General features: G+C 52.2%; 1 protein-coding gene across 1 annotated transcript; it reads right to left on the bottom strand.

The window, feature by feature from the left end:
- Window positions 1-3,194: 3,194 nt before the first annotated feature.
- On the bottom strand, window positions 3,195-50,977 carry STK10 (serine/threonine kinase 10). The gene is made up of 19 exons (XM_032196792.1): window positions 50,716-50,977; window positions 39,135-39,299; window positions 24,205-24,253; window positions 22,269-22,418; window positions 20,476-20,548; window positions 19,542-19,736; window positions 18,336-18,417; window positions 17,040-17,174; window positions 15,287-15,832; window positions 11,317-11,447; window positions 9,864-9,987; window positions 8,474-8,653; window positions 8,146-8,238; window positions 7,854-7,983; window positions 7,320-7,444; window positions 6,771-6,959; window positions 6,380-6,505; window positions 6,020-6,133; window positions 3,195-5,910 (listed from the first exon to the last, which is right to left on the bottom strand). The coding sequence occupies exons 1-19, from the start codon at window positions 50,869-50,871 to the stop codon at window positions 5,770-5,772; spliced, it is 2,904 nt and encodes a 967-aa protein (XP_032052683.1). The 5' UTR covers window positions 50,872-50,977; the 3' UTR covers window positions 3,195-5,769.
- Window positions 50,978-51,764: the final 787 nt, after the last annotated feature.

Raw genomic sequence — 51,764 nt, 5'->3', positions numbered from 1 at the left:
AATGAGCTCTCCTGACATCTTGGACCCACCTGCTCCAGGGCCCAGACCCTGGTTTCCTGCCTTCACCTTCCCAGCTCCTTTCTGGGCACTGCTCTGGGCTCAGTGACATGCTGCTGGTCTGTTGGGCCGTTCCTTTACATCTGGGGTAAATCACACGTATGAAATAGCCAGCTTGTTACGCACAGGAGGTTATTTTATCTGTTTCTTCCAGGGAAAACCCACTCCAGGCTTACAGACTCTGGCAGAGAGCCAAGAGACTGCACAAAATCAATCGGAAGCACTTAAGCATCAGCATTACTTCCCCAGGGCCGTAATCTGCTTAGAGGGTGCCGAAGTGACTCCATTGCACCTGGACCCCAAGAACACAGACAGCATCTGCGGCTCCATCACTTCCGAGCACCCAGGAACAAGCAGAGGTTGGAGCTGATCACCGCTGATGCCGTCAACTGGCTCCTGTGTTTAATTAACAGGTCTGATGAGAGCTGTTGAGGAGACAGAGCGTGGTTTTGCATGCTGACCTGGTCACCTCCTGTGGGAGGCATGCCAGGAAGCCAGCTGGAGAGCCTTGGCCGGGTCTCTGCTGCTCCTCGGTCATGTATCAAGGCACTTGCGATGGCCGTGGAGTCCTGTGCTTGCCCCACACCTCTGGTGCGGTTGCAGGAGCAGCAGGGATGTGGCAGCAGCACATCCCACACTGAGGTTATGTGGTACAAGGGTACAGGTGCAACTGGGGGGAGTTTAGGGATAAATGAGTTGTTTTCTGCTGCTGGGTCACAGCTGGGCTGTCCCCAGGGTCTGGCAGGTGTCAGAAATGGAGTGGAATGAGAAATGGTGCCCCGCCATCACCCAGAGAAAACAGCACCTGCAGCCTTTCTGCTGCAGACAGTCCACTATTTCTGCTTGCGCTCTTAATTTAAGAACTGTGAGTATTCTCCTAATCCTTCCTCACATACGGAACAAATTCATTCATCTTCCCCGAGCTCCCTGACAAAGGCAAGTCAAAAACAGTGCTCTTAGCACAATACTTTACAGGGCAGGTCTTTGCAGCTGGAGCACAGTGAGGCAGCGGTTACACACCGTATTGCCACGGCTGTCTTGCACCACTTCTCAGCCACCTCCAGCAGCGATTTCCCACTGCTTTGACCCCAATATTGCCACATTCAGCTGTGTGCATGGATGACACCGAAGGCAGCCAGCCTGGCGGCAGTGCTCCTCTCCTGCACGGAGGTCTCGCAGGAGGGAGAAGCTGAGCCCGTGCAAGGGGACCTGAGGAGCTCCCGAGGACAACGCTGGAGACAAAATGCTGAAGCACCAAGGAAAAGCAGAGATGAAGGCAAAGGTGTGCCAGAACAAATGCCGATCTCTGCATCCAGGATTAGAGCTGTGCGAAGGGGCCAGACGAGGCGGCCGTCTCAGCGTGCGTGCCACCTAGTGCCCGAGAGGGGAACGGTGGCCGGAGGTTAAACCTCGTCCCCAAACCTTGCCACTAAACCTTGCCCCCTGCAGCAGGAAAATGTGTAAAGGCCCTCAGCATACCGGGGTGCAGGGGATTTGGGGAGGGAGCTCTTGTCTCCAGCTGTGCTCCTGCAGCGAGGGATGGGGAGAGGATGCTGCAAGAGCAGGAGGGCAGCGGAGGCACAAAGCCCAGCTCCGTGGCCCTCCCTGCATGCCCTGATTTTTTTTTTCCCCCCGAGAGCATCGCTGTCCCCATCACAGCAGGAGCACTGCGAAAGGCCCTGGGCAGCTGCGAGGATGTGACAGGACAGAGAAGGTAATGAGGAGAGCCGAGAACAGTACGGCTTGTGCAGCACCAAGTACTTCTCGGGGATGTCATCTATCTATTTTTTATAAAGAGATTTGTCACTTTCGCTCTGTTTTCAGTGTTCCACCAGGGCAGGTGGTAGTTAATGGTTATTTCTGGAATATACAGTACTTTCAGCGTATTCATAAATTAAGTATCCTCGCAGCTGAAGCTCCCCTCAGGCACTGCCAAGGCCGTGCAGATGAAGTTAAATACTCCCCTGAGCTCCTGGGGATACACTGGGGACAAAAATGATCAGTGTGCCCCAGGGGATGGTGCAGTCCTGGCACAGGTAAATGAAAGAGGTGGTTAATTACATGTCCTCAGCTAGTTCATCTCTTACTATTTCACAGAGTAAGGAGGCAGGCACCTTGCTCTTGTCCTTCTCTCAATGCAGTGCTGCCCAATTAACCCCCCCCAGCCAGCTGGTTGGCACCAACAGCTCCCTCTGCCTTTCCCCACCTCCCCTTTGGACTCCCAGCCTGCACTTTTATGTAACCAAGGTGGACCCAGGTAGCAAGGTCACTTCCAGCATGGCAGAAGTTGGTAGGTTCTGGAGCAACTTTTCAAAAACAAGGGGAAACATCACAGCAAATGCACCAGTTCCTTTCAAAGCTGTTGTTGTACAGCGCATCCCTGCTTGGTGCAAGGTATCTACATGAAAGAAATAGCTAAACCTGCAGGTAAAAATCTCCAAGCAGCAAAGATCACAAAAGCCCTGGGCCTGGTTACAGAAGTGATGGGAGCTTTTCTGAGCAGCCTGGGGGAGCAAGGAGAGGTGTCCCCCCTGCACTGGCAGGGAAAGGTGAGGTTTGCATCTTGGTCTCATGACACGGCCCCAGATCCAAGCAAAACTTCAGCAAGAGCAGCAGGACATAGCGGGGAGGAGACAGTGAGGCAGCCCTAGGACATCCTTGTCCCAAAAAAAGCATGGGAACCGAGGCTATCTTCTGCTAAAGCCAGACAACCTCATTAAAAAAAAAAAAAAAAAAAAAAAAAAAAAAAGGGAAAAAGGAAAAAAATCATGCATAAACATTTTGCATTCTTCAGACAACTGGATGCAATACTCCCCCTTCGCCAAGCAGAGGCACCCGAGCACTGTTTTAACACAAGGAAGGCACCGAGGGAACTGCTGCTTGACTCGGGTCTGCCACACTTCCAGCTTCGGAGCAAGGATGTCACTGTCAGTGAGCTGCAGCGCACAGCAGAAGTGTTTCTGAAACAACTAGCTGCATTTTAATGAACTGGAATTTCAGCCTTGCAAGGTTCACATGCCAGAACTGGCTCTGGAGCTTTCCATAAGTCAGCAAAACCCAGAATGTAAAAGCAAAACTGTGCTGATCTGAGGCCACAGCCAGCAATCATGCGGGAAAGCAGACACACGCCTGGGTTTCTCAGTCTGTTACTTTATTAGAAGGCTCTATACATCAGTGGTCACCCCACTAGAGACATTTTACAAAATATTAAAAAAAAAAAAAAAACAACTTTTATTCAAAGCCACATTTTTTAAAATGGCACCCCACCTCCCCTCAGAAATAAGTTGGATTTATTCATGGTTACTTCTGAACAGGAAACATCCAAGACATCCTCTTTTTCAAGGGGGAAAAATAAGCACCCTGTAAACATGACAATCATAAGACGTGCTCCCCTGCCATCTTCTAGGAGAAGGGTTTGGTGTTAGAGCCCCAACACACCTGGAGAAGGAGCTGAGAACAGGCAAAGGGCAGGGGACAAAACCATTCCTACCCTCTGTTAGCAAAAGCAAAACTATGTTGCTAGCTCCAGGCTGCAAGTAAGGTGGACTGGAGGAGGGGACAACCGATTCACCTTGTGAGTACTCACACCAGCCCTTTAAAAGCCCCCAGAAGTAGCCTCCATACATTCACATCGTTGCACAACATCCAGAGAGAACTGATGCTCCTGGGCTGGTGCAAGAAGGCAGTCAGAGAGGCTACACCCCCCTTCAGCGAGACCAGGTACATTCTGCTGCAGGTACAGTATGCTGCAAGACATCCTTCCACTAGTCACGTACAACACATGAAAGGCCAGGCCTGGGGTCCTGATTTCTGCAACAACAACCATTTCAGAGCACAGCTCCAGCTGACCCCAGCAGGACAGCAAACAAAACCTTGGGGGCTGCTATCATGCATTTCTATTGCGACTAAAAGGCTGAAACCAGCACATCGTCCTGGTTCAGGAACACCCCCTGCATTCATTTGTTTTTATGTTAGCTCCAAACCCGATCCTGTCATTATATCTGAAAGGCACAGTCAGTGTTTTTGGAGACTGGACAGACGGTCTCCTGAGGACAGGCCAGTTACTGAAAAGCCACAAAGCAGTCTGCTGGCAGAGGGGCAGAGCCCTTAGAATTCTGTCTAGGCTACATTTGCTAATAAAGACAATAATGGTGTGGATTCAGAAGAAACTTGGCATGGCCCAAATGGATGTAGTCTTGCTAGTTTGCAGGAAGCTTATTAATATATATTATGAACTCTAAATGGTGATGAATGCGCTCCTCAGATAAAGAGGTGCTAGAGACCTGGAGACTGACTCCTTCAGCTAGGAAGTGTAGCATGTCACACACCGCCTTTTCCTGAAATGCCAGCATGTCTCTGAACCTACATGTGAGATTTTAAAATAACAATTTTTAAATTTTATTTTTTTTAAGGGACATTTTACTTTGCTAGGGAAGCAGGTGTTTAACAATTGTCTGGAGATCAAAGAGAGAAAAAGTGCTACCTTACACCCTTTGGTCACTGCCATTGCATGAGGAGGGTGCTGCCCAGTGAGGTCTCTGACCCCTTACTCAGGTCCATGCTCCAGGACCTGCCCAGGAGCTCAGCCAAGCAGTGCCTGGTGCAGGTGGGGAAAGAAAGGCAGCCCAGCCAGGACACATCGCCAGGGAGCAGAGAGGATGGAGGGCTGGACCTGCTGCTGCTCTGCCTCTCAGCAGCCTGACCCTAAGCTGAAAGCCTGGAGAGTCACCCAGGAAACTGTGACACTTCATGAGAAGATGAAACATCAGTGGACAAAGCAATGCTGAAGGTAACGAGCCACCGTGACCTGTCTGCATCTCCTCTTCCCTTGCTTGAAGAATCCTTTATTCCCTTCCGTAACCCTGACTGCAGAGTGGCTGACCTTCCTGCCCAGATACAAGGCACTTAGAAAAATATCTCAAGCACCTGTGTGACCGCAAGGGCTGTGGTAATGACACCCTTCTGCCCTTCACTGACTAAAGGCAAGTGGCTGTGGCTAACACCTTGTGGTGTCACCGCAGGACAGGACACCATACCAAACCTCCCCGTCCTCACACGCACGTACTTTTCCGTAAGAGACAAAAGCCTGCACAGTCTGTACCAGGAGCAAGAGGAAAAAAGGAACCCAACCCTCCCTGCTCAAAGGAAAAAAAAAATCCAAATTGCTGTCTCCCTTGAGCACAAGAAGGCCACAGTAGATACAAATAAATCTAAGGCGACTGTGGGGGGCCACGAGGCCAAGGTTAGCGTAAGACACCACCAAAGCTGCTTTGCCCCAGGCCAGCCGTTTATGGAGGACCAGGAGGAGAAGGATCAGCCGTGAGGAGAGGCTGCTGGCCATGGGCTGGGTGCGTGAGGGCCTGCCTGCTCCTCCTGCTCAGGGCTGTTACTGCTCCAGCCCGAGCTGATGGGCCTAGTGAGCACCAGGCTCACGTCCAAGGCGACGCGTTCAGCTAATGGTGCCAGTACAACCACAGAAATGGCCCTCCTGGCCTCCTCACTGAGTGGGCCAGTCCCTGGAAAAGCCAAGCTTTCCTGCCAGCACCCCACATGAAAGACAGGCCATGTTTCTCTCAGACAGAGCGAGGGGACAGGCGGGTGCTGTTGTGAGCAGAGGCTGCCAAGAGGGTCTTCCAAGTCCAAGAGGCCCCCCTGCAGCCCAGGAGGACACGGCAAGTACCAGCTGGGGGCCTGCCAGCTGCCACCTGGGGGTTAGGAGCTCTCTGTAGAGCTGAACGGGATGAACTTGGCGTGTTTGGTTGGGGATGCGGGGGTCTGTTCATCTGCCTCCTCGCTCAGCTTGAAGAACATCTCCTGCTCACGCTTCTTCTGGTTCAGCTCATCCTCCAGGGCCTGAAGCAGAAGGGAACACATGCAACAAGAGATGTGTTTGGCACTGTACTGGATCTACAGACTTTGTCCCCCCCGATCAGCCAAACAGGACACTCTGGGGAGGCCATACCTTCTTCCGTGGCCTCAGCTTGTCCCGCCACTCCTTCATGTGCTGGTTGTGGTTCTCGTCCAGGGACTTAAGCTTCTGGGTTTCGTGTTCAATCAAGAGGTGACACTTTTCATTCTAAATGCAGACCACAAAACAAAACACTCATTAAGGAGCTGGGACTCTAAGTCCTGTGCTCCGGCCGGCCGTGCATCAATCAGCCAGAGGCATTCGGAGCTCTGAGCTCCAGGGCATGTCGAGACACAGCCACAAAAACCTCTGAGGCAGAGCCGAGGACACCAGTTCTAGTTCATTGCAGCCACTTCTGACAATAGCCAGGACTTTGCTGCACCCCTGAGAGGCCAGACCAGGAGGAACGGGTACCTGCAGCTGCTGGAGCTCGTTCGTGTTGCTCTCACACTGGGCTAGCATGTCCTTCATCTGCGTCTCATGCTTCTGCTGCTGGTGCAGCCGCTCTGCCTTTTGCCTCTTCTCTTCCTGCTGAGCAAACTGGCAGAGAAGAAAGCAGAAGTGTGTGTAAGCATCGCTTCTCTGAAGCCGGTTAAGAGACCAGTCAACTTATATTATTTTATATGAAGGAAAAGAAAAAAACTGATGATGCTCCCCAGTGTTCCCCACAAAAGCAAAGACCTCTGTCTTCCTGCAGAGGGTTAGAAATTTGGGAATGGTCACTTCTTTCCAACTTCCCTTCCTCAGAGAAGTAACTGTACCCCCAAGCTAAGCCTCAGCCCTGGTATCCTTTGCACGGCCTGACCTGTTTTATCTTCTCCCGCTGCTCGGATGCACTCCCGCTGGAGTGGATGTGAAGGCTCTTCTTGTACATGGCCATGCGTGTCTTCCCTTCGCTCCGCTGGATTTTGGGCAGCCGGGCCTTCTCCTGCTGTTGCCGAACCTTCAGTTGCTCTACCATGCGCTGGTTGTATCGCTGCATTTGCTCCCTTTCCTGCAATGGCACAGAACCAGGCATCAGAGCAGAAGACACACATCAGGTGTGCCAACCTTCACTCACTGCTGTGGGAATCCACTGAATGTCATACTGGACAGTGAGAAGTTGCCAGAAGAGCTCCCCAAATTCACAGCTGCTTCTTGGATGTTAAATGCAGGCAGCACAGAATATACATCCCAAGCAAGTATGCTGACCCCAGTGTTATTCTGATTCCTTTGGACTAACTATGACCAAGTCCCTCAACACTTAGCCCATTCTCCACCCTCGTTTAAATCCTAAAAGGGATGTTTTCAGGGACACCCTTGCACCCAGACGAGCAGCAACTGGCACTGGCATAGGAAGGAGCTAACACTTCACCTTCTCATGCTTCCGGAGCAACTCGTGCCTCTGGAGGAAATACTGGTCCTTCAGCTGCTGCTTGACAAGCTGGTGCTTCTCCTGTTGCTGATGCTCTTCAAGATCCCAGATACACGCCTCCCGGTCTGAGGAAGGGAGAAGAGTCAGGAGAAAACCCACCCAGGCCTCCCAGCTTGGACACACGCAGCACCCCAAGCACGAGTGGTCCCTACACACGGGAGCAGCACAGCAGATGTGGGGTGTGACTGTTCACCACCTGTCTTCCAAGAGAAATTGGTTGTAAACCATATCAGAGAATCATTCTTGTAATTACGAAGCCTAATTGGTTCATATTTGTAAAGCACTCTGAAGATTAAGATGCTAAGTATTATTATTGTTAAACATTTAGACAGGATCTGGCAGGGCTGTTTTTTCTAAATCCTATCCTGCCAGCTTGCAACTCTGCTGCAGCATCTGTTGCGTGGGAAGAGCCAGCAGTGGATAAGCCCATCATCACAGCATTTGCTTTCTTCCTCTTCAGCCTTTGCCACCCACCTCTCATGAGCTGCTGCTTTTTGTTGAGGCACTCGCGCTCCTTGTCGCAGATCTCTTTTTTGTTCTGGGCAGTTATGTTCTTCATGGCTAGATCCAGGTCTTCCTTCTGCTTGGCCAAAAACTCCTGTTCCTGGAAGGAAACAGCAATAGCACCATGAGCTCTCCTTCTACTGGAACCCGAAAAGCATCTGGTGGTAATTTACAGACAACCAGTCCCTCAAAGGAGAAGGATGTGTCAGTCTGCTCTGCCCTATCCAGTCTCTGAGTTGTGGCAATCTTCTCTCAGCCTTACCATGGTTTGCTTTTTTTGGGCAAAGTCATCCATCTTCACCTTCATGCTCTCTTTGCGCTGTTGCCGTGGCATCTTTTCAACCTCATTCTTGACCTTTGGAGAGGGAGAGGAGATTTATCAGCAGGTAATTTAGGCCAAGAAAAATCCAGCCTAATGTTGCTAAACAGCAGAATCTCAGGAAAAAAACAAATATACCAAAGAAAAAGCAAGAGCTTCCTGCTAAAACACCAACTGCTTCCCCCTCGAGATCTGCTATGGAGAAAGGTTGATGCTTTCCTGGAAGAAACAGGTGCAGGAGACCACAATTCCTCCATCCTACCCCATTTACCTCCTTCTTCATCTGCTTCAGCTGCTCCATGAATTTTACATGGTCCCGTTCCTGCTCTAAGCGAATGCGCTTGGCCTCCTCCCGCCGGCGCAGCGAGTGATCCTGTTCCATCTTCTCAATCTGCTGCTTCTGCTGCCGCTCGAGGTTCTCCAGTTCAGTGTCATAGAACTTCTTCTTTGCCTGTATGGGAAGGAAAGAGAGGTCAACCTCAGTCTCCTCTGAGTTTCATTTTCTTAAAAAAAAATAATAAAAATACAATTTTGTAAGTGAGGTGGTTGTCCTAGCATGAATCAAACATTTTTACTGAATACAGAGGAAAGAAATTTCCAAAGAATGACCCATGAAATACAAGCCAGCTCTAGTATGAGCATGAAGCATTTCTGATTTTGTTCTAGTGCTGATGCATTTCAACACTTTCTCCTTGCTTAAGGCCTGATCTGTAACATCCCACTGGGACCCACAGCCCTGAGCAAATATTAGCAGGCATTGGAGCTCAAGCATAACACTCCTTTCTCTGCAGACAAGGATTTTCACATTTGAGGGTACTGTGTTCCGACAGCGCCCTTGTGCTAATATCTCTGTGAGCAGCAGGGATAGAGAGTACTGGTATCAGTAGGACTGGATTGCAAACTGCCACAGGTAAATGGTAAAAGAAGCACATGTGGAGCTTTTGCACATCACACTGCATGGTGAATAATGTCTCACAAATGAGAAGTGACTGGCTAAGATGGAAATTTACAGACGTGGCATGTCAAGACTTTAGAAATATAACAGAGCACATGAATGAACGATGCCTCCCAGCCTGCTGCAGGAGGATGGGGTTATCAGACGCACAAGCTAGATGAATTAATAAAGGAGTATTTAGCACATGGCTCGTGAAAGCTTTAAAAGGATTTACCTATAAAATCATTCTACTTCAATGTAAGCTGCCCATGGAGGAACTAAATAAGCCAACCCAGTTTATCTTTATTCAGTTTATACTCAAAGACTTGCCAGTTTTCCTGCTCTCGCACTCTAACCACACCACTTTCTTATTTGAAGGTTTTTTTCTGTTAAACACAACAGTACTACAAACTGCTTCTCACAGTAGGTGGGAAGGGACATACAAGAAAAGATCACTGAAGAGGGAAAGTCCTGAACAACTTTTTCCCTGCTACACCTTTCAATGGCAATCAGTGCTCCCTAAGCACCTAACACCCCAATAAGGCTCCATCCCCCACAAATGCATCCTGTCCCTCAGATCCCAAAGGGGTTTATCATCTGCTTTGCTCCCAGGAAGACGTCCCAGGATGGCCACAACCCAGACAGCTCTGCCCTTTGATGGGGCTTGGAGGGCATCTGCAAAGAAGCCAAACCAGCTGGCAGCCGGCAGCCTCCCCTGCCTACATACCGTCATTTCTTGCTCAAAGCGCCTGAGCATCTGCTCCATCTGCAGCTGGTGCTTGCTGTTGAGCTGGGCCTGGTTTCGGTGCTCCTCCTTCTGAAGGAGACGCAGCTCCCGCAGCTCCTGGCGCCTGCAGAGGGTTAGAAAAGGGAAGGAGAGAGAGAAATACGGTCAGATGAGGTCAGAGCTGCGTGCCTGAGTGGAGATGGCAGAATCAATAACCAGAGCACTCCAGGAGTGAGGGAGAACTGCACGGGCATCCCTTAGCACTCAGCTGCTTGTTTTGAGCAGAGGCAGGAGGTAAATGCCAACTGAGGGATGTGCTCTTGGGCTCTGCACCACCAGCTCACTGCAAGGAATCAGCGTGCTAATTACATTAACTGTAGGCATGCAATCTGTTTTCACAGCTAAGGCCTGTTAGCATTCGAGCCTTCACCAACAAGCCTTGACAAAGCTCCTAAAGTGATGCTGCAAGGCAATGCCCTCCAGTCAGGATCCAAAATATCCCTTCTATCATACAGATTAGTGCACACTGGTCTTCAAAACACAGCTCAGGCCAAGCTGGCATTGCCCTGGCCTGGCTCCCACACTCTGTATCCGATTGTGCTCACACCCAGAGGGCAGAAAGGGCAGTTTTCCCAAATTCTGATTGATCTATCAAGATATTGTGTCAATCCTCCCACTGAGTCCCCCAGCTTCATAGCTGGTGAAAGGGAGCCTCTTCTCGGTCAGGAGGTTGTGTCTGAGCCTGTTTGCAGAGTTTGTGCCCCACCAAGTTGGAAGTCAGCGATGTACCACTCAAAAAGAAAAGCAGCAGCAGTTTTCCTGTGCAGGATCCCCGCTGCTGCTGTGCATTAGTGCTACACGCTGCAGTGCAACTCTCTGGGGACCCTCTTGGGAAAACTACTTTGGAAAAATTTCTTCTCTCAAAACAAACTCAACCTCCACTAAATCAGTTGGCTCAATAGGATCGGCTCTTTTCTAATTTCACCTTCAAATGAATGCCTTGGTGTGTTCCAAAAAGTCAGAAACAAGGCTCCTAAGTACAAAACAAGATGCCAGGAGAGTTCACCATGCCCACTAGGTAGCCCCAGTAGAACAGCCACTTCTCCCAAAGGCTGCTCAGGGACCTGATGCTTGCCAGCCCCAGCTTCTCTGTCCCTTCTTCCTCCTTGCAGATGGAGCAAGCACCATCAGAAAGAAGGATTCTTTTATCAGGGATGCCGTCTGCATGGGAATAGAGCTCAGCTGAGACAGTACAGTGAGCCCCCTGCCTGGCACAAATACTGCTAAGAGAAGACTAGAGGAAGTGATGTCCACCCTGGACACTTGCCCTGTCCAAGCTGGACCAAGGCAGGAAACACGAGGACTTTAGGTCACTCCTGGATTTGCTTGTGGAGAAGAAAATGCTGCCCAGTGCATTGCCCTGCCCTCCCTTCCACACTGGTGGCCAACTTGCCTGAGGAATCTCATCTCTTCATCCTTCTTCTCATCCTCGCTGATGATCTTCGAGGTGGTGACGCTCACCTCCACTCCATCCACCACAAACTTGCGGGTGCGTTTCAGCGTCTTGTTGTGCATCCGGGAATCCTGAGTTTGGCAAAAGAGGAAAGAAAGAGGCCATGAAGCAGCTCCCCAGCTTGCTGCTCGGGGCGTACAGCTGGAGGTCTCAGAGCAATTTTGGTGCTGTTGTTGATAAAGAGCAAATACAAGCAAGGAAACTACATCAAAGCAAATATCATCAGCAGATTTGGAGGTGCTGTTCAAATCATGCAGACTTTGTTTGCTGCACGATGGAGTGAGGTGTGATTTCCACCCTGCAAAATTTCCACCCTGCAAAACTGCAGTTCCTAGAAATCCACACAATGTGATGCTTGCAGTGTTTCCTTTTAACCCCCCTGGGCCATCTGACCCACAGGTGCAGGGCAGCCAAGGCCTCCCCAGCAGGCTGCGGCTGCAGACACAGCCATGGGGAAAGGAGCCAGCCCAGCCCAACATCTCTGCACTCGTGTCCCTCTGGCCCTCATTACAATACCTCACTAATCACAAGCAGCTCCGAGCCCCTTACAGCGACCTCCCCAAAGCACAGTCCAGGCTTGTTTCCACTGGAGTAGGGGAAAGTGAGCAAGTCTGTCTCACTCTGCATCCGCAGCCTGGCTGAAGGACTGTGACCAGGGACGTGGCTGCTTTGACAAAAATAATAGGGGCATGAAGGACTTAAATCACACAGTCCTACACGGAATGCGCAGGGGTAGAATGGGCTAAGACTCCCCCAGATCCTCTCATTCTTATGCTGATGGCCATTACAGATAGAGAGCACGGCACAAGAGTTTCCCACGAGCCTGCAGTGGCCAAAGCAAGCCCCCAGAGAGCTCCCAGCAAATGGAGGAGTGCTGTGGCTTAACCCCAGCGAGCAGCACAGCACCACACGGCTGCTTGTTCACACACACACCCAGCTGGAAGCGGGGAAGAGAATCAGAAGGGCAGAAGTTAGAAAATGAGTGGGTTGAGATAAAGACGGTTAAATAAGAAATGGGGAAAAAAAAAGAAGAACCAAACAAAACCCCCACAACTGAAGGAAAAAACAAGTGATGAATAACGCGATTGCTCACCACCAGCCGACCGACACCCAGCCTGTCCATGAGCAATGTCAGCCCCCCTGCTAGCTCCCCACAGCCTTATCTCTGAGCATGGCATCCTATATGTTATGGGACATCCCTTTGGCCAGTCTGGGTCAGCTGTCCTGGCTCTGTCCCCTCCCAGCTCCTGGTGCACCCCCAGGCTCCTTGCCGGCAGGGTGATACGAGAAGCTGAAAAGTCCTTGGCTCCGTGAGAGCACTGCTCAGCAACAACTGAAAACATGGGGATGTTATCAGTGCTATTTTCATTACAAATCCATAACTTAGCACCCTATGAGCTACCACCAAGAAAATTAACTCTATCCCAACTGAGCCAGGACAAGGAGCCAGGGAAACACCGAGGCCACACAACTTGCCCACTATCTAACGATGTACCAGTACATTAGAGGTTAAACCAATACAGAGGAACTGGTGCAAAAAGGTTTGCATGGGCTCAGTTTAAGTCACTAAGACTCTTACTGCCTGGAAACTGAATTAAAACAGCTGGCTAAAACCCGGCATTTCCAGGGTGAGAAAATGCCAACATTTAGCAGGTCCAAGCAGTGCCTACCCGGGCAAAAATTCAAGCTATGTACTCAAAATGAGGATCTCCTCCCACAAACAGTTTGATCTGAGAAAGTTTGCTTTACCTTTTCAAAGCCCTATCTCTCTCCTTCTATCTGCATCCCATTTTTGACTGCTTTCTTTGCCATCTGCAGCCTCACAGACTCACCTGTAGATTTTTATCCTTAATTTTTCTAAAACAAGATCTGAATACTTTCTGGTGGAATTTTTGTTTTCTTTTTGACTAAATTATAAACAACTGGAAAATGGACCTGGTAATAAGTGTGATATTAACTTTGCAGTTTAGCCTGTGATAAAAGGCATGTAACAGTTAATGTTCACAACCAGATTTGGTTTAACTCTTTGTTGTCCCTTCTCTGGCTGCAACCTGCCTGGTACCCTGTGCACGTAACCCAACATCACCAGAAGCACTAGCAGGGGCAGAGCAGGGGAGTTTACATCCATAAAGCTAAGCCTGGGGATAATCTGTGTGGACAAGCCAGAGGAGGCAGCAGGAGAACCCTCCTTCACCCCAAGTAAATAAATAAGCACAGCTATTTCCTTCAACTGTAAACAGCAGCCCCTGGAAATCACAAAACAGCCCAGCCTGGGGCAGTCCCCAGCAGCTGGGAGGAAGAGGAATTCAGCCACAGACAAGCTCAAGAGGAATGAAGAGCACTGAAACTGCTGCCAGGTGAGGAGGGAGCAGCACAGCCCGTACTCTCCACACTAACAGCTCATTTTCATTACAAATCCAGCAAAGCAGAGCCACCACCAGGGCACCCAGGGCCCTCCAGCAGCATCATCCCTGGAGAACAGCTCTGAAAGCCTCGCTTGGAGATGTGATTTAGTCTGTTCTAAGCATCACCTCTCAGTGGGGCAAATCAAACTGTCATCTAACATGACCATCTCTGAGATTTACTCCCTTTAAAAAAAAACAAACAAACAATTCCTTTCCCCTTGTAGGGGACTGACTGGGGAGAGCACCTACACGTGTGGCACCACGTGTACCTGCGGCTGGCCTCGAGGAGACTGGGTGGCACAGGGAAGGCATCGTGGGGAGGTGAACGGCTATGCAAGAGTGTCACACCTCTCTTGTTAGCAGATCCACCTTGAGTGTGGGCTCTGCAGGGGATGCCAGCTCTCGTGCTCACAGCAGGAGGGAGAAGGGGAGGTCAGCTTTGCCAAGAATGGTATCTGGGCACATTTCTGTGCCGGGAAGCCTTCACTCATGCAGGCAATTGCAACACACGCTCTGCCCCCTCAAGTTGCCTACATTTCTTCTCCTGAAGATCAGCAAATATCATTCGAATTATTTTGCCTCTTCCCCTAAGCCATGCTGACCTTGCTGGCTCTGGCTCACAAGCATTCCCAGCCTCCAGAAAGCCTTTGCAAAAGCCAAAAAGCCTGGGAGGTCTTCACGCAAATCGCTGCTGACACAAACCAGGCCAGATGTACAGCAGGTTGCAAAAGCCGAGAAAAGCACCAGCCCAAATAAGCTTTCTCCTTGGGTCAGATGGTCTAGGAAAGAACAGGGAATGATGGGCAACATATAAAGTTCAGGAAGTGGCATTTTGGGTTTCATACTTGGGCTTGCTTATACTGTGTATGACCACAGAAGTCAGGCATGTGGCACGGCTCCTTCAGATTTCTCCAGGACCTACAAGTAGCCACCAAGCACTGGACTTCCATTAGATTTCTGTGGCCTGGGACAGCAAAGGACATGTAGCAGCTCTACCGAGAGCTTCTCCTCCCTTTCAAGACATGCCACCATGCACCCATGGCACAGCTTAACCCAGCACGGCCACAAGCCTTTCACTGACCATCTCCACGAGGCTATCCCACCGAACAGCACTCTGCACCACGGGGCACCTGGGGCACCTTTAGCACCGTGCTCAGGGGTTAAAGGCGAGGTTCCTGGGCCCTCTGCTGTCATCCAGCCTCCGTGCTCTCCTACTGTACCCGCTCCCAATCCAGGCACATGGCAGACTAGGGGCAACTCACTTTCTCCTCCTGCAGTCAAAGAGTCGAAATCTAAATATCTAGAGTAAAAACCTTCCAGAAAAGCATTCTGCTTTCTCAAGGAGGAGTTTACTGGACTATGGTTGATAGTTGTATGGTTGATGCATGTGCTCAGCCTCTCAAGGAAAAGATCTGAATTTCAGGGACCAGCTAAAAAGAACACTCAGCATGTATCATGGGCTTGCTGCCCTTTCTTCTCTACACCCCCCTGCCCACCAGTCTCACCTTCAGGGAGATGGAACCGCTCTCTCTGTTGAGGGACAGGTCGGCGGACAGGGAGATGGTGAGGTCCATGCTTTCTGAGGCCGAAGTGCTGCCAGAATCTGAGTCCCCTTTGGACCGGCTGCCAGGGAACGGAGCTGAGGAATCCAAGCTCCCGTTGGTGAGTTTCTCCTCCGTGAAGCTCTCCGGCCGGTCCGCGATGCTGCTCCGCTCCCTGCTGCCAGACTTGGGCTTCTTGTCCCCCTCCGTTGAATTTCCCAGCTGTCCAGGCTGCGAGATGATGTCTGGTTTGCCCGAGGTGGCTTTCCCATCCTCTGGGCCAGAAGGAGCAGAACTGACAAGGGCTTTTGTGGAGTGATTGTTCGCCAGTTTGTCATTGTCACTGCTTAGCCCTTCATCTGGGGCTTTGCCACCCTGTCCGTTTGCTGTCTCCTTGCCAGTCCCCACGGGGCCGTTAACTGTCTTGGGCGAGGAAGAGTCTGGAGGCTTCTCCCCATCAAAGCTCAGCTGGCTCACTTCAGAGGGGTCCCTCTTGTGCTTTCCAGGTGGCTGCAAAGACAACGAAGGGAAAATGTTGGGTTTTGCACCACCCCTTTAACACAACTGCAGGAGCTGTAAGTCACTGCGCTTCAGAGCAAACCCACCCACGGGTAAAGAGATACTGGGAAGAAATCTTCCCTGTTAGGACATTTGCCCTGGGATACTGATGTCTTTCTCCAGTCCAAAGTGCTCTGGACACTGGCTGGAAGGAAAGAGAACAGCAGAGGAGCTCTGGGAAATGCAAGCACTTAAGAGGCAGCCTAGGAGTTTGCATACTGGACCCCTTTTTCACATGACCGTGGATTCACCACCGTCCTTTGCCACAGATCAGGGGGTTCGGGACATCTGCAGCAAAACTACCTGGGCAGCCACACACCGTGCCCTTTCCAGGATCCTGGCTCAGAGGCAGGACTGCCCGGCTCCCTCCTGGAGCTGGTGGTGCCTGCACTGCAGTGCCACACGCCACCCGGTCTGCACCAGGTCCTGTTCTGCACAGAAACATCTTTTAGTTTTATTTAGATCCAGTCATTGTTTCTTTGACTGGGAAGGGGGTGGCATTTCCTAACTGCTCCTAGGGTTAGGAAGCCTGGGCTCCATCCCCCGAGTTCCCCCATGCCAGCACGTTCAGAGCCCTGCCCATGCACAGCCCTTTTGTTCCCGGCCCACCAGATCAACTTCAGACCCTGTTTTAAGTCAGGATTTCTTGCTTCCCTTTTCAAGGATGACCTCTCTCAAGAAACCAGCAACCTGCCACCCTCCCACCCACACCACAGCAGAGGGACACAAACCGGAGCCAGGGGTGCTCAGCGCACTCACCGGCCACCCCAAGCCCCGTGCAGACAGCACTGCCTGGCAGGAGGGGTGGAGGAGAAAGGCAGCTCAGTGAAAACCCAGGCTCTCCATCCTTCGCACGTAACCCAGCCTTGGCCTCAGCAGCAGCTCTGGGCACACCCCTCCTGCGAGCAGGCAGCCGGGCCGCCCGCCAGCACCATTGTTTCCCTGTGCCCTTGGCAGCCACCGAAGCACGGCCGCTCCCTGGCCAAGAAACTGCTTTCCCGTCCACCAGAGGGGCCCGAAAAAGCAGCAGCCTTCTCCCATGGGTGTCTGGGGGAAGTAGCCACGAAGCAGCCTCTGGGAGCCAGGCTGGGGGCTTTTTCCCCCAGTGCAGCCCCACTCTGTGCAAAGCCTGGCACAGGGCTGGCAGGGCAGCGCTCACCGAGGCAGACTCTGAGGAGTCGTCGTCCTCTGCTTCATCCCGGCTGTCCTCAATCTCCTCCATCACCTCGGCCTTCGCCTCGGCCACCAGCTCGCGCAGGGCTCGGTTGCTGGTCACCTTGCTCACGAAGGGATGCTGAAAAGCCAAGCACAAAACACTGGTGTGAAGCAGACAACAAACAGAGCGACGGCAAGGATCACTCCTTGCTTTTAAACAACTGCGCAGACCTAAGGACCTGGTTCTCACCGGCATCACGAGGCTTAACCCCCTAAATGGATTTACAGCTTTGTACGAGAGAGGAAATGATGCTGAGGTTAAGTGTCAGCTCTGCAAACATGTTCAAAGCACGATGCTCTGCAAAGCTGCTTTAACATCTCCCCCCTAAATGCACCAGCTGCATTTAAACAAGGGGCTCTCGCTGCAGAGGCAATGCCCTCCCCTGCCACGGGCAGGCTGAGCCCCGATGCAGGTCCGAGCCCATGGAGCATCGCTGGGGCAGAGCAGGGCAGCAGTGGGAAGCTTGAATGCAAACACAGGGCGGGGGAAGATTTAATTGAAATTGGGCTCAGATCACTCAGCAAACAGTGGCGTGTTTGTGCTGAGCTTCGGCAAGAGGCTGGGGAGTCCCTGTGGTTTCCAGAGCACACCGTGCCCTTCCTCCTGTTGAGCTGGGTAAAGACGTGCCCACCCGTGACCAGCGGAGCTGCTCCTCTCCCACCCACCTCCACAGAGCCCCCTGTGTGTGTGGGGACAGAGCCCCCAACACACACCAAGCTGAGCACCTGCAATTTGGTTGGGATGTGCAGCATGGGAAGGACACAGCAAACGTGCCCATGATGCAGACAGAGCACTTGCAATCAGTGCCAAAAAAAAAGCATCTTGTGGGGTTTCGTTGTTGTTTTGGAAGGGGACTGGAGGAAAAGGCTTGGATTAAAATTTGGTATGATCAGATATAAAGCAAGCTGACTGCCACATGGGCATTTTTAGGAAATGGGAGCCACATCTACTCCAGCTGGCATCAATAGGAGCTCTGCAATTTGCTCCAATGGGAAAAACATCACTGCTCCATCTGGAGCATTTTAGTGGCTAAGTACTATGAACTTTCTGAAAATGAGCAAATTTATCTTCAGCCAGTCTAGGGCCATGAACACTTTTTTTTTTCTTTTTTTTTTCTTTTTTAGTTAAAAAAAAAGAAAGGCAGTAGAAGAAGAAAAGAATAAGGATGTACAAACACAGGGACCCACAAAGACACAGGTACCAGTGCAGACCCACCCCGGGGCCAGTGCAGCTCCCTACCTCCAGCAGCTGGGCTGCGCTGGGCCGGGTCTCCGGGTTCTTGTCCAGCGCCGTCTTCAGGAAGTCTCTGAACTCCAGGGACCTTCAAACACAGTCATTGAGAGAAGCTCAGAAGAGGGAAATGCCTAAAATGCCTCAGGGTCTGCTCAATCTCATGGAGGTTTTGTTCCTGTTTGCATCTGACCATGATCCCCATTTCGCTCCCAGCATGGGAAGAGCAGTGCTCAATTATTCAGATTATTTGTAAGAGAATCATCAATCTGGCCAAGCAAGGAATTAGATTTTCCTTTACCCATGATGGCAACAAGACAGCAGGACTGAGCACTGGCCACTGTGCCCACAGGCAGGGCAGAGAGACTGGGAGAGGGCACCAACACTTGGTTTCTCAGGTGGAGCTTGGGAACAAGGATGCTCCAGCACCCATTCCCTCAGCCCCAGTGGGGCAGGATGGCCATGAAGGATGAGAAACCCCATAGGAGGGCACCACCAGCTTGCAGAGAGCAGCTCGCAGACACAGGGTGCGTCTGAGATCCAGTTCTGGCTTCTGAGCAGCCCCAGAGGAAGCACTCCTACATGGAGCAGAGGGCTCGATGCTCTAGGACTCCTGCCTGCCACCTGAACCCTGGAACTGTGCTTGTGGCCCCACTGCTCTCCCAGCAACTTGCTGCAGGCTATGATGCAGCAGGTTTAGTCACAATAGGAAATCAAATTAATAGATTGGATTTTTTATTATTATTATTTAGGATTCTTTCTAAATGCAGAAGGTTTCCAAACTCCAGGAAAGGAATTCTGGAGTTCTTGGCCACCTCCAGGTTTAGAGGAAAATTTGCCTTTCATATAAGAATGGGACATTTTGAAACTAATGAGAAAATCCCTCCTGCTTCATCCAGCAGGGCTACTGGGGCTTCCTCCATGCTGCCCTGGCACTTGCAGCATGGTCACAGCCCCGCAGTGCCTGCTCCATCGCACCCCACACCGAGCAGTTTCCCTCAAACAGCAACGCCCGGAGCCCCTAGCACACAGCTGGACCCCAAATCCCACGCTAAGCTCTCAAATTAAACAGCACGGTGATAAAGGATGATTTTTTCTCTCTTGAAATACTGCACAAGCTGGAGGATGTGTGCTCCAGGCTTTGTGCACTGCAGTGTGCATCACAAATCCCAGGGTGCCCCCTCCCAGGAGCTGCCAGGCAGGGCCCCCCCTCACCATTTGGAAGGGCAGCTGAGCGTGGGAGGGTCGGACTTGGCAATCTTCAGCAGGACTCGCATGGGGTTGAGCTCATGATGGGGCGGCTCGATCTGGGCCATTTCGATCAGCGTAATTCCCAGGGACCAGATGTCCGCTTTGTAGTCGTACGGCGTGTCCTTCATCGTCTCACACATCACCACCTCTGGGGCCATCCTGCAAGGAGCACAGCAAAGAGCAGAGATGATGCCACAGCTGCTGCCATGCACACGAGCCTCTCAGCAGAGATTAAAAGTGCTTGAAATCTGCAGCATTGCACAAAAAAAAAAAAAAAGGCCTTTCCTCCTAGCTCTGGGTTTAGGAAGTAGCAGCATCTTTTCTAAAGGTCATGGTCCAACCTCCTCCCTCTTCTGCAGACCAGCCGAGACAGCCAGAGCAGCCTGTGAAAACCTTCAGGCCATTGACATCTGGCACGGATGTTGCTTCAGACAATAAATTAATACTTGCCGACCCCGTTCCTTCAGCGAGTCGGGTGATTTAGAGGTTGCATTTCTGGAGTGAGGCGTCGTGCTCATGTGCTTGGAGCTGCTTCAAAGCACTCTCCACCACCCAGGCAGAGGGGAGCAGCCAGAGCACACACGCGAGCACATGTGCGTCCCTCGCTCCTCTGAGCCTGGAGCACGGCAGCACCTCGGGGCACTGATGCTGTGCAGTGCTCCCATGCCACCGGTGCTCCTCACGGCTCCCTTCAGGCAAAGGAAAACCTTCCACATGCCAACGCTGGCCCAGGTTCCTTGTTAAAAAATCCTCCCGCCCATGCTTGGTAAAGGCAATACGGACAAACACGTCCCAGACATCACCAGCTCCATGTTTCTGAGTGTGCCTGATTTCCAGAAGTGAAGCCATCACACGGCTCCTCATGAACACGGCATTGCTTACCCATCAGGTCACTCACCAGTAAGGGGTCCCGATGAAGGAGTCTCGCTTCTGCAAGGTTTTTATGTTTTTGGCAGACACTCCAAAGTCAGCTGCAAAGAGCAGTAACATTAGATGCTGTAGGAAAACTGAAAGGCCCTTCTGAATTAGCACACTTGGCTGAAATGCAGATTTAAAAGCAAACACACATTTAAAGAAAGAACATGATACAACGTGCTGTTTCCTCTAAGCTGAGCATCAGAAATTCAATTTGCTTTTGGGTACGCAGCCATGAGGGACCTCTCCCTCCCATGCACAATATGACAAGGCCATAACAAGTCACCCCTGCTGTAACCCAAACCCTACGTATTTATGGGGAAGTTGAGACCTTCTCCACAAACAAAAGCAGCTCCGTGACAAATTTCTCTCGGCACTACTATTTCATAGCAAAAAGTCTCATTTTACACCCGAAAAACCAAAGCACAGTTATAGTCTTTGCCTCCCCTTCAACCCTGTACTGTGTGATGCAGTTCCCTGACTCTGTCCTCCTACAGACAGCTGCTGAAGCCAACCCAACCCATTAAGATCTAAGGAGGGTACCAAGCCCAACCCACGTTGGTTTTCTCTCCACAACAGCCCTGGTGACCTTCAGAGGAGCTGCTGTCCATCCACACCCTGGGCCCAGGGCTTCCCTGACTGTGGGTCCCTGTTGATTCAACCCAGCAGAGCATTTCTTATAGCAGAGCACAGACCCCAGGAAGGTCTCCATCATCCCAGGAGGACAGTGCTTGGGTTCCTGCTGTACAGGCCACCCCTGGGTCTCCATCGGCACCCACAGCCACATCCCATGAACACCCACAGCTGCTTTCACCCCCTTGGCAGGTTCTAAAAGGGATTCACACCTTTCTGACCATACCCCAAAGGCAAAGCTGCCTTCTCATCCCCCAGCAGCTAGCTGGACACGAGCTGAGCTCAGACCTGTAGCGAGCTGGCAAGGCCACCCTTTGGCACAACGCGCCCTGTCACCACCAGACCTGCTCTGGAGATAAGACGAATTCTTCCAGCTCCTGGCCCTGCCAACTGGCACCCTTCACAGGATGCTCGGCAGGCCAAAACACATAAAAATCAAGTTCAAAACATGATTAAACAAATTCATGAAAGAAAAAGCCCATCAAGACTGGGGCTGGGGGGTGTTTCCTCTCTCCCGTGGTTTAGCACAGAGCCCCTGCACCACGGCGCTGCACTCAGCTGTGTTTGGGGACATTCACCGCAGCGATTTCCTGATGCCAGCACGTGGGGTACACGTGGGCTGGGACACCCAAAGAGGGAGACACCGATGGCCCCTTTGCCATCTGCTCTCCCACCAGCCCACCTGTGGGGCAGCATGTTTGAAAGCTGACCCCGACTGCCTGCTCAGGACCAGGCAGCAGAGTTTCCACTCTTCCCGACCATTTCCTTCCCAACTGCCTTTAACCCCTGCTGGGTTACAGAAATCAACATCACATTCCTATTTGCAGCAGCTATTAAGAGAGCTCCCCAGCTGAGCACAGCCTGATGGTAGATTCAGCCCCCCACATAACAAAAAGTTTTTCCCCATCCTTTCCTGCCCAAGCTCAGCAGACAAGAGGCAGGGCTGTGAAACCCACGCACAGCCCCAGCCCTGCAGAGAGCATCCCTCAATCCCAGCCACATCTGGCCACAGCCAAACACTGAAATATGGCATGCACAGCAGCCTCCCGTGGCTGTCATCACCTTGGCATGAAATGCCCCAAAAGCAGCACCATCCCCAATGGCATCTTGCCTAGTGAGTACCCGCGCCGCCCCTGCGCTCACCCAGCTTGATGTCCCCGTCCTGGGTGAGGAGCACGTTGCCTGCCTTCAGGTCCCGGTGGATGATCTTCTTGCTGTGGAGGTAGTGGAGGGCTTCCAGCATCTGGCGGCAAATCACTTGGATCTGGGGCTCGGTCAGGCCCCGGTCCAGCTCTGTTGGGAGAGGCAGGGGGGTTAAATGGGACGGGGAGCTGGGCTGGGCTCCACCTGAGCAGCAGCGGGGCATGGGCTAGCCAGCAGACCGTTTAAAAACTGCTGTCCGTGTGTCAAAGCAGCGGGAGACCAATGCAAATCAGCTCATTAGGGTAATTTATTCTCAAAGCCAGCGCTGGCAGCTTGGAGCTGCTGGTGCACGGCTCCCTCCCAGGGATGCGCGGCCAAGCCGCCCGGTCCAGGAGCAGCGGATGGTGGGGACGGGAGGCAAGCGAGCCCATGGGGGGCTGCAGCATGGTGGGGTCCCTGCAAGTTTGGGGACACATCCCCCTGTGTCCCTCTCTGTTTCTGGAGCTCATGGGGACACACAACCACTGGCACAAATGTCCTGCTGAGCTCTGCCCAGCCACCTTCACCACCTGAGGCCAATTTCCAAAGCAACGGCTCCGCCACCCAGCAAACCTCCAGATGGTGAGCATCGGCCGAGCCCTCCTCCCTCCCTCTGCGAGCCCTTGGCAGGGCATGTACACCCTGTCTGGTGGCCAAATGTGCTGCAGAGCGTGCCAAAACCAGAACAAGCCTCAGCTGACTCCAGCCACCTGAGCTGGGGTGGGGGCTGATGGATGGGCCCAGCAGGTGGGTAACCTTGTGGTAACTCAGATAATGCAGCCCCCAGCTCGTGCTGTCCCTCGCCTGGGAGGTGATGGCACTCACCCAGGCCCAGCTCACAGCTCCCCAAGCGCCCTTCTCCCACCCCACCTCCCAGGTCCTCCAGGAACTGACTGCCATGGCTCCAGGAAAGTGCCGAGGGGATTTTGGTGTCCCACGGGACAGGGCACCCTGCTCAGGTTTTCCAGGGAGCATTGTTTCCTCCAGCACTTCAGCACAGGCACTTTTACTTGCAGTGATCTGAACCCATCGCTAAGAAGTTCCCTAAATGAGGCACACGTTGTAGGGGCTGGATCAAAAACAATAAATTTGGGTCCAGCTTCAGTTTTCTTGGAAATAAAGAGAAATTGAAGCCTTAGGAAATATCTGAGGCCTGAAAGGGAATAACCCCTGGAGACACGGCTCTGGCCCAGGGGCTTTGCACAAGTGGGAGCCGGGAGCTGTGCTGCCCTCCAGGAGGGAACGTCACCTCCCCATCACCTCCCCGTCACCTCCCCGTGTCCCCACGGCCCGGGGGTGGCTTTGGGGCGCACCCACCCACTCCCAGTCCCAGCGGTTCTACGTGGAAGGGAGGAGTTAAAAACAGGAAGATTCCTGGAATTACTGCAAACTGCAGTTTGTTTGGATGCTTGGGCTGTTTCCCCAGATGACCGATACCATACGGAGCAGTCAGCAGGGGGATCCTGAGGGAATCACCACCACGGGTGCCCAGATTCAGAGCTTCAGCCACAGTACCCTCCCCAGGGAGCTGTGGGAACAGGATCCCGAGCACCCTCAAGCCAATAAATATTAAAAACCTCCTTCCCCCTTCAGTCAGACTCTCCTTTCTCCCCCATGCTTTATGATCTGCTGATCCCAGCAGCATTTAAATCACAAAAGGACATCAAAAATAGCTCAGGAAACACCCAGGGGATGCCACACCTTGTGCTCCAGGTAAGAAAATATGCAAACTCATGGGAGAGAAACAGTAGCTGGAGAGGCTGAGCTGTCTGCTGCCTTCAGGTTAAACCTGGAAGCACGCCCAAAGCTGGGTGTTCGTGGGGATCACCCTGAGCACGGAGCAGGACCCGGGCACGGGGCTGGGAGCAGCAGGGACAGCACGGAGCGCAGCACTCACCCAGCATGGTGGCATCCACCGCCCCTCCCGGGCAAAACTCGATCATGATCTGGGAAAACAAAGACAGAGGAATTACAGTCAGGGCTGGGTGTCACCAGCAAAAACCCGCCGGGTAGGGACGAGGAAACGAAAGCATTCATTTTGCCACTTCCCCGCGTGGCAAAGCTGCCCCTTCACACCGCGCAGACCTCAACGCCTTCCTCGTGCCTCCCCGGGGGCACATCCCCAGCACCAGCCATCACCCCAGCCCCGGAGCCTGATCCTGCACAGCACCCAGCTGGGAGAGGCTGCCCGCAGCACCCCGGGGAGCACAGCACCCTGCAGCCCCAGCGGCACCACCTGGCCTCGCTGCCCTACCTGGAGGCCCATCTGGAGCAGCTGCCCCCAGCTCCGCTTTCCGCGTTTGTTTACATCTTTTTTGATAGCATTTTGGAGCGAGGGCTGCTCCAGAGACGCGTGTTGGCCTTGCCAACAGGATGAGATAGCTGTCATAGCTGGGAGCTGACGTGGCTAGGAGGAATCAGGCAGGATTTTGCTTGGTGAATAAGAGATGGGGAGGACTGCTTGGGTCTGGTTTTTGTTGTTTGTTTTTTTTTGTTGTTGCTTTCCCCTCCCATTACTCAGTAGTTCATTGCTCTCTTGACTTTGAGCAATTTGAGGGAAAAATATGTCAATAAAGAGGTCGAGTACATTGGCCAGATTGTTGCTGTTTGTCTCCCAGGGACACGAGCGGAGCCCTGCCAGTCTCCCATGTTCGCCTGCCTGTCCCCACTTTTTCCCCGGCTACCAGCACCTTCAAGAGACCATGACACAAAGCACTCAAGAGCATCAGCTCTTTGCAGGCACCCTTAGGCACTCAGGATGCAGGTCCCAGGGGGCTGAGTCCCTCAGTGTGAGGCTCGGGACACGGCCCTGTGTGGGATGCATCCCCCCCAGCCCTCACGTCGCCAGTGCACAGGCTTGCCAACAGCACACACCCATGTCCCCTGCCTCTGTGCAATTCGGCCGGATCCTTCCTCGGGGACAGCTTGGTGCTGACCCCAGATGGGGTCGCTCAGATAAGCAAAGGAAACAATTCAAAGAGCCCGGGGTTAAGAGGGACAAGAGACACTTCACAGCCTAATGCCCCGACAAGCTGTTCTGTTCCTCGTGGCAGCGACTCGGGGTGACATACCGGAGAGGTGAAATGCCAGAGGTCGCCGTGAGGACGAGGACTGAACGCAGCGAAGGAGATGTTTACCAGCACGGCTCCCTGAGCCGAAACTGCCCTTCGAGGGGAGGTCACGTAACTCAGCCCTGCTCCATCCGAGCTCTGCACCAGTGGCTGGGGGAGGAGGTCCGAGCTCCCTCTTTCCCATAGCCTCATCCTGCTGCAACAGGCGAGCCACAGCCCAGCCCTTCATCCCACGGTTCCTACACGTGGACACGGGAAATGTATTTTCCTGACACGGACTGTGGTGGAAGACTTTGTTCTGGAGAAGGGGCAGCAGCAGGATCCGGCGCTCCCTGCCGGGATGCAGCACACCTCCAAGGGTGCCATGAGAATCGGCCCCGGTCCAGAAGCAAGAGGGGAGGCGATGCCGAGAGGGGAGCTGCAGGCAGGTTGGGCAGCGTTGCACAAGCACTGGTGGAGGAAGCCGAGAAGAACAACCAGAGGCCAGGAGCGGGGAAGCGTTTGGAGCAGCTGGGGGAACAGGCAGATGGAGAGAAGCAACTGGGAATAGGTTTAAGCTATTTGAAAACCAGGAGAACAAATCTGCACTGACTCAGAGCTGAGCACAAGTCTGGCAGGGAGGAAGCCAGCAGAGCCCTCACGGTAACAGGCGATGTTGTTACCGCACTTTTTCCAGCTTGAGTTTGTACCTTGCATCAGCACGTCACCAGCAAGGGTGAGAACTGCCTCCTGCCACTGCCTGTGTGCTGGGGTCCCCACCCAAACGCAGCACAGACCTGATCCCCTGTAAGTGCAAGCATCACCTCTCTGCACTGCCTGTCTAGCCTAAAACCTGCCCGTGCAAATTATCCTGCCTCATCTCTGAGCCACAGCTGCAGCTTTACTCATCCCGCGGAAGCGATCCCTTCCTGCTCCTCGGGAATCACCTGCCTGAGGGGCAGTCCCTCGGTTCAAGCAGCAGCCTCCCTGAGTTCAACCAGTAGAGGAGACCTGAGGAGAAGCTCTTCCACACTACCAGGCTCAGCTCTTGAATATCAGCAGTCCCAAAATGTAAGGCAACCCAGTGCAAATCAGCTGCTAACGCAGCACCCAGGTGACTCGGGTACTTGCAAATGCTCACAGCTCTTCGTGAGTCCCAGCTAATCCTTGGCACTCCCCAAATCTCTCCTTCTGCAGATCCTCCAGCTTGCACCTTTACTTATTTTGGGGGAAACAGGGTGCAGACAGCTCGGTGACAGCCCAGCAGGGTGGGTGCTGGGGTCTCCTGCCCCAAGGCACAGGTGCCAGCACAGTGGGAGGGGGGCTCTGGCCACTGAGGCTGAGCTTCTCCGTGGGGAAGGGCTGAGCACGCCAGGCCCCGCTCTGGATCCGCGTGGGCTGCATTTCATCTCCGTTGAGCTTCGTTCTGGTTCGCAGTCTGGCGATGAGAATATTAGGGAAATCAGTACCTCTGAAACAGCATGAGTTTGTGCAGGCACAGCGGGCTGCAAGCCAGGCACTGGGAATATGGAAAATATGGGAAATTTAAAAATATGCATTTTCAACAAGGGCAGAGATGCCAAAGAATAATTACGGGTGTGGCTAGATAGTCTGAACATCCAAAAAAACCTAACGGGCTCGTTTCAGCCCAGAAATCCTGATTTAAATAAATCCAGCTCCTAATCCTATAGTTCACACACACAAACCTTCCTTTTAGGAGCAGGGACAGTTCAAAAGCAGCTTTACCTTCGAACCAGGTAGGGGCACAGGTATCAGCCACACGCAGCCTTCTCTGCATGCAGGCTGGGGGCTGCAGGAGGCTGCAGAGGTGCCTGCCCTGCTGGGAAAAGGCAGGGGAGCAGTCAGGGGGGACCTGACACCCCAGGGTGGGCACCTCGCTGCTCGGGCTGCAACGAGGAACAAGCACAAGGTAAAAAAGAGCTGTTGGCAAGAGCCTGTGCAATGAAGAGATGGACCTGAGGGCTGGGGCTACGGGTTAATGCTTCACTTAGGGCTATTTTTGTGTTCCTTGATTCATGGGCAGACTACACCTTTTTTTATGTGCCTCCAAGGCACGGCTGGATCAGGCCTCCCTAGTGGCAGTGCTGATCTTGGTGCTGCCCTTTGCCTCTCAGCCCCGTGCTCAGCTGCCCTCATCCTTCTCCCCACGATGGGTGAGACGCGGGGACAGACAGGGCTTGCTGCAGAGCCCCAGCACCACCACACAGCACACACCTGGCCCCAAATGTGCTCCTGCAGTCCTGTGAGCCACAGATTGGAGGCCCGTGGGGTCTCAGCCCTGGTGCAGACACCCTAAAAGCAGCTCCTTCCAACTAACGGGAGCTGGGTGTGCAGCCCCATGGCCAAGGAGCTGGCCGAGAGGGGCTAAGCGCCAGCTGCGGGGTCTCCAGCTAGCAGCCTGGGGCAAACATCCTGTTTGTAATGACTTCCTCCATGCAAGAAATCCAGGGACTTCCTCAGCCCGCCCGCTGCACCCGCTCCGGAGGGGAAGCAGCAGCTAGCAGCAGCTCTCCCCCCTGCCTCCGCACCAAATTTATAGGTGAAAATAACACCCCAGAAGTGCATTTATAAGCCCAAAGGCGGTTGCAACCACATATCACAGGCATGTGCAGATATTATTCATCGTTAGCACCTGCCACTGAAGAAAAACAACGCCCGGCTGCCTTTCCACACAGCCAGAGCCCAGCAGAGCTCAGCTCTGAGAGCACGGCCAAGAAACCCGCCCGGTGTGCAGCTCAGCGGGGACACACGAGCTGCACGCGCAGGAACAGATTTGGGCACCCAGTGTGCAGACACAGGAAGGAGCCTGCCCTCCCGAACCCCTGTACCACAGTCCGAGCATTGGGTCCAGGGGTCACGGTGTTCCCTAGAAGGATAAGCAGGTGTGTGTTTGTATGAAAACACAATGCCTTAAATTTATTGCTCCTAGAGATGCAGGGGCTCACGGTGCACCTGAGCAAAGGGACACTGAGTGTTTTGAACAAGCAAGATGGGAATTTGGAGGTCAAAACTGCAGATCCCACACTGTGGCAGGACGTTCCCTGCAGCCCTCTCCTGGGGTTAGGTGGCAGGGGGACAGCAGCCCGGAGAATAAACATGCTGGGGATGGATCAGAGCCCTTTGCAGCTTTGGATCAAAGTGCAAAAGGCATCTCCTGGGGAGGCACTGCTGTCCCCGTGGGTAGGACAAGGAGCTGGCACGCTCCTCCCAGGACAGGCTCTGCCCTGGGTGTGTCTGAACTCGTGGAACTTTCTATGACATGACAAAGAGTGAGAAAAGTTTATCTCGAAGGGTATTTCACCAAACACTGCGTGGTTGCCCGGGGTGGGACAGCTGATGTCCCTGAACTTTTACTGGGGTTTGCAGCTGAGGCCTGATTAAGAGGACACACCCTCAGCCAAACTCCTTACTCATCTAATTGGCATGTCAGAGGGCAAAGGCCCATGAACTGTTCCCTCTGGAACAGTGGACTGGAGAAATGCCTCTTCTAGTCACAAAAAAAAGGGGAAAAAAAAAATCAGCTGGGAAAGCTGGAGGCAGCTCTTCTCTGGCAGCAGTGGCCCGTGGGCAGCCAGGCTTTTCCCAGCAGCACACCAGGCTGTGCAGGGAGGCCACCAGGTCCTGCTGGGATAGAGAACAGCACATTCACCCCCAATACACCAGGGGCTCTTGTTGTGGCGTGGCTTTTGCAGTTGCACATTGCTTTATTACTCCAGAGCACGGCAGCCACCTCCCTTCACACTGCGCCCCGTGCATCAGCAGGCACAGGAGGTTTTCTGTGTCCCCAGGATCCCTCTGCCCCCAGACCTATGCTGACACTGCTTTAAAACTGAACTACTTCAGCAATTTCCTCTGCAATCTGCAGGAAAGGGCTCCATTTGGTTTGCGTGGCTGGCTGCCTGCTGCTGGGGAGAGGGCAAGGAGCAGCAGCATCCTGTGCCATGCGCTGCCACTCACGTACTGTGGTGGCTCTGCCCTCCTGCATGGCCACCAGCTCTCCTGCCTTGTACCGTTGCAGAAGGATCAGGTCAATTTCTTATAAGAAACATGCACATGGCAGAGTAAACTGCACTCTGTTTATAGACCGAGACACTAAAGCAAAATGCTTTTCAGGTTGCCACATTGCCAGCGATCGCGCCCTTTCCACATTCCCTTTCTCCAGGATGCTGAGCGGGCACAAGGCTCCCACAGGGATGCTGTAGCTCATGGTCTTTTCCATCTCTGCTTTCTCAGGGTTTCCTTGTGTCTGCCCACCCTGCCCTGCCTGCTCGCAGGGATTGGCACGAGGATGGAGCCAACAGGCATGGGTAACGGCACGCAGCAGACCTCGGCGCAGGCAGCGCCTTCCTGGCATCGCCCACCCGCTTCCAGGAAAAGCAGAAGAAAAGGCAAACAGCAGAGGGTGGGGGCAGAGCGAGTCAGAAGAAATCTTTCACATTCAGCAGAAACACAACAAAAGGGAAACAAAGAGAGAAAGAAAGAAAGAGCCTGAGCAAGTCAGAGGCCCCAGCTGCCTCCAGGCTCTTGTGGTGCAGAGGAGCTGAGCAGCCTGGCAAAAGGAGGTGCGTGGAGGAGGGTGCAGAGCAGATAAGAGGGGTTGCCACTGAGAGAACCCCAACACCATAGGGCACTGCTCCCCTTCTTTCCTCCCATACACCCAGGCGAGGGACTCAGCTTCCATGCTCACGCAGGAGGTGTGGGGCTGCACAGCCCAGCTCAGCCCCACGGCCATCCCCTGCTCATGCTGGGTCCATCTGTCCTGAGAGGCACAGGTGGGAAGGAAGGAGCAAGACACCCCATGACACAGATTTCCACAAAGCTGCTTTTCAGCCTGCAGCAAGAGAGCAGACCCCTCTCCTCTGTGTGGGGACTGCCCAAAAAGGGAAGTCCGTGACCTCTTCCTGTGGCAGGGTAGGCAGTCCCGAGCAGCACCACCTCGGGTAAAAACCGCAAGGCCTGTGCCACCGCCCGAGCTGAGGCAAAACGCTGCCTCGAGCAACTTGCCTCTGCAGCTGCAGAGCCTTTCCCCCCTCGCTGCCAGTCCCTGCAGCTATCCACGCAGCAGGACACAGGCTGGGGACGTGCACGGGGTCGGTCCCCCCCGCAGAGCCCCCAGCCCTGCTCCGAGGGGCAGCCGGCCAAGGGCTGTGCTGGAACCGCAAAGGCTTCAGCCCCGAAACCCGGCACCGCCCTTCCGCCACCAGCAAGGGTGTCGCAGCCTCCGGCGCCTTCCTCCCCCTTCTCCAACCCTGCTCTGCACAGCAAACACGCGGCCGAGCCCTCATCCCACCCTGCTGCGCTTGGGGAGCCCACCTGGGGAGCACAGTGCCCCTCTGTGAGCTGCCCCAACCCACCAAAAACATTTCCTGGCCTCGGTGCAGGACAGAGCCTCCCTTCAGCACGGGGGTGACCGGCTTTCCCGGAGGCTCCCCGTGGAGCCAGCCCTGGCACCGTTTCACCCTTGACAAAGGATGACTCTCCTGGCGTTGGAGGTGTTGGGGCAGGGTCAGGAGGGACGGAGGAAGCTGTCTAGACCTCCCCGTCTGCGACGAGGATCGGGGAGCAGCAGCACGGCGGTCGCTCCTTGCAGACGTGGGGCGCGGGCGAGACAGGCTCTTCCCCAGCCCCGCGGGAATGGGGGGAAGCAGAGGGCCCAGACGGTCCCCAGGGTTTTTGGTCTCGGCTCAAAGGCAGGGATGGAGCAATCCTGAAAAGCATCCTCCTGCAGCCCTCAGGGCTGTTTCCAGAAGAGCGGAAGGTTTCCTCCTCTGTTCCTTTGACAGTGGGTTCTGAATTCCAGCTTCCTGAGCCATTAGTTGTTTTTTTTTTTTTGATAACAAAGTCACCCAGGAGCTTGCTGAAGCTGGCATCCTACACTGCCACTCAGTCCTATAACACATAGCATGGAAAATAAGGGACAGAGATACAACAGCTAGCTGCATTCTCAAACTCTGCTCATTTGAGAGGTCTCTGGCAGGGTCAGGAGCATCTGGATGGGGACCAAGATCTGCACAAAACACGTGGAGAGGACACCCCTGGTCCAGACACGATGGCTGCAGCAAATACAAGGTGGAACAAGGAGAACACTGATGGCTATTTGCCCCAAAGCCACCCAGGCAACTGAGAGATATGAACCTCAGGAAGGCACAGCTGATCCTGTCCCCTGGGCTGACCGGCTGAGCCCGTCCTCATGGCCCCAGAGAAAGCTTAGGGTGACCGCACACCTCCAAGTGCTGAGAACAGAGCTCAAGCTGTGACCAAAACAAATCCCACAGGACAGAGCAGCTCTCCATCGATGGAGAGAACAAAGCGATATATTTAGGCACAGAAACCACATTTAGCCGCGGTCAAAGGTCGTGTCCTTTGCTCTGTCTGGTTGACATCTGACCCAAGTTCTGGCGGTTAACTCTGAAGCTGTGCTGCTCTGCAGGCTGGGAGAGGGATGGGAGCAGTGACTCCAGTCCAGCCTCCCCAGAACGGCTGCGGGTACACGGCAGAGCCCCGTGCACACAGCCTGCCTCTCCCCATCACACAGGGGCAGGTGCTGTTTTTGAACATTTTTTTTGGTTCCATCTACTCTCTCCTCCAAGTCAAGGGTCATGCTGCTTGGTGAAAACTCATTTACAAGCACACTGAGCACCCAACACACTATCACAGACCTCCTCCATCCAAAACCCAGGGCTTGAGCCTCCATCACACAGCAGAGCAAGGAGGCAGCTCACAGCCCCATGCTCGTGACTTCCTTCTGCCCCTCCTGCCCAAGCCTTTTCACCCAGCGTGTACCAAATGGCTGGAGGGAAGAGAGGAATGGAGCACAGCGGGGTTACCTGTGAGCCATCGCTCACCAGCCCCAGGCAAACGAGCACCCACAGAGCCCCAGCACCCGCTGAGCCCCCCTCAGCCCCAGCACCCGCTGGTTCTGCCATCGAACAATACAGAAACCCTCATTGCTACCACAGAGAACAAATGTCAACAGCTTGCCTGACACGGCAAGTATGCTGTAGGTGGAAGTGAAATAATTAGATCTCTGTAAGAGAGCGTTCCGAGCTTGCCAATTTTCCTTATAGACAAGGATACCATTCAGAGACTTTAAATATAATAAACCTTTTTATTTCCCCTCTCTCCTTCTTCTGAACAAAATAACTTAGAGTAAAATATTAAAAATATTTGGAATAAAAAAGGTCTGTCTCCATAACCAGCGAGGGAAAGATGCAAGGCACAAGGAAACCCATGTCCCGGGGAATTTCGGAACAGCAATCTGTTATCGAGAGCAAAGCCAGGGTGCTCTGCATGCTCCTCTTGAAACACAGAGCTTTCTGGTGAACGTGAACACAGGGAGACTGGGGGTGAATTCTTTTGCATCTAAATCACTCCAAGATGACCAAATATTTCCTTGAACTAATTCCCCCCGGCTGGCAGAAATATTGCTATTCCTACTGTAATTTTGGTGGAGCAAGTGAGAACCCTTTTAGGCTAACCACGTGGTTTTGACACTGCAAAGAGCATCCTTCCCCTTGCTAGAAATGCACAGAGCTTGCTTTTTTTTTTTTTTTTTTTTTTTTTTTTTTTTACTTTTGATAAGGGTGATAACCAATCCCACTGAATTCACTTATCCTGACTTTCCTAACCAGTGTCCCAGAGGGATGAGGATCCAGGAATAGTGGTGGGCAAGAAACATGGGCAGTGAGGTGGCAGCTGGACACCAACTGCTGCGGGAAGGGTGAAGTGTGCTGCACAAGGGTCTTTACGAGCAATGCCTGCAGGGATGAGGGGCTAATCCAGCAAGCTATGCATGAGGCTGAGCAGCTCCCAGCACCACGCCTGGCCGCTCCACGGAGCAGGGAGCAAGGCCGGTGCTCTCCCTTGCTATAGGAACCAGAGGCAATGGCTCTCTGCCCAGGCACAGGGGGTATGGGATCCCCCTTCTCTCACCAGGTTAATCAGTGTTTTGAGGCCACTCAGCTCACCAAGAGCATTTATCTCTGAACCGGCAGCTTTATGCACAAAATTGTTTAAAATATAAATAGCTAAGAAGCAAACGTGCTTCTTCAGTGGGACGATGCAGTGATCTCAATTGCCCCAAGGCCATGCCGTCACCTGAGATAGATGATGCCTTCCAGGAGGGCAGAGCTCACCGTGAGAGGTGGAGTTTGACCCGGGACAAGCCTCAGGAACAGCCAGCAGTGCCAGCGCCAGGCTGCCTGTCCGTGAGGACACCTCTCTCAAGGAGGGGCAAAGGACTTGACTTGTCAGGTTTTCCACTCTTGCCTGACCTCTCCCTACAAGCAATTTTTCATTCAGCTCATCCCCAGAAGGTGCTTCCATCCATCACAGAGGATGAGAATATCGCTACTTAACTGTTCCAGTGAGGGCTTTGAAGGCAACGGAAACCACCCCAGGCCATGAGGTCTGCGGAGTGACATCCCTCCCCTCCCAGATGAGAACTTTCAGGCTATATCTGAAGGAATAAAAAAAGAAACCAACCTCTAAAACTGCAGCCTATCACTCGTTCAAGGGCATAGCTGGGCTTCAAGGTACTGCCGGCTATACACAGGTAGCTCATAAATATTCATTTACATGCAAACATAGTTCCTTAGCATTTCCCTTGGTAAGCCAGCCCAGTGGGATTGTGGCTCATCAAGATTAATTTCTAAACAAAGTTTTAAAAAAGCTTTGAAAGCAAATTTGCCTATAGGCTTGTTGTCTGCCACTTTCTTTTCATAAATCTATGGCCTCATGGTTATAACCCCGGAGTGGGGTGCAGCACACAGGACTTATTCCCAGGTACCATTTACCTGCTGGGTAAATTTTAGGCAAATTCTTGTCTGTGCCTCAGCTCTCCCTTTTAATAACTGGGATAATGACACTTAGTCTCTTTTATAAAAGCATTCTGCAGCATATATATGACAAGGGTATGTAATCACAAGGCATTATGAGAGCTTCAATAACCTTTTCTTGCAACGTTATCCTCTATAGAGGATGATACACAAAGGCTCCTTTTCTAGTTTGTGTTGTCATGTTGCTACCTGTAGAAGCACTCTTGAACTTGGCTTTGCTATGGTAATTCGCCTGCTGCATAAATCATTTCTGGTGCTTGATCAGAATCGCTCCATGGCAATCCCTGCTTCAAGAGAAGGCCCCAGTTCTACCCAAGATTTCAAAGAATTGCCAGGAGCCCAAAAGCTTTGCTCACATTCACAAGATGGAGCAGAGATTTTGTCCCCACCGCCATGCAAGGCGCTGCCTGGCTTTACAGCAGCAAGGAGGACAGGAGAAAACGTAGAGCTCCATGGCTTTAGAAAATGCAGCAAAAAACCTGGATAAGGGAGAGGCAGAGGTCAGCCTTCCTGCTTTGCAGGAGGGTGGCAGGGAGGGAGGATTTACCCCCAGACACCCACCTGCTGAGTCCCGGCTGCTGAAGACACAGCTCAAGCAACAACATCTGCACGCATCTTCTCCTCGCCTATCCATCCCCTGCAGAAGTTACAGGGACTGTTTTGCAGCCAAAACTGGCATGAATTTGTTTCTGTCTCTAGGGAAAAGGAGGAGGAGGAAGGGAAGCCTTGTTCTTGTAAGAGGCTGGCTAGGTACTTAACAAAGCTCCCAGTTCTGGCATTGCTTTGTGTTTCTGCAGTGAGATGCGACCCGGTCAGCACAGACACAGCGTCGAGGCAGCCGCGATGAGCACGACAGCAGAGCTGTGCTGCTCTCAAACACCACACAGGGTTTGGCTCTTGCAAACTGCAAGCGACTGACTGTCCGAGCACTTTCGGGGAGGAAGCTCAGTACAATGCTTCAAGAGCGTGAGGCCAAGCAGGAAGGGCCAGTTTGGACTGCAAAGCTCCTGCCAAGTGAAACTGTAAAGGCACACAAAGAGCTCTCGGAGCACACAGGGACTGACAGCTGAAGCCCAGAGCCCTGTTCTGCTATGGCAATCCCGTGCTGGGGTCCTCTGCCTGCACCCAGCCATGGCTCCGGCCGCTCACCCTGCGAGACATTCCCGCAAGTTGTAATCACCTCCTCTTGTTAATAAAAATCTTAAGGAGCCCGACAGAGTTATCAGCTTTTTTTGTTTGTTTGTTTTACAGAAAAAGTATTTCAACTCCAGAGAATTAAAAGCTGTGGATGCTTTACATAGCCCAGCAGTCTAGTGCATGGGATAATGAACATTTCTTTATGATACAGGATTTTCAAGAATGCCCAAGTCTCCCGTCAACATCCATATCAAAGGGGTGGCAATCCAAAAAGTCCCCAGCTAAACAGGTCAGGGCCTGCCCACAGAAAATGCAAAATGCTTTTGTAAGGGAGGTACAAAGACTAGCTACAAAGCTGGTCTATCTGCAAGCTGTGAGTTGCATACCCACACAGCGGGCCAGCGAGAAGAAACTCTAAGCTGATTAAATTAACCATCCCCAAAACGCTCTGGCAAGGCAGGGTTACCTGCATGGTACAGTGATTTTTGCTTTGATCTCCAGGAAACATCTGTTTATTCAGAAGTCCATTTGCTATAGCAACCATGGTTTATAGAAAAGGAGTGGGGGGAAGAAAGAATTCCCTAGTGCTTCACTGGCAAAGCTGTACAGCCGCTAGAGGAGTGGCGTTAAACACCTAGGGCCAGACGGCAGTCTGAGTAATTCCTGCAGCACCCTGCAGACTCGGTGCTGGAGCATCTCGACAGGCTGTGCAGCAGGGATGCTGATGTGGGTAGGGACAGGAGGGTGTCCCAGGAGCAGAGATCTCCCGCGGGAGCGCCAGAACTCCTCAGTCCAAAACGAGGCTCTCCTTCCCGTCTCTTATCGCTCCTCTGGCTGCAAGAGGAAGCACTCGGAAGCAGCAGAGATACCCAGAAGCAGATCAAAAGGCCCTCCTTTCCTCTGAGGTCCCAGTCTTTTTGTGTTTTGGAAAGGAAAAAAAAAAAACACAAAGAAACCCTAAGTCACAAGAGGGACACGGCACGCGAGGTCTGCTGTTTTTCTTTCCCATGCACTAAATGCTATCAGCACAAACTCAGCACCATTGATTCCAGGAGTTCAAAACCCATAACTTAGTCCCATTCCTCAATTGCAAAATAGCTTTAAAAAGTTGCACATATGCTGTGTGAGGGGTATTGCCTTTGTGTTTCAAAGTCCTACATCTCCCTTCACAAAAAAAAAAAAAAAAAAAAAAAAAGCAAAAATGTGGCCCAGCCACAAGGCCTAAACCAGACTTTTTTTTTTTTTTTTTTTAATAGCTCAAGATTCTCAGCTTTCATTTGGTGCCCCTATTTCCAGCAGCTGGGATTTATGCAAAAGAACATCAAATGCCACAGGGCTTATAATAAAAATAAAAGAAAAATCATGAGAGCTCCCAGCACTGCAGTTTTGCAAGCCTCACTGGGCTGTTTTTAACCAGCACAAGGCTGCTTAGCCTCTGCCACAAGCAAAGAGCAGAAGATGGGGAAGGAATGGAACGAGACAGCAACCCCTGGCTGAGGACACTGCATCTCTGCAAAGGATTTATATGCTAAGGAATTTCATGCTGCATGTTGTCATGTCACCAATTTTATTCCTGGGGACTCACTGGGGTCCTCCAAGCCCAGCCTGTGCTTCCCATTGGGCTTCAGCTGTGTTTTGGGTGAGAACTGGGGCTCTCCTCCCTCAGCATGGTGTGGATCAGGTATGAAAGCCAGAGCAATTTGCTGCTTGCATTTCGGTGCTATGTACTTAAAGAAAGCTGCTCCAGGACACACCACTTCCCTTTGCACAGAGGACTTTTGCTCCATCAATATTGCACATCCCCTTCTGGCTCCCCAGCGGGCACCCCGCCTCGCAGCGAGGAGCCCCTGCAGCAGCAGCCACTGAAGGCCAGGTGTCCTCTCACATTTTCCTTGTTACTTCAAGAGCCAGGGAACAGCCAACAGACTGATTTAGCAAGAGCCCCTCTCAGCACTGTCAGCTGAGAGCACTTGTGGCACAGACCAAGCCATAAATTATTTAGAGTCCAAGTGCTCCTCCTGCCATCCGGGAGGCAGGGCACGTCTGCTCCCCTTGCATGGCTGTGCGATGGCTCCTGCCCCTTCCTCGCTTTGAAAATCACTTTTCCACACCAGGCAGCGAGCACAAGCAAACCAGAGAGCACGGCCCTGCTCGAGAAGCGTGCCCCCAGCCCGAGCCACAGGTCCACGAAGCCACCTTGCAAACAGTCCATTTGCAAATGGTGCAGGAAACAACTGGCCAAAACGACAGCACAGGCAGAAATTGGGATGGGATGGGGGAGGCTACACAAGGCAAGACAGAATTTATGTCCCCTGCAATACCAGTGACCGAGAAGCAGAAGCCTTTGAGGGTCGGGACAACCTGGTAGTGACTAGAAGCCTTCCAGCAGGGTAACAGCCTGGCTTATTTACTTCCCTCAGAGCCAGTAAAACACTAGAGCATTAATAAGAACAGCCTGAGCAATGAAATGCAAATGCCACTCAAATAATTAAATAAAGAGGACGATCCTCTCCCCAAAACAATGGACGGGGCTGTAACGCCTGCCCTCACGGGAGAGCCTCATACAGGAGGCTCTTGTTCCATTAGCTTCAAAGAGGCAGTTTAATTTTAGTAGGTCGGTGAGCATATGACATTACAAAGCACTTCTCAGACAAAAGCAGAGCAGAGGAGATCTGCAATCCATTTTCCCTTCAGGAAGGAAGGCAAAACTTCCTATTGCGGGGAGGAGGTGGAAGGGAAAGGGGAGGGGGCTGACATTTCAGCAAGGCCAGCATGCAAAATTCAGGCAGACCAGGAGAAAGCAGGGAGGGAAGAAGCAATAGAGCAGAGAGGAACATAAGGCAGCCCCATCTCTCACCCAAGCTCGGTATATATTTGCCTTTTTAATTTTGCCAGGATTTATTTTGCTGCAGTTGCAATCTGTCCAAATCCCAAGTCTCCTCCTAGGAAAGATGTTTGCCTTCCACTTCCTTAGAACAGCACATATTTACTCTTGTGCTTTAACATGCCCACATCTCAGCATCACGACTAGCAGCCATCCAAATACCAAATCTCCCGACAACTTGCACTGCAAATGCAATTTAAGGGGATGTGCCCTTAAACTCTCCAACCCCCTGCACCTGTCCCATGGCAGCACGCAGAGAAGCACCTTTCACACCAGCCTTCCCATGGTGCTGAGGAACTAACAGAAAAAGATGGGGTGAAAAAAAGCGTACCCGCTGGGCTTGGGGAAAATAATGCAGGAACCTGCTGTTCCTGCCCAGCATGACTAGCCCTTGCACCAGCCCGCGGGGTTGCATTTTGTGTCCCCAAACCTCCACAGCCAGGGGAATTGAGCTGTGACTTTCCCTTGTGCATTACAGGTGCTGAGCCAGAAATAAGGCATGAATCAAACAGTGGGGCTACCCTCTCACCAAATCCTTCAAAACCGGGTGGCTGAGTGGGGAAGAAAGGCTCCCATCGGTGCTGCCTTTTCTACCCTCACAAGGTCCAAAAAGAGAAAATCGAACAGTTCTGGTTTTCAACTCAGAGTGAAGATCTCTTGAACTTCCCTGGGCTATTTATAACCAGCTCGAGTTAGAACATAGTTTGCCTATCAAAGAAAGCGGGGAAAATCCAGGCCCTGTTCACGCAGCGAGCAGAGCACGGCCTGTGAGTCATTTCTAGCTCACTCCGAGGCTTCGAGCTGCTCCAGAGGTTCTGCTTCACCGTGCATGAGCCATTTCCTCCCTGCCAAGCGAGAAGTGTGCAGCCGTACAGGTCACACACCGTGAGTCTCTTACCCAGAGCTTGCCATCCCAGTAAAATGCTCCCAGCAGCTTGACGATGTGCCGGTGATCGCAGGTCGCCAGTATTTCGATCTCCACCATGTAATCCTCCAGTTCATCTTCGCTCTTTGTTTCGATGACTTTGGCAGCCGCTAAGGCACCGGTTTCCTTATTCTTAGCCTGCAAGACAAAACCCGTATGAGTACAGAGGTGAGGAGAGCCAGAACACGCAGTACTTGCACAGTTCCTGCTCGGCCGATGCATGCTCAGCACCATCCACAAGGCAAGAACAGGAACCTTGCAGATGTCTCGCTGCTCCCTCAGCCTGCCCAAAGCTTTGAAAGGCAGATGAATGCTGTGCAGGGGCCAAAGCATCCTCCCTCCAGTCTCTAATGCCCCACTGCTTCCCATGAAAAGAAAGAGGCTTTTAGACAAGGAATTTTTTCCTAGGACAAGGAGCTTTTTCCTATTGTTTGTAGCATGAGGAGAGATGGAAGCAAGAAAATCTCAGAGTCTAGAGGCCCTCATAATAATATCGTAGGCAGCATCTCCAAAATCCAACCAAATTCACAGTACAGATGTGTCAACAGCCGTGAGCATCCCTACACTCCCTTCATCATCAGGACTTTTCTGCAATGTGTGAGGGAAATGTAGGGATGTCCTCCTTGACAGGGGAAGCAACAAGAAGGGTGCATTTCCCAGGCACTGGCCAGCTTTCCTGGTGTTGCATTTCAGCAGGCTGCTCAGATCATGGTAAAAAAGATTACTGCAACGTGCTTCACCAAATAACTAGAAGTTTGTCCAAACCTCTTTCTTCTACTGCTTGGGAAACCTTTGCTGACTTTCTCTCCCCTTTCCTTACAATAAACCCCTTAGTGACATTGGGTCAGTGACTCTGACCGCACCCTAGGTTGCCTGCAGCTCTGCCTGCAGATGCCAAGCACGGAAGGTGCTATTGCTGGAGGCACCACGCGCTGCTGCTGCTCGAGGGCTCTCCACCCAGCGTTGCCCACAACCCTCCCCAAAGCTATCAGGGCAAATTTGCATTTTTCAATTGGAAATTTGCACAACTTCTGAAAAAAAAAAAAAAAAAAAAAAAAACAAAAAAAAAAAAAAAAAACAAACAAAAAAAAACAAAAAAAAACTTGGGAATCCACAACCAAATGCAAAAAGGTCGTTTGCATTTGGTTGCTCCGCTATCAGCCGTGTCACGGGCTGGGAGTGGGGGCGAGATGGCAGACATTGACTCAGGAGCTCAGCACCATTCCCCGAAGTGCACTGAATCAGCAGGTTGAGAAATCCCCGTTAGCTCCCTCACCCCGCTCCTCCACCCACACAGGAGAGCCCCCAGGGCAGGATTTCAGTTCCTTGCCCATTTTCTATTCTTCATGCCCCCTCCGGGCTGCAGAGCCCCAGCTGGGATCAGGACTGCTTCCTGGGGGGAGGAAGCCCTGGCAGGGATGCTCATGCTGTAGGAACAGTTGGGACCTTTCTGACTGCTTTGCAGTTTACGTATCTGTGTTTGGAAAACCGAGGCGGGTGCTTACAGTAGGATTAATTCCTAGTGTAAACACCCCGAGCCCCGCTGAGCAGTTTTACAAGGCTTAGGTGAGAGCGGGGCTGTGTACTGCCAAACAGGCTGGGGAGGGCAGGAGGGAACGAGGGAAAAGCCATATAACGGAGGGAGGGAGGGAAAATAGGGGAGCCCTGCCTCTCTGCTGGGTTTTGAAGGCTTGTTGAATTCACACTGGTTGGCACGCACAGCTGGGTCTTTACTACAAGGGACAAACCCATTTCCACCTGGGCTTGCTGCCCAAATGCAAGACAGCAGCTCAAGCTGGTTTCAGAAGAAAATAGTTGGTTTGTGTGTTGTGTGGTTTTGTTTTTTTTTTTCCTTTGCTCAAGCTTGCGTCCTAATAAGTTGCCACCAGCAACCCTGAGGAAGGCAGGCAGGCTGGGGCAAGGTGTAAGGGGAGAAGTGGAGTTCTGGGGAAAGCACAGCACTTCCCAGACACCACAAGAAGTGCCCCACCGTGTTTGCTCTACACTTAGGGCCTTGGGAGAGGGCCAAGGAGGGGAAGTAAATATTGTGAGAGAAGGTGGGGCTTCCCTCTGAGGTCAGCTATCGCACACGCGGGGTCCGAGCCAGCTCAGCCCTGCCAGGACTCAGGGGCCCTGAAGGCACCCGAAGAACTTTGAGGCTGAGAGCCTGGAGTACCCAGGGTGTTCACCCTCATGGGATCTGCAGTCCCTGTGGTCCATGCATCCACTTAACCCACAGTCCCCATTGGCACAGGGCAGGCAGGATGCCACCCCGCAGGGCCACCGCTGGTGCCACCAGGAGCGGGCGCAGAGCTGCTCTGCATGCATGGCAGGGCTTGATCTACAAAGAAAGTGAAGAAACAATCAGTGATGTGAAGGTCTCCTGCCCAAACACGGGTCTCCTCTCCCATGCTGTGCATTTTGGAGGCTCTGAACAAAGACCTGGAGGACGCAGCTTTGCGTACCCGGCTGCAAGCTGTGGGTGCGGGAGCGATTGTGGCCCACGTGCTTGGTGGTGGCAGTCTGATCTTATCCATGGCTCCCCTGTGACTAACGGCGAGTAGCCCAGCAACCCACAGATATCGCTTCCTTTCTAGATACGAACGCACCAGCACACTGCCTCGCATCCAGGCCAAACACAACGCAGGTGAAATCAAGCTACCAGCGGTCAGATGGCTTGGTCACGCTGGCAGAAGTGAGACCATCATCTCTGAGGAGAAACCAGCTCAGGACATCACACAGTCAACGACACCAGAATATGAGTCTTTGAAATTGCAACAGCAAATTCACGTGGGTTGGGATGCGAGGAGGCAGCACGGGCAGGAGCCCTGTGCCTCCCCTGGCCTTGCAATGTCTCTGCCAGAAGCGAGTGCTTTCACGTGCCGTGGGAGCGCAGTTCCCAGGAGAAACCGAAATGCCTCACGGCCCCGTATGAGAGCAGCAGCTGAAGCAAGAAGGTGACCTGAGACCATGAGCTGAGCAGATCTTAGAAAACAAATCTCCTCCAGTGTGACCTCTTACAGCACAGACAGGAGACTGGTTCCCACGCAGCTGCCACCGAGGGGACCAAGACTCTACGACGAGGCACCGCTGACCCCTGCCAAGCTGCCCACGATCCCACTGAGCCCAAATGCAGCCTTGCTGTCACAGAAGCCCCCCAGCACACTGAGGGACAGCTGTCCCCCCCCCGACAGGCATACGGCTGTGTCACAGCCCCTCACAGCAGCCAGCCAGCCAGCTCCCGGAGCTGGGCCAGATTCATACAGGCGGCGTCAGGTTTTGGCTAAGCCTGCCGTGCGGTCTCTGGAACTCACATCTGGCAATTTCCTCCAGCTTCTCTGCTGGTATTTTCCTGCATACGGCGTATTACAACAGAGATATTCTTCCAGGAAGGTTTGTTTGGATGCTAAATAGGCCAAATGCTTATGGTGCCATCCCTGCAAGCCAGTTTCAGACATCTGAGGCATGGGATGATGCTTTAGGGCTTATAAGCCTTCTCTGATTTCTGCTTGTCCTTGTGCAATAGGGCAGAATCTGTCCTGAGACATCAGCACAAAGCAAAATACAGCCCGCTCCAACCCCAAAAAGCATAGCCAGCAATTTTGCAGGGGTAACCTGCACCTCCGGGTCTGTAAGCTGCTGGCCTGGCCCATTCTCCTCGCAGCGAGGGGACCCAGCGCCAGGCTCAGGAAAGGCAGCACCCACTGCTCACTCTCCAAGAGCTGTGGGACAGAAGAAAAGAGTTGTCTCTCTACAGCTTCACCTCTATCTTAAGCTTCAGCGGGGGTCAAGCCCCCATTTTGAAGCGATGGAAATGAAGATTTCTCTCATGTTGTTTCCAAGACCATCAGATTTTCTGTTGAAATTTGTGGACAGAAGACAAAGAATCACCCCTGACTGATGAGGTCCCAAGAACAGAAACTGTTTGATGCTCGTGTGTGTGACCTATGGCCAGTCAGTCAAAAAACAAAACAAAACAACTAAACCAAACAAAACAACAAAAAAAGCAAGCATCCAATTGTCATTTAATTCCTCTGCTGGGCATTTTAATTCCATGGACAATTTGTCCCTGGAGTGCTAATTAGTATAAAAATAGAGCCGGCAGCTACCAGCATACTGCCCAAGACGTGCTGCTGAACCACAGCTGGGTTCATTGCAGTCTCAGCATTTAAAACCCAAAATGCTCTCAGGGCCGGTGGCAGCCTCTGTGCAAACCAAGGTGTGCGCAGAGGTAGGCTGACAGGTCTGTGCAGAGACGGGAACGGGGCACGCATTGCACAAGAGAGCACACATCAAACAAAAGTTATCCAATAAACCACTTCCAGAAAGCCACGCCAGGAGCCAAGGTTCGGGATACAAAGCAAGAGGAAGAAAGGATCTTGCTGGAGCCCTCTGGAGAAAGGCGGGTGCTGGGCACGCTGCTGCCAGGCAATTGGGAGCAGGGAACAAGTAGGATCACTCCTCGAAGGCAGAGGTGCTGCTTACTTCACGGGTTTAAGGGGTAAGAGGTGACAGTTCAGGTGACAGGCAAGGCTGTTTGGCCTTTGCCTGTGACTCACCCTCTGTGCTATTGTGAAATCCAGGCTATTTTAAGCCTTTCCAGAACGCGTTGCCGGCAGGCAGGATTGCTGTCCTTCCTCAGGCAGCCCAGCTGCCAAGGCACAGCATGCTGCCCTGGGAGCTGCAAGGAAACCCCACGCGAGCCCTCCTTCACCAGTGACAAAAAAGGGAGCAGCACGAGTGCTCCAGGTGGTCCCACGAGAATTTTGTCTGGGCTCGCCTGCCAATGTGGCTGGTGGCCCCGGGGTCTTCCAAGCCTGGGGTGACCCTTTTGAAGCTGCTCTGCAATAACATGCCACCACATTTCTGTCCCTTCCTTCCATGTGCTGGGAGCGCTGATGTTTCAGACCTCACCAAGCTGCAGAAGCAAGAGGGAAAATCCCCATGGTCTCCATGGCTTTGGGGGTTGAGAGCCCTGGCTTGATTTTCCATGCAGCGTGTCCCCGCTGCGTGTCTTTGTATGCAAACAACTGCTCGTTTAGATATTTCTCAGGGATAACATGATGATTAATTGCCTTCCAATGAACTTTGCCTGAGCTGTCTGCATCAATAAAGCGCAGGACAGACAGGCTCAAGTCAGTGTTTCTGTTATTGTCAAATGATCAATGGGAGCTGAAATTAATTCCATGTCTGACGAGCCCCATGGAGCCACTTCAGTTTGTTACAATAACTCTGAATTCTCTGAATTATTATTTTTTTCCTTTGGAAATGTTGAGTTTACCCCTGGCACCAGCCAGCAGAGACAAGAGGGTGCAGTGGTGTGTTTGGGGCAGCGGGGCACCCGAGGTGCTGTGCCCTGCAGCCTGGGCACTTGTGGGAGGCAGAGAAGACCCCAAGCTCACATCAGCCCAAGGAAGAAGGGAGGCAGCGTGTCCTGCTGCAGGCAGTGCTGAGTGATCCCTCCTGCACCCAGCCAGCCTGGGATTAATCCCAGCCAGACCCAGCCTGGCTCCAGCATGGGCCTCCCAGGAGCTCAGCTCTTTACATTTTGAGCTCACAAGTTATGACTTCAGGTGTGAAACACGTGCTTGGGGAAATTACTCTGATCCTCATCCCAACATGATGTGGGAGGGTGCCAGCAGGCTCCCTTATCTGCCAAAGGGACAAACGCAGCATGCGTGCAACGAGCCCTTCTGCCCTGCCTGCACATCACACCACCAAGCTTTATTTTCTGAGCACCCCTGGTAAAGCAGCACCCACACTGAGGTTTGTCTGCAGGCATCGGGCCGGGCTGGGCACCGACCTCGTGGCTGCACCAGCGCTGCCGCCCTGGCAGCTGTGGCAATACTTTTGCAAGAGGTAGGGGGAAGTGGAAGTGGCTTGCAAAACACACAGAAAGGGGTTAGTACAAACGCAGCAACGCCTTCCTCTGGTTTGGCGTGCTAGGGGTAATGGAAAGAAACACTGCCAGCGAGTTTGAGCAAGGGCTTCTTTTCTATAGGGGCGTGTGAAAAAAGTGTGACCAGAGCACGGCAGGTACGGCCCCTTTTGCCTTAAAGGCTCAGTAGGAGGCAGGGAGAGCCAGCAAGCCCAAGCAGCAGAGCTCTGTGCAATGCTGTGAACCTTGCACCCGCACACAGCAGCAGAGACCAGAGGAACGATGGGGAGCTTCTTTGCAGATACACCACACCATAACCCACCTACAGAAACCAGCTGGTTTCTCAGGCCCAGCACAAGCGAGAAATGAACAGAAACCCATGCAAGGTTTGAAGAGATGGAAGAGTGGAAAGATCTACATGGATCTAAAAACTTCAGCCCACATAGACCTCAAGTCTGGAAGCACAAAGCATCCCTCAAACCACCTGGAAAGGCACAGCGCCTCAAGTCAAGTACGCCTGCCTCGATCTTTGCTCAGTCAACACCACAACATTGGGGAAAAAAAAAGAACAGGGAAAAAAAAAAAAAGTCATGAAACCAATTCTGAGTTTCCTAGCAACTTTCTACAACAAGTTCAGCACACGGAGTGCTAAGGGCCTGGCTGTGGGCTAAGTGGCTGCATGCCTGAGTGGCAGGGAACAGGGACATAAAACCCCCAGTCTGAGGGGTGGTGTGGGGTCAGAGCTCCCCATGGCCAAGCACTGCAGCACTGAGGGTGGGCTTGAGCTAAGATGCATTAGAAAAGCCCCAGACTTAAAGACAGAAGCACCCCAAGTATAAGAAAAAGAACATCTCCCCCTCCCCTCATATGCCCCCAGAGAAACTGGGCACTCAAAGGGAAAGAATTAAAAAAAAAAAAAAAAAAAAAAAAAAAAAATAACCAAGAGGCATGTTGGGCAGGGATTTTCCTAAGGGACAACAATTGCCATGTGCTTGGGAGTGAAAGGCTCAAAGGCTTCTCTGAGCTTTCTCTTCCACGCAGCTGCCCACAGCATTGCCAAGCTGCAGGCCATGACACAGAAGTCATTGTCAAAATATTTAGGCCATGCAGAGGGATCCCTCTCCCCCTGCACACACAGCGAGCAGCAGCTCCACAGGGCTCAAAACAAGCCTCTCTTGGACTCATGCAGGGACAGAGCAGCGCACGTTTCAGTGAGTTTTAAGTGACCATTAAGTTCAATCCAGTTTAAAGTTCACCCTGGTTTAATATTGTTGCACCACAGCTCTACAAGTAGAGGCGTAGTGTCTTCCCATTCCTCTTTCCCTAAGAGGTTTTATGGGGGGAGAGAACCCTTCAGCTAGTCTAAGAGACAAAGTCATGAAATCATCTCTCCCCCCTCCCCCCTTGTTTCTGGACACAGTTGCAACCAATCAATTTTATTCTTTTGACTTTTTCCTTTTAATTAAAGAAAATAATAAAAAATATTATTAAAAAAAAAAAAAAAAAAAGAGGCAAACCAGTAGATTAGCATCCCTCCACAACATCCTTTCCAGGAACTGCACGTTAAAACCCCCATGAATCAGACTGAACCCAACTCACTCGAGAACCAACCAAGCGTGGTGCAACCTCAGCTGGTGAGCAGAGGTTTGCAAGCAGAAGAGACGCCCTGCAACTTCTCCTGGGCCCAAGTTGTGGAAGCCAAGCTAACGAAGCAGCTGCACGACACCTCAACAATTAGTCCCTTTATTACCCAAATTTCAAAACAGAGCATTTATAGTCTTTTAGCAGGGAGAGCATTAAGCACTACTGCCGCCATAAGATCAGATAACCCAAACGTGGCTTTCTGAGCTGCATCTGGAGAAGAAAGGAGAGCCGCACAAGAGGCGTGCTTATGAATTGCTGTGGCATGGGGCAGAGCGTTATCTATCTTTGTGCCTGTTTCAAACAGAGAGCTGTTTGAAGGCGAATTCAAATGAAGTTTTCCACTGCACTGGGGGCAGCGTGGCAGCCCGCGCTCCCATCCTGTCCCCACCCCACGAAAAGAAAGCGCTATCAGGGAGCCAGTGTCCCCATCAGCACACACTGGAAAGCCGAGATAGCGTTTCACAAGAGACACGAGCACAGCAAAACAATCCCATGGTTAGAAGCACGGTGAGCCTCCTTCCAGCAGAGCCCATGCTTTTGTAAGACCGAGCCCTCTCCCTGCCAGCCCAGAAGAGCCTGGACGTATCCATCTGTTCCTGCTGACACCAGTGCAACTGCCTGCAGCAGTAAATCTCCCATCCCTGCACCCAGTGGGTTTTGCAGGAGCTGCAGGATTTGTTTGAAGCACTCAGGCTGAAGCTCACGGCTGCAGCTGAAGCATCCTTGTGGTCCCAAGCCCAGCCCTGTGCCAGTGGCCAGCTCACAGCACTGCTGCCGCTGTCCTCCCTCCCCGCACACACCCACAGACGTCGCCTTCGCACCAATACAGGCCCAGCCAAGCATTTTATGAGATGTGTCTTAGGTGTTTCTGCAGCAAAAAATAACTCTGCGCTTTTAAGGCTGTTTGGAAAGGGCCTGAGTTAGGAAATTGTATTTTTATAGGCTCACAAACCTTGGGGTACTGCAGACTTCACAGGCTAGCACACACTGCTTGCAGCTCCCAGTCACCGGCCTAATGAGTGATGTAAGATCATTGATTTAATGAACTTTGGACGGGGCGGGTAACACATTCTCTTCGGTGTGCAGTGTGTTGCTATCTATGGGCTGCTATTGCTTCCTTATCACAGCCACTGGAGGTACCAAAACCAAAAGATTAGTAGAGTGAAAGCAAGGAAGAAAGTCTCTCCCCACCCCCTTCCTACTTTTCAGCTTCGTTACCCTCTGCAACAAGTTTTGCCATTTCCTCATACCATCAGGTCCCTCTTTTGCAGAAGAAAAGAAGTCTTTATGTAGAAATAGGGAAATCCCACTGGCTGCAGGTTGGTTCCTTAAGCTCTGCCGTATGCATTTCAGGCTCTACTGCAGGCTTGATTATTTTTAATTAACAAACATTTAAATCAAGCCTGTCCTACTTCTGTAGACGCTGTGTCAAACCAGTTCAAGTTTGCTCAGGAACAGCTCCTCAAGTGTTTTGCAGGCAGTAACACCAGCGAAACCACTGCACAGCAGAGCCCTTCTTCCTCCTGCTCAAGCTTGGCATCATAAAAACTAGACCTACTAAAACAGACATTTTTTTCTTCTATGAAAATCAAAATTACTCCCAGGTCAGAGCTTTCTGGTTGGGTTTCAGACCATTCTCTGTACAAATCCCATCTTTCTGCACTGCACAGGGACCATGGGCTCCTACAAGCAAGCACAGCATACAGGAGGCAGGGCAGGATGCAAGCACAGGAGGATTATATCATATCCCCGTGCTTCCGTGTGTGGAAAGGGGGCGGAAGGCAGGCAGGAACTCCATTCAAACATCCTGAAACTCTCACAGCCATACAAACACCCTGACTTGCTCTGAATGATTGCTTTGGTGTGAAGAGCAAATTGACTTAAGTAACTTCAAGGGAATTATTAAAATAATGGCTGCCTGAGTTTTCCTTTTGCACAAGCGTTGTTTGTCTTGGGCTTTTTGGCAGCTGAGCAGAACAATAAGGCAAGCCCAGTCTTTCAGGTCACCATCCTATATACATCCTATATCATCACCTAGGGTAGATATTTAGAAAGACAAAGGAAGAGAATATGCAAGTTAAATCTTCACATGGCAGGAAACTACTCCCTAACAATGCTACTGCCTATTATCTAAAATGAGGCTTTAGAGTAACATGTCACCTGAATAATTGGGGAACCTGAAACAAACAAACAAACTTTTGCACCATAACTCCAGCCAAGATGAAGGACGGGCAGAGAAGAGCTCAAAGAAAATGGAGAATTAAAAACCTGAACTATTACGAAGCATGAAACAGCCCTTCGCTTTGTCACAAGGTTAGTCCCCTCCCCATGACCAGCCACAGTAAAACATCTCTAAAGCAGACAGTTGTCTAAGTGTATGTTAACAACTTCACCTACACTTGGAGTGAACTTTGGGTTGTAACCACACAGTTTGCACTGTATCGTATGCTACAATCCCCATTCTTCTCTGGGTTGAAGTGGGGAGCAAAGAAGATGGAATTAGGGTTGAGAAAGTGTTACCTGGCACGCTGACATCCTTAGCCCACCATACATAAAGTTACTGTGGTAATTTAATGTATTAATATCAGGCTGGAGTTAGTAGCATAGGGAGTCAGGTACGACAACAGATTTAAAAACCAAACCAGCCACTTTCAAAGTATGTTCACTCTGAAAAATTCACTATGTAGGATATGTTAAACACATTTAAAATAGCGGATATATAAATCAGGTGTTCGTCTAAGTTTTCATTTGTCTCAGAAGCCTATTAACTTGTTTTACAATGTTTACCTCATTCCTATCATTGCATGAGAAACCTTAGCAAATACAAGTAAATAATTACCCAGAAGAGCGAGCGTTGCTATATACAAACTGGTTTTCAATGCACAACACCAAGGAAACTGGTAACAGATGCACTAATTGCTACCGGTGCTACTTTTAAAATTATAAATATACCAGACATTAAATTATGATTATAAGCAATTGCATTTTATTAGCAGAAAGGATCCTTCACCAAGGATTTCCACCCAGCGCATGGAAAGCGCACTTTAAACCTGCTTTTTAGAGAGTTTCTCTCAAATAACATGATAGAGAAAATAAATAGATAAAAGCCGGAGCGCTGTGGTAAAACACCCCTGTCCTGATCTGAAAACAACCAGCTTCCTTCCTGACCTTCTCTGCAGTTACTACTTATTTCTCAAGGCAGTGCCTTGCTGAATGTTCCAACGAAGCTGTCAGAAAGCAGCTGCCGAGCAGCAAATTCACAGCTCCAACTCCAAATTATCTTTGTTACGCAGCTTGCCCCTGAAGGCTGGATCCCCAACCTGCTTCTCCAGCCAGCCCCAGCCAAAAGCCTCCTGTCTCAGCCTCACAGAGATGACCGGAGCATTTCAGAGCCAGCTACAGGGGAGAATGCTGCTTCTTTGGAGAGCAAAGTACAGCTGAGCATTTGGCCTTTAAAACCCAGCTCCCCAACACGAAGGTTAAACTGGCACAGCACTGGACATGTCCCCACCGGTGAGGAGCTGGGCTCCTCTTCTCCCTCTAAGTTTCTTTTTGCCAGCAAGGACCACAGGAATACAAATAATGTCACCCCCCAGAGGCTCACAAAACTTGGAGGCAGCCCGGAGCCTGCTGACTTCCAAGAAACCTCCATTCATTGCACCGCCAGGTTTGGCAGGGAGCACCTCACACGCTCTGAAAGAGGTCGAGTTAGAGGGAGAGGGGGAAGAAAAAAGGAAAAGAGATGGGGTTGGGGGGGAAGAACTCTCCTCTCTCTTTTTGCCCCGAGCACCACTCTGCACTCAGCACCACCAGCCGCCCCGCTGCCTCTGCTCCCAGGCAGGAGAGGCCGAGAAGTGGCTTCTTTTCCCCTCCAGCAGCTCAGGGGACGTGGGGAGGCAGCGCAAGGTGCCGGGGGTCCAGCTCCCTGCTGCTCCCACGGCTTTTAGGGCAAGGAAAACGATCGGGGGCTCCCCCAGCCCGACGGGGCGGCCGCTGGCGAGGTCCCCCCGAGCCCTTCGGCCGCGCACCCACCTTGTAGACCTTGCCGAAGGCTCCGTCCCCCAGCTCGCCCACCACCTCCCACACCTCGCCGGGGTCCAAATCGCGGCGAACGTGCTCGTACTCCTTGGAGCGGCGCTTCTCGAAGGTGGAAAGGCGAAGGATGCGGCGGAAATTTGCGAAAGCCATGCCGCTCCCGCTCCTCTAGCTCCTGTTCCTGAGGCTCCTGCTGCTCCTCCGTGCGGAGCCGGGAGCCCGGCGGCCCCGAGGTCCCGGTAGCAGCCGCCGAGCGCCCCGGGGAGCGGAGCCGTGCCCGGAGCCGCCGCCGCTCCACCTGCTGGCCCGCCCGCAGCCCCCGCTGCCATTGGCCCGGGCCGGGCAGGGGCTGAGCAAAACTCAGCGGAGCTCAGCTCAAGTCAGCTTTGGAGGATGGGGATGGAGGGCACGGGGTTGTTTCAGGCTCGCGAGCCGGTTTGGGGGCGAGAGGGAAGGCGCGCATCCTCCCCCTGGTTGGAAAAATAAATCCCTCGGGAAAGCCGCGTGAAAATCACGTATTGAATGGGGACACCTAGGGGAAATACCCGACGGTGCAGCCGCCTTCGGTAGTTTCTGGGGCCAACCCGTCCCCAGCTGCGGGTGTTTTGCTGTGTGCCCCGAGGGCGGGGGTCGGGGATGGATTCCTCCCCCTGCATCCCGCTATGTGATGCTGGCAGCACCCTGCTCAGCCTCCCGACCTGAGAGCCCATTAATCCCCTAATATATCACACCCGGGAGCGCGGGGGCTGATCGCCGGCTCTCGCTGCCTTCGCTGTTAAGCAGAGCTGGATTTATCCTGGTGTGAGCAGCCCCAGCATTTCGGCTGGGAGCTTCCCAATAGTGATGCTCGAAATGTTATTTAAATCTGCAGTTCCTGGAAATCTGTGCCTGTACTAGAATTTCAGCTGCGCTTTTGAAGTGAGCTTTGTGTTCCCCTACTTATTCCCCTCTCCCTTGTGGGCTGTGGGAAAAACAAGCTGAAAATACAACCCAAGTATATCCCAGAAACAGAAATAATGGAGCACTTTTTAAAAATCCAGCTTCCT

This window comes from Aythya fuligula, chromosome 14 (genome assembly GCF_009819795.1).
Source record: "Aythya fuligula isolate bAytFul2 chromosome 14, bAytFul2.pri, whole genome shotgun sequence".
Lineage (NCBI taxonomy): Eukaryota > Metazoa > Chordata > Aves > Anseriformes > Anatidae > Aythya > Aythya fuligula.
This window is presented reverse-complemented; position numbering and strand designations above follow the sequence as displayed.

Coding starts and splice junctions, on each gene's coding strand:
- STK10 (XM_032196792.1), bottom strand. CDS start 50,871: ATGGCTTTCGCAAATTTCCGCCGCATCCTTCGCCTTTCCACCTTCGAG. Junction 8,654..9,863: donor GCTTTGAGCAAGAAATGACG/GTATGTAGGCAG, acceptor CTTCCCATACAG/GCAAAGAAGAAGTTCTATGA. Junction 8,239..8,473: donor TGAAGCAGATGAAGAAGGAG/GTAAATGGGGTA, acceptor CCCTCTCCAAAG/GTCAAGAATGAGGTTGAAAA.